This window comes from Dreissena polymorpha, chromosome 1 (genome assembly GCF_020536995.1).
Source record: "Dreissena polymorpha isolate Duluth1 chromosome 1, UMN_Dpol_1.0, whole genome shotgun sequence".
Classification (NCBI taxonomy): domain Eukaryota; kingdom Metazoa; phylum Mollusca; class Bivalvia; order Myida; family Dreissenidae; genus Dreissena; species Dreissena polymorpha.
The window spans coordinates 145,022,799-145,094,887 of record NC_068355.1 but is presented as its reverse complement, the minus strand read 5'-3'; positions in this window follow the sequence as shown (position 1 = coordinate 145,094,887).

Below are 72,089 nucleotides of genomic sequence, written 5' to 3'. Positions count from 1 at the left end.
ATCCGAAAGAGGCATTTTTCTAAACCAAGGTGGCCCGCTGAAGGTATGTCATGATAATTGTGCATGGTTTGTTCTTGCAAACTATCTGGCACGATTACTTGTAATGTTAAAGTATCTTTTTCATCATGAAATTTACGGTAAAGAACCCCAGAAACAATTTTAAGTCTTTCCCACTGGCGCCAAAGCGTTTTTCCTTTGCTGGAGAGTGCAGTGATATCCGCCCAGTCTGGCTTTATGCCTGACTCAACACTAGTAAGGATGGGCATGATATCAGGGTCTAATAGTTGCTTTTGACGGAGCATATCTGGTTCCCAATCTGTAGCAGGTGTCTGGTCATTATCAGCTTTGCTACTGGATGCTTGTTTGGTGCTTTTCTTGCTGGCAGCCATGCATGTTGGGTCTGAGCTGTTACACGAATGGAGCTCAGACTGTGCTTCTTGCCGAGCACAAACTTTGCATGGCACACGAGACAAAGCATCGCAGTTGGTATGGAGGCGTCCTGGTCGGTGTTGAACTTCGAGTTCGAAACACTCGATTACCTCGAGCCACCGAGCAACCTGTCCAGTTGGGTTCTTTAGACTCTTCATCCAGCTGACTGCTGCATTGTCTGTTCTTAACAAGACTTTGTGCCCCAGGATGTATGGTCTCCAGTGTTTTACTGCAGTTAATACGGCCAATAGTTCTTTCCGCATTGTGCAATATTTTACTTCATGGATGTTCATGGTCTTATTCATGTAGGCAATTACTTTTTCATTGCCCTCATGGATTTGCGATAAAACACCTCCCACACATGTTTGGGATGCATCTGTGTCCAGGATATAAGATTGACTAGTTATAGGATAAGCCAGGACAGGAGCTGAGGTTAGTTTATCTTTTAAAGTTTCGAAGGCACATTGACACAAGTTGGTCCATTCAAATTTACGATTCTTTTCACAAAGCTTAAAGAGCGGTTTACAAATCTCGCTAAATCCTTCAACAAACCGTTTATAATAAGCTCCCAACCCTACAAAACTGCGGACTTGTTTGACCGTCCTAGGTACCGGCCAATCTTGAACAGCTTTTATTTTTTCTGGGTCTGTTCTTACTCCCTCTGCTGTGACCACATGGCCCAGGAACGGAACTGAGGTTTGTAAGAATACACATTTTGATGGCTTTAATGTTAATTTGGCTGCTCTTAATCGTTGGAACACATGTTCAAGCCTTGTAATATTTTCTGTTACTGTTTTACTTGGTACAGTAATGTCATCCATATACGCCACACACTCAATCCATTGGAGACCTCTTAAAACTTCTCCGATTAAACGGCAAAACGTGCTTGGTCCCAATGACATCCCAAAGGGCATCCGCACAAACTGAAACAAGCCAAGACTGGAAGCAAAGGCACTAATTTCCCTGTCTTCTTTGGCTATGGCAATCTGCCAGTAGCCTTGGGCCATGTCCATTGTGCTAAATAGACAGTTACCAGCCAATGCATCCAGGCACTCGTCCATCCTGGGTAATGGGTAGGAGTCCCGTTTTAGTACTTCGTTGACTTTTCTGTAATCTACACAGATCCTCGGTTTTCCATTCTTTTTATTTACTATGACCAGATTACTGCACCATGGACTTATAGATGGCTCTATGATCCCGTCAGATAGCATTTGTTGGATTTCGGCCCTTTCAGACTCCTTTCGGATGGCCGGTATTTGTCTAACTTGTTGTCGAATAGTTTGGGTGCCTTCTTTTAGAATAATTTTATGCTCTAACAGGTCTGTGAGACCCAAATCTGAAGAGTCCTTCGCAAAAACATCCTGATATTGTATTAATAATAATTTTAATTGTTCACTTTCCTCTAGTTTAAATTGTTAGAACTTCTTTGAAGTAAATCATTAAGAAAGTCTGGCAATACGTTATTTTGTTTGTCTACTGTGTCCTTAATTATGCTGCGACATTGTTCAAAGTTTTCTGAATTGTCTTCAGTCACTGACATGCAAGTACCTAAACTGTTTTAGGATATAATGTTACACTTTCATCACTGTAATTGACGATATTTAATTTGACATCGTTCATTGTTTCAGTCTGGATTACAACCGCGACGAGCTGCACAGACTGATTTTGAGCGACTGGTTCAACTAAGGCTACTGGTGACAAGTGTTCCTGACTAGGGATTTTTACAGACACCCACATGCTGCTATGTGCCGGTATGTCTACTTTTGTGGTTACCAGGACTCTACGCACCATTGATGATTTTCTTCCCACCCAGCAGTGAATTTGATCATGCCTAGTTTGAATTATATATCTTTCATAATCTACATGTTTAACATATTTTAACATAAAGTCTTGACCCAGAATACTATCTGGTGTTATATCACAAACTATAACGTTTTGTTGATATTCCCCCTCCCCAAGTTTAAAATTTACCGTTGCCACCCCATGAATTAAAATGCTAGAGCCTTTAACGTCTTTCATTGAAAAGTTTGCTTTTGTTAATTTGGGTCGTATATTGTCGTTAATATCATTACCTTTGCTAAATGAAAGTAAGGTACAAGATGACCCACTGTCAACTAAAAGATCTAATTTTATATTTCCTATTTGAGAAGAGGTATACAATCCATTGTCGTAATTGCTTGTACTCTCTGTTGTAGTTGAGTTGCTTGATGGCTGCTGCTGGGCCCTTTTTGGTGCCATCAACGAAGACCCTACTGGGTTGACGGCCTGCCGTTTTCCTGTAAACCTACGACAGTTGGCTGTGTATACGGTGCCTGGTGAGGTGCTGGATACCCCATTCTCTGTGGTGCCTGATAACCCATTGAACGCTGGCTGTTGTAGGCTGGTCGCTGACGCGTGGGGCAGTCTCGAATCATATGTTGTGGCGACTGACAGTTATAGCACAGTCTGGGGCCGGACCTTGCATTACTGTGTGGAGGCTTGTTGTTTGTAGATTGCCCCATCATCAGCTTCCGCACACATTCTTGTAGCTCCTGTACTGCCTTCTCGAGTGGCTGACTCGGCTTGTCGACTTTCGCTTGCTGTTCCGGCACATTTTCCACCATATAAATGGATGCTTTACGTCTAGCACCGCCGCCCACAATGCTCTCGTACATCTCCACTAGAGCAACCGTCTGCGTAACAGACTGGCAACCCTCACTGATACACTTGAATTTAAGCTCTGGATTGATGGATTTGTAGAATTTATTTAGGGCCAGCATCTCGTGCGCCTGGTTACCTAGTTCTGGGTACGCCCGTTGCGTCATGCACTTGAGATCGTCTGCCAGGTTTGCTGCCGATTCATCCGGAGATCGCTTACGGGATTCCAAACGGGACATCCACATGGGTTGCTTTCGTGCTCTACCAAACCTTTGACCCAGATTATGTATTAGGCCCAGGTACGAGTCACGCTGTTCCCTGCTGAGCGTCACATAGAAAAATTGTGCCTGACCGAGTAGGCTGGCAGCAAGGGTTAAAACTTTTTCTCGGGGACCCCAGTTACCCAGCTCGGCGCACAACTCGAAATGATTGAGGTAAACCTCCCAATCACCATCGCCGTTGTATACTTCCGGCTTCATGGTCACTGTTGAACGCGGGCGAGACGGTCGGCGACGAAACAGACGACGGACGTCCCCACCGGACAGGATTGACCTCTCATCGTTGGATGACGATTTCGGTTGCTCTCGAATGTCGTCCCCTTGTCCACGATTCATTATGAAGACCTCTTCATCATCCGAATTAGCCATAATATTGTTATATTACAATTTGCTTATTAAAATTTTACACATAAATTGATAATCATTAATAAAGAATTATATTGTGTTGAGTTCACCTTTTTTCATAAATAATTTCTGAAATTCCATCAATTTCACTGTTTAACTTGATTATTTTTTTAAATCAGCAGAATCACACACGAACGCCGTAAGTATGGTTTATAGTATCAATGGCAAACTTTTAATTCTGAATAACACTGGTAGGTAAGCCATATCTCTAAAAAATATTATATTCTTATTTTATTACGTATTTTTAATTTCTGTCACACGCAAGTACGGTAACGTTTGATAATAATATTTGCACTTTTTATTAAATTGCGTCGATTATCCCTTTAATACCGCTTCTCGATTAGGCTTTGGCCGAAATTACTGTATTTCAAAGTTTATTTTCATACTGAATGGTTTCCCACGTAAAGCTATTTTTAGACACTCTTGACAGAAATAGCTCTCGATGACGTCTGCAGGCGAAAGGTAAGTTGTCCCGTTGATTTACAACGTAATTTTTCGGACGGATATCCCACTTCTGTCGCACCACTTGTAAGACTTATCAGGACGGCGAGTTATATATTATAGTAGTCGCGTATGTATGGTTGATGATAAAGTAAATAACGAAGGCTTTTGACGATTCACTAAACGTTCTATTTTTCTGTCTTTAAGTCTGATTCACCAGGCACACTAAACAAGTTTAATAACATTTGTAAATATAACGTGAATAATAAAGTACATCTAAGGCTCACCCTTTGACAGTTAATTTCAAGTTGGCTTAATTTGGGTATACTTAGAGTTTAAATTTACGATTTATTTAGATTATATTTTATTTATCTTATTTTTACTTTATGATGTTGATTCAGAGTTGGAAATTTGAATGAATCTGCCTTCTGAAACGCCTTCTTTTATAGACAGTATTAGCCAATCAGGCAGCACGTTATGAAATCCAGACCAATGAAAACAATCGTTACAAAGTGACATTAGCGTTCTAAAATGAATGATTCCGAGAAAATTAAGCTTCTGATGCAAAACTACAATTATTTATAATTATAATGTGGCGATTACTTGATATTTTAGAAAGAACAATATTTTATGAATAAAATGGCACCACATATGGTTTCAATAGACAAAAATGTGATATCAAACGCCGGTTTCCAAAATATACATTGACAGCTTCCAAACAAGATGCCGGATGAGAATTACAATTGACAAGTAAGTTGACATGAGAAAACTGCTAACAATTGCATTGCATACATTTACATGAACAATCTCATTTAGCCATTAGGCTATAAGAAAAACATATTAAATATATATAAAGGATGACCTTTTTCAGAATCATACTTATTTTAAGCATAAGCAAAAACTGCAAAATAACAACACATCAATAAATCATTAAATACAGTTTCAACAGTTCCCCAGTAAATTACTGGTGAATAAAATCACATTTCAACTATTATATTGCATAGGCTATATTAGCCTAACATTGATACTTGGGCAATGGCCAAGTAAACATACAATAAACTATTTGAGTCATAATAATATTGCATTTGCAATATAAACATAGCCTTTAATTATTCATTTAACAACTACTAAGTAAAAATACAATATGAGATATATATTAGAAATTATTAGATGTTTAGAATTATGGCTTGAGTTCCGTAACAACTAACTTGTTACACCCCTTTCGAAGAAAAGGGGGTATATAGTTTTCGCACTGTCCGTCTGTCTGTCAGTCTGTCACACTTTTCGTGTTCGCTCTCCCTTATTCAAATTAGAATCAAGTTTTCATCCGATCTTTACCAAACTTGGTCAGAAGTTGTATCTAGAAAATATCTAGGTCAAGTTCGAATATGGGTCATGCCGGGTCAAAAAATAGGTCACGGGGTCATTTAGTGCATTTCAATAACTTCTATCAAAGCGTTTATAGGGGACATATGTCATCCTATGGAGACAGCTTTTGTTATTAATAAAAAGGAACACATACATACTGAATTGTGTCAGTTTGCACTCCAAAGAATGTTACCTTTGGAAAGCACGTTTCTTTCAACCAGACTTTGGTATGGAACACTGTGCATTGTGTTTTACGTTTGTGTAAGTGATAATAAGATTTAGGTGTTACATACTGCTTTTATCATCTTCTCTATGTATCCTTATTTTAATCTTCATCACATTCACAGACGGAGAATATCACCATCATCATCCATACAAACATCAATAACATAAACACCACCCCCATCATCGTGTTCATTTATCATCATCATCATCAACAAGAACACTTTCATACTACCACCACATACAATATATCCATCGTTTTTGTCAGCAAGATTTTATCGTTATATAAAAAGCTAAACCGCAATCATTATATTGTCATATTATCACAATTACATGTATAGGCATATAAATGAAGACATATAATTCATCATTATGAGGTATGTATCACAGGTTTCAAAGCAATTGGTCATTAGTCAGACATGATTTCTGTGATATTTCCACAAGAAAATGAATGGGTATTGACCGATGAATGCGATAGTTTGAATCTTTGTGATGAAATATTCTGATAATGATGATGCTAGTTATGACGATGAAGAAATAAGAATGGTACATTTGATAATGATTATACAAATGATGATGTTGATTTTGATAATGATGATGTTAATTATTAAAACGATGATAATGATGAAGCCGACGATGAAAATAATGATGATATAACTGAACAAAATACTAAGCACAACGTGATTTCGTTCGTTTTTAGTTGTTCGCGTTAGTGGACAACTAATTTTAAGAGCAAGTTTTGCAAGTCAGTCTGCAGTTAACTACGCTAAGAACGATAAACACCGCATCTGCCTGTTTATACTTCACCACTGGTACACTGCATACAGCAGTGTGTATATGTAATAAATAGTGTTTAACAGCTTGTGCGTCGACATTGGCCAGTTTCTTATTAAAATATGTACATACTGGCTGCTTTCAGGGAAAACGAGGCTTAATGCATGTCAAATAAGTGGTGTCCTGTGCACACTGATTAGCCTGTGCAGTGCGCACAACCTAATCAAGGACGACCTTTTCTGATTTTATGCTGTTTTCCCAAAATGAAGCTTAAATAATCATTTCTATTAATATTTTGAAAAAAAAGATACAGGTGATAATAACTTCAAAGTAACATCGCTGAAAAGGCAAATACATAAAATCAACTTTATATAAATAAACAACCAATGAGTTCTAAAGTTTTACCTTGTGGAATTTTTAAGTAAACAGCTAAATGGGACCTTTTCACAGTTTGTCATTCAAGGATTATTATTGATAAATGTAAACATTGGGTCTTAAAAGCTCAATTAACAAAACAGAAGAATAAAATTAAAGAACCCAAAAATGTTACACTCAACTGGGCTCAAACAACCGACCCCTGGAATAAAAGTCTATCGTTTAGACCATTCGGCCATCCGTGCATATACAATAAGAGATGTATTTTATACTTTATTTAAGCAATCCTCTTATTATGAAAAAAAATACTGACAATAAAACAAATCGATTAATTTTGTCAATTTAGCAAAATATGAAAAGGTCCCTTTAATGTCTTCAGACTTGCAAATTGAGTGAGTTCAATACACTGTCAAATCTTACATCATGAACAACTTACAGGTTTATTGGTTGCCTGTTAGCCTAGGGCCAGTAGATTTAAGCCCAGGAAACTCAATTTCAAAAGCAACTAGCTTCTTCGAAGCTTGAACAATTTATTCAAATTAATCATAGAATATAAATTGGCGACTGTGAATCAATTAGGCGTTGAAAATGATTCAATTCCGGCTCACAACAAGAAATGATGCATCAAAAGTCTGTCATGTCGGCAAAATTGTTGCTCAAAAATTTAAAGAAAATAGATAACGTATTAGATACACATAACACAAAATTTCTATGATTCTAGGCTTGTTATTCTTTAGCAAGACAAACAAAATTCTAAATTATAACATATATATGAGGATAAACAGTGCACACACATCTCGACCTGTGCTTTAAGACACACTTTTTATAAATTTGAATGGGTTGTGTTCATTTTAAACTTGCAATATAAAAAGCTATTACATAATTTTGAAAACTGAGTTGCGACTAAGATTATGCAATAGCGAACAACTTCAGTGCCTTCAGCGCTTTGATAATATATATGTACTACTTCAACGCAGTGGTCGCTCTATGAAAACTGGGTTAACGTCGAAGTGCGGTGCATCAAATCCATCTGTTCGCACGATAGCAAATAAATGCCTTCAGCGCTTTGATTATGTATATACAACTGCATCCTGGTTTGTATCAGATTATTGTCACTATGGAAATAGCCTTGTTTATCGACCCTGAGATTTAAAGGAACGCGGTTTCCTCATATGATTGTTTCCAAGCACCATGCTTTCACGCAGGTATTGCATTTGGGAACGACAGATCAAAGGATTTTCACATCAGTGCGTGGTCGTTATTTATAAAACGATCTAACATTTTAATGAGATTTGTATTGTTCATATAATTGAGTACTTTCGCAAGTTTCACTAGCGTCGAAGCGATGGCATACGGCAGTAAGTAAATAACATTAATAGACTGTATTTGACAATCATGATTTTCATGGCCTCCATATTTGTACAGGTGAAAAGTAGTCATGTTTTGTATTTTGAATTGTGCGTACAATGAAAGCGAAACTTTGTATTTGCATTGGACATTGGCTGTTTTCCAACTGTCTAAAAATCAATTTTCAAGATTAACACTATTCGGATACCGTGTACGTCTCATAAGTTCAGTTCGTATTAGTGATTGTTTGGTTCTCACTGAACAAATTTTGGCGATGTTTTATTCTTCACAATTGCTGCTTCGTGGTGGTCGAGCGATACGGATTGTTTCGGTTATTAAGTCAAGTTATCAATTCCCTAATATTAAAGATGTGTTTTATAATTGGGGAATACACGGAACACATGTTATTTTTAGTTTTATAAACCTTTATAAAAGAGACAGAATTCCGTAAACATTTAATAGATTATTGTATCTATTCTCGGAATGACAGTGTATGCTTTATAATAACGGAAATTAAAATCAATTTGGGGAAAATTAAATGTTAAGTTATTATTTTCTGTACAAAACACGCCATTTGCTTAATCAAACATTACAACGTTTCACAATGAATGAACAATGAATGAAACGGGATTCGTGAATAAAAATACCACCTTGGTATTAAGAAATATTATTGCAATAATGTACATAACTTTAATTACGGAATCTTATCATGTTTCCTAATCAGGAGATATTGGCTCTTCTTCAACTATGGACACAATGATAAACGCACGGTCCTCATGATATTTGGATTGATGGAATTTTAACATAGAGTAACGAGTCGCACAATGTCATATCGGATTAATTCTCTTCATCGTAGTTGATATGACATTCAAAATATGATAGTATTAGATCAAATTTAATATTTAGTTTTGAAAAAATCTCCCCAAAAGTAAGAAGCGTATATAGTCGCCGCGTTTCCCAGCAGGCCAATATCTATTTAAATGGACTTATCATGCGCATATTCCTTTATAATTATTTCGTCAATAGGCATGTCCGTCCTTTTGTCTTTCCATCCGTCAAAGTTCTCGTTTCAGACTCTCATGATCAATATACGCAGAAACTTCATAGGCAGCTTACCTAAAGGGTTGACGTGCAACCACGTCAGGTCGTTAAGGTCAAGTGCATTCCTGAAAAATCAACAATAAGTGGACAACATACTTTAAAGGGATCTTTTCACGCTTTGGTAAATTGACAAAATTGAAAAAAGTTGTTTCAGATTCGCAAATTTTCGTTTTGGTTATGTTATTTGTGAGGAAACAGTAATACTGAACATTTACCATGCTCTAATATAGCCATTATATGCATCTTTTGACGATTTTAAAACCTAAAAATTATAAAGCGTTGCAACGCGAAACGATTGAATAATTTGGAGAGTTCTGTTTTTGTCGTTAAATTTTGTGAAACTACGAAGATTGCTTATATAACGTATAAAATACGTTGGGCATGTGTAACCGGCGGAATAGCTCAGTAGGTTAAAGCGTTTTTACTTCAGGACTCTGGCAGGACTCCAGGGGTCACTGGTTCGAAACCTGCTCCGGGCAATGTTCTTTTCCTTTTTTTAATGTTATTCTTGATTTTTTACTGGAGCTTTTACGATCCAATGTTTACATTCATCAATATAAAGCATTTAATGAATAAGTTAAAAAAATGCCAAAATCTGTGAAAAGGCCCCTTTAACTTAGCTTAGAGATGCATCGAGTGGTTTGGCGAAACACACGCGTCACGTGTTGTTGATTTTTTAAAAACATTTCTTTAGAACAGATTATTAGAAAAAAATCATTAAGGGGTGATTTATAAAGTTGCAATTATGTCACGTTGACATATGTATACCAAATAAAGAATACGCTTATGTTTGGCGATATCGTATGTGTAATGTCTTCGTCTCGAATGTAAAGGTTAATGTCAAATCTTATCTTTCTTAAATAAATAAAAAAAGTAAATCATGACTCCGAAGGCATCTAGTATAATGTGTAGTCATGAATTGCGTGTGTTGTCTTTGTGTATTTCTAGACAACATGGGTATGTTCTCACGCAAGTCTTTCGCGTCATTTACGCCAGTCGCTCCGGTGTGGGTGGTTAATTTTTTTCAGATTTCAAGATATCGTACGAAAAAAAGATTAATTTAATAATTGGATTTATAGGAGCGTCATGACGTTAATATGATTGTCACGACTTTCACTACCTTTATTCTTAAACAGTCGATGGGTGGTCATTTCGTGTCATATTGAAAGCGAAAGTACAAATCTTCAATTGGATGTATATAACGCGTCGTCAGGTTTCGAGTATGACCTTAATTGATTATTGTGTATACATAGTTTTTGTTTAAATTCAATATTTTTAGACGTTTTTATAGTTTAATATCGTTTTTTATCTACATACCAATCATATACTTTCAATTACCTAATCAGTTAATATCTCTTAATATTCTGGTATAAATATATTAGAACTTTCTGCATTATTGTTGTTTTTGTGTTTGTTTTTACATCCCCCAGTCAACGTTGGGGGACATATTGTTTGTGCCCAGTCTGTTTGTTGGTTTGTTTGCGTCAAACTTTAACATTTGCCATAACTTTTGCAATATTGAAGATAGAAACTTCATATTTGGCATGTATGTGCATCTCATGGAGCTGCACATTTTAAGTGGTGAAAGATCAAGGTCAATGTAATCCTTCAATGTCAAAGGTCAAATATATGTGGGAACATAGTGGTTCACAAACACATCTTGTTTTTTATTTAAAAAAACAACAACATATTGACAAATTGCATTAACCGCGAAAAAAGATTATATGCTTCCCTCTAATGGATGAGAGATTATGTTGAGGTAGGGAATATACATTTTTCTTTTCCATGGGTTGCATTGTTGTGTATTTCAGGAATCTTTCGTATGTGTTAAATACAGACCACGTAAGGTTTTGATACAAAACTATGACGGATAAATCGCCTTTTTTCGACGTATAGTTATATAGAGTTACATTCATAATTAGTTGATCTCTGTACTACTGCCTCAATTTTCAGAGTAAATATTAATTTTATGCTTGCCAACGTTTATCTTCTTTAATTTTAACCGCACTGACTATTCAAACGGACATACAGTCCCGCTTTGAAATTTAATCGACTTCGTGTATTGTTCAACATAGTGGACGTTCCTAAAATCATTTCGTCAGCTATTTTTACTACTCCTCGCATTGTATATATAGTTAAATTGTATTCACAAGTTAAATCCTTCCAATTGTTTAGTTTGTAAAGTTTTCTAATTGATTAAACTCCGTGCTATTTTCTATACAATTTAACGTAATGTCAATGTATAGATTGTAGTAAAACATTTCACACATAAATAATGTAATCTTATAAACACTAATATTTATATCAACCACTTCTTTGTGTTGTTTAATGGCGGACTTGATGATAAAGAGCTTGCTTGGAACAATTCATATCTGTGTTTGTTATTTGCATATACGAGCATGTAGTCAATGATAATATAAATGATGCTATAGAACATCTAAGGAAGATCGATTGTAGATCGAGGCGGATAACGAATACTTTAGGACTATGCCACTGTTTAAATAAATAGATGTATAGAAATATTCCAAAATATGCATTGAACGAAAACAAACACAATATTTCTAAATATCGATTACAGTATAACGTTTGTTTTTTGTACATATTAATAGTAATTCCGAAGCACATTTCCACTTTCAAATGTATTTTTTTTTCTAGATAATAAGTAATAAATACTTGTTAGAAAAAGGTTTCTTACATATGCGACCATATATTGTTAATGATATAAATAGAGAATACTAGGTCGGTGCCGAATAAAGCAAAGTTTATTTTGCGAGGCTTAGAAAATCTGAACCATGAGCCTTGGCGAGTGGTTCAGATTTTCGTGCCGAGCAAGATAAACTTTGCTTTATTCGGCACCGACCTAGTATTCGATTTATCCCATCAATTTTCTTAGACGTAAATTATTTCTTTAAACATAGAATAGGAAAATCGAACTAGACGGAAAATCCCAAAGATTTTTTAAGCAAACATTGTTTCATTATTTTAATCGTGTCGAGCCTAATACATTACAAAAAGATCAGTAACCAACCTGTTTTTCGTTTATCATACCTCTACGTCCCCGATGTTTAAGAAATAATGGAAAAAAGACACTAAACAACTGCATCTTTAGCGTGAAACAACATGCATTGTGTCGTATGACGTATGGAATGAGTGATGTATTGGACGTCATCATTGATGACGTTCAATCGAACGAATGATAAAGGGGGCTAACTTTCGTTAAGCTGGCGCATATAGTCGCGATTTGGGGCGCTTGAAAACTGGCCAAGCACGTTTGCTGAAATTTGACATGTATATGGACAAGAATGCAATCTACCTGTTGGCGTAGGCGTTATACCTGGGAAAAATCAAGTTTTTTTTATTAAATCACGAAAAAGTTTCGCAAGTTTGACAAAACCGGAATTACAAAATGCGGTATGTGGATATACCGAAGTCCTACCGAAATCCCCGAAATCAAACTTTGATAAAACAATGTTTCATTAGTGATTTCAGTGTATTTCGCAACGATCTATATTAAAATACGCAGTTTTTCAATACACAATCTATATTAATGGGGATTTCGTGGGATCTCGTGGATTTCTGAGGATTTTGGTAATTACGGGAAATTCGGTATTTCTTCACACCCGTCAAAATGGTCGACTTCGTCAGAATGAACGCTTAGAAAGTATTTACAAAAAAACATCACCTCAAACGATGTAAAGTGAACGCTACTTATCTGTTTTGTAGATAAGTATACGATCCATTGGAAAACACTAACATTTGACATAAAAAAACGCCAGTGGATATGGAAATCTTCATCGTTTGAAATAGCAGACGGCGTCGACCAAAGGCGAAAAGAACGCGAGAAAGTATTAACAAAATAACATAATTAAAAATGATGTCAAGTGAACGCTTATTCGCTGTTTTGTAGATAAGTATACGATCTATTGAAAATCATAACATTTGACATAAAACACCCGTGGATATGCAAATCTTCTGCGTACCAAATAGCAGACATCATGCGGCGTCTAATCTGAGTCTACGCTGTTTGCCAAGGCCGATAGTATAATGAATGGAAATGCACAAACTCAGCAACTGGCAAGTATATATGCATTAGTAGATTGTTTCGTGATTATTTAGAAACGACTACATAATTCTTTTGGTTCAGCCAGTACAACTTAACGTAAATAAGTATTAAAGTTTCTACACCTGACAACAATGTGCCAACTTTATACAAGGTAAGTTGTTTACATTATTTAAAATATTTCAAGCTTACAGTATACAACAATAAACAGCTGGTACAATGTAATGTCATCGTTTTAATTTTAATAAGCCCGTGGTTAATTACCCTTTTTAATCTTATGGTTCAATGCATCTCTAACACCTTCAATTGACATTCTCGGCTCGGGTACTACTTACCGGTACATGTACCCCGGGTACTCTTAACTTTACTTACATGTAGCCCGGGTACGGTAAAGAAACTTAAACATACCCGCAAATATTAGATTGTATCCGAGTTGTATATCTGCCAAAAATCCGATGTCGTTAAACATGCTAGCGATTAAAGTAAAACAATATTGTTTACATTAAAGAAACTTCTCTTTAAAAAAAATCTGCATCAACATGCTTTTTAGTATGAGTGTTGAGAGGACGCCGTAGGAATAATCAAGTAATCAAGAATACGTCTCTGTTTCTGCTTTTATTTCCTTCATGTATAATGACGATAAGGATTGACGACTAACATTGACGGCAATGATAACAAGAATTGAAAACTAACACTAACGACAAGGATTGGCGACTAGATGTAACATTGACGATTCTCTACAATAAATGAAATTAACAATAAAGAATGAATAATACGATTATAGTACAACAGATCTGCTATTCGAAGTATAATATGATAGCATACACTCATTAGAATAAAAGGTTTCAATAAATATCGAAATATCTTAAACAATATTTATTACACAGCATGAATTATTTGTTAAAACATAATATAAATACCAAATATGGTGTTCCCCATTTAACGGACCTCGCAAACCAAAAAATGTTTCTTTAAAAAAATCTATGACGGTAAAAAGTGAACGTGCGACATCGCGGAAAATATACTTGACAACGTCATACAATGACGCGACTTTAAACAATTTAAGATTTTAAATTGAATCACATTAATGATTGTAAAAATGAGTTTTGATAATACATTGTATAAATGCCATTTAACAGAAAATTGACATAAATGTAAACATAATTAATTTTTACAAAATAGCCGACAACAACCGATTTAGTGTTAAAATTCCCGGGTATGTTTTAGTATATTTACCGTACCCAGGGTACGAGCCTTACTAACTGTATTATTATTATATCTCACCGACTACCTTTACCTTGTTGTGTTTCAACCTGAAATTTATGTAAAATCCGGCTTTCTTTACTTTTATTTTTCATTCATTTGATTACGCAATTGTTGACGTATCTCGTGGAAAATTATTTGAATCTTTGGATTTTAGTGACGACAAGCTGGAAGTGTCAATTTATTTTTTACAATGAATCTAAGATGTATTTAATTTTTGTGTGTTTGTCATGCATAGTTCAGTGTTTTCCAGGAAAATTTGAGTAGCCAGTTATATGGCCGGCAACTATGCAGTAAAACCAAAGCATTTGTGACATTTACTTGATATATTTGGGAAAAGTAGCCGGCATCAAGAGTTAATGTAACCGGCAAGATTGCTAGCAGCCGGTATTTAAAGAGAACACTGATAATAGTAAACTAAATCTCTACGACAGGATTACAGCTTTGTAAAATTGTTTTTTGGGTGATAATGGTTAGTAATTCATACTAATGTTATTAAAAAATATCGGCTTTAAACTTAATTTTGAGAATGGGATGGAAGAACAGAAAATGAAGAGCATACAGGGATGGAAATAAGTGGTTTACCGTGAACCCGGGGCAAGTAGATTTTGGCCTGGGCAACTCAATTTCAAAAGTTGGTAAACTTCTTTTTTTTAAAGCTTAAAACAATTCACTGCAATAAAAATTGAAAAACAATTGATCACCATGGATCAATACTAGTTAAATAACATTCATTATTTAGGAATAGGACATGATTCAATTCAGGCTCATAATAAAACATCATGCATTGAACATGTGTTGTCAGCAAATGTATTTTATTATCTATTATTTTATTAAAAGAATGTATAATATTCACATGTTCATATTTCTGGGCTCGTTATTCTTTATCTGGGCAACCAAAATACTAAAGATGGTTGCCCACAATAGTAAACAGTTAGTTTCAATCCCTGGCATATCATTGTATCTCTATTGTTATAAGCATTGCATTAAAGTTGTGATTGAGGTTAGCCTGTTGTTTATGGTATATTTACATTTTAGCTTGACTGTTATATATGAAATATATATAGTCGAGCTATCCTACTCAACCCGGCGTCGGCGTGCGCATTGGAATGTTTGCGTACCACCTCAAATATATTTCCTATGTCCATTGACATATTGCTTTTATATTTTGCATACTTCATTACCGACATAACCCCAATCTATAAACAAGAGCAGACAACTCATTTACTGTATCAAGCATTTTAACAGAATTAGGCCCTTTTTAACTAAGAATAATATGCATATTATTGATAAATCTATGTTAAAGTTTGCATATGACCTCAAATATTTTTTATGTCACTTGACATATTGCGTTCATACACCATGTATTTTGCTTATTAACCAACATGACCCCAATGTATAAACAAGAGCAGATAACTGTATCAAGCATTTTGTAACAATTATGGCCTTTTTTTCACTTAGAATAAGCATATAATTGATAAATCTATTATTAAGTTTGCGTACCACCTTTAAATTGCCATAACTTGTTTATTATGCTCCCCCCCAAATTTTTTAGGGGGAGCATATAGTCGCCGCTTCGTCTGTCCGTCGGTGCACAAACTTGTTTCGTACCCAATTTTTTTTGTACCCAAATTTATATATGTACCCTTTTTTTTTCGTACCCAAATAGTTTTTGTACCCTAATTTTTTCGTTCCCTATAGGTTTTCATAACCAAATTTTTTTTCGTACCCAATTTTTTTTTTTACACAAATTTGTTCGAACCCAAATTTCTTTGAACCCATTTGTTCGTACTCAAATTTTTTTCGTACCCAAATTCGTTTTGTTCCCAATTTTTATTGTACCCAAATTTTTATTTGAACCTTTTTTTTCGTACCCAAATAGTTTTTCCTACCCTAATTTTTTTTCATAACCAATTTTTTTTTCGTACCCACATTTTTTTGTACCCAATTTTTTCGTACACAAATTTGTTCGTACCCAAATTTCTTCGTACCCATTTGTTCGTACTCATTTTTTTTTCGTACACAAATTTTTTCGTACCTTATTTTTTATTTGTACCCATTTTTTTCGTACCAAAATAGTTTTTTCGTTCCCTTATTTTGTTTGTACCCTTTTTATCGTACTCAAATTTGTTTTCGTACCCAAATTTGTTTTTTTTCCTACCCACATATTTTTTCGTACCATTTTTTTTATAGAAATAATCGATTTTCAATTTGATTTCATCTCTCCACTCATTCCATCACGCGAAACCCTTAAGGTGTCGCAACTCTAGTATTAATAATGACGTCACGAGTACGCGCACTTAATATTTGTAAATAATGTTTATTTGCTTTTTGAGTTGCATTATGTGTAAAAACTGTATTACATCTTGGTATCAAATTGTTTGTTTTGTTGAATCTGATTCGATTTTACTAAAAATGATTACTTTATAGTTGATTCCGAGTAATATGAACATTCTTCGCCGCGCGTGACAGCTATATTTCAGCACTGCTGAAATAAAGGTAAATTTATTTCACAGTGGTTTATTTCGACAATGCACGTCTGATGATGGGATAAATAGAGAATAATAGGTCAGTGTTGATTATAGGTCAGGTTTATCATGCGAGGCTTAGAAAACAAAAAGCACGAGCCTTGGCGAGTGCTTTTTCGTTTTCGTTCCGAGCATGATATGATAAACCTGATCTATAATCAACACTAACCTGTTATTCTATTTATCCCACATTAAAACTTTTGATTTTAACATAATTAGTTTTACTGGATAATTTCGCGTTTTCATGAGTGTTTTTCGTACTTTTATAATGACTGTAGTGTAACCAAGGTTAGTGTATTACTCCGCGTTCTAAAAATAACCGCTGATCAAATAATCATTTTTTAAATCAAAATATCGTTCTGTGACAAAGAGTCGTGCTTTATAAATTACAATTTTTTTCATATTGAATTGCAAATTTAAATGTTTTATGACATCAATATAGCATTAAGTTGTTATATACACGAAAACTACATTGGTTTACGAAGTAGCCTAACAACGTAGCACACGCCGTTGATTATACCAGACATTTTATAAACGGGGCTTTAATCAACCAAATTCGCTGTAAAAGTGGGATAAATGTTTGTTTATTAAAAATTCATGTAATTGAATAGTTTAGATAGAGAATACTTGGTCGGTGCCGAATAAAGCAAAGTTTATTTTGCGAGGCTTAGAAAATCTGAACCACGAGCCTTGGCGAGTGGTTCAGATTTTCGTGCCGAGCAAGATAAACTTTGCTTTATTCGGCACCGACCTAGTATTCGATTTATCCCATCAATTTTCTTAGTCGTAAATTATTTCTTTAAACATAGAATAGGAAAATCGAACTAGACGGAAAATCCCAAAGATATTTTAAGCAAACATTGTTTCATTATTTTAATCGTGTCGAGCCTAATACATTACAAAAAGATCAGTTACCAACCTGTTTTTCGTTTATCATACCTCTACGTCCCCGATTTTTAAGAAATAATGAAAAAAAGACACTAAACAACTGCATCTTTAGCGTGAAACAACATGCATTGTGTCGTATGACGTATTAATAATGACGTCACGAGTACGCGCACTTAATATTTGTAAATAATGTTTATTTGCTTTTTGAGTTGCATTATGTGTAAAAACTATATAACATCTTGGTATCAAATTGTTTGTTTTGTTAAATCTGATTCGATTTTACTAAAAATGATTACTTTATAGTTGATTCCGAGTAATATGAACATTCTTCGCCGCGCGTGACAGCTATATTTCAGCACTGCTGAAATAAAGATAAATTTATTCCACAGTGGTTTATTTCGACAATGCACGTCTGATGATGGGATAAAAATGTATATTTAACTTTTTGTAATTAAATATACTGTATAAAAGCATATTGATAAGAAATGAGAAAATGAACAGTTTCACTTACTTAATTTTGGTGGCGCCGCGTTCGCGTCGAATCGCATGCAACATAATTTGCAATTAAATAGCAAAATGATTAACCTATTCATAGTGAGTAGTTTAAGCTGAATACAGCGATGGATATTCAACGAATAGAAAAATAATAACAGAACATATTAAACTATCTAAATATATCAACAGGAAAAAAGAGGAGAATTCAGACGAAATCGTTTTTAGTACTGGCCATAAGACTTGTTCAAGAATGTTTGTGTATACACAAAAATATATAAACATATATGTTTCCTATGAGATTGATGACGTTCAACCATTTAAGTGAATAAGCAAGAACAAATCTAGCTGTTAGATTGTCGTACGGCATATGCTTCTGGAAGCACTTTAAATCCGATCTCACAAAGAACCTCCACCTCTTAACATATCTTAAAATATTGATAAGCAAGTTCCAATAAATATGTTTTAGTGAAATGTTCATTAAATATATAAAATTATCATTTTATTAATTTAATATTGTTGTTAATAAGTATTACGATCTTGAATTATGCTAATTACATATTTAAAGATACCTTAGTGTGCAACTAAAAAATAATTCAATTAATACTACATTTAATTATTTTCATAACAAATCAAGTGTTGTTTTGTAAAATAATAAAAATTAAATCATCTGATTTGTTTTAATTGAAAAAGGCCTAAAACGGTGATGGTTGTAGGTTTATGACTTAAATTACTTATAATATACGCTCAGAGTGAGCCCTCCCCAAGATCCTTAGTAAAATTTATGATAGTAAAACATAATAATGGTGTCGATATCAAAAAGTAACTTAATCAAAGCACATTCACTGATGCCCATATCTTTTGTTGATTGTCCCATTAATTGAGTGAAATAATAGTTACAAGGATTTATAACATCGTCTTTGGATGTTTCTGTTGAAACTGAAAGTAGATAGAGAAAGAGCGAGGTTCCCGGCCTGCGCGCGCATTTCAATAAGCGAGCGGGGTGACAGCGATTTATTTATGCATAATGACAAACTTCCGTTGCTTTAGAAAATGGCGAGTGATTTACCTTGTCAATAAATATGTACATAGTCGAACTATCTTTTTTTGAAGAAGACGTTTTGTCAGAAGATTTTTATTAATTTAGTATGTGTATGCATTATAATAAACAACTGGAACTAAAAAACAAATAAATAAATAAAACATTGTCATTGACATCGAGCGCCTATGCCAGTGTGTTCTTTAAAATGGACAATAAATTTATTTTCGGAGCAAGTTCACATTGTGATAATCGGTACGTTTTATTATAATTAATATATTGGCGATATTGATTTTTCTTGCTTTTTACGCCTAACCTCACTACATAGACATATAATATATGGCTATATTTCGGAGAGAACGGATTTCGGATAAACTTTTATATCGCAATGTTTAAATTATAATTTACAATCCCTTTGGTTTATCTTAGTGACACATGTATGACAATTATTCCATGTGCCATGAGATATTTCCATATTGGGAGTGTAGAATTTTCTACTGTTCGATTTAGTTTGCATGATGCAAAGTAAACACTACAGAATTTCTTTAAGGCCTTAGTTTATGTTTGTACAAAATCTCCAACGTAAGTTTTTGCTTCATTATGATATACCGGGAAAAATGTACGAACGTTTTTCTTAAATTACGTGCTATAAAAAGAAAAAAAAAGCATATAAGCATATAAGTGGACGGAGAAAACAACAAAATACACATGGAAAGGCCACTTAGCCAGCATTTCTTGCATCAAAAGCACAGACCACTTTGTGCAAGCAACTGACTGCTTCCCCACTTGAATTTGTAGCGAAGCACGAAGGACTCTTGGAGCCAAGTATAAAAAATGACAGTTAAAGTTGGCTTGTTTGATGGTTTACCTAACGACACATAGAACTCCAGATCATGGGTCTCGATAAATATTTAAAAACTAACATTTACCAGCTATTGCTCTGTAATAATATAATTTTACATTACATGATTCACATATACTGAAATGTAGTATCTATACATAATTGATTCTTTAAGTAAATCACAAAGTCAACATTTTCTATGAATTGTAGACATTTGTTTCCCTTGGTGTAATTTCATGTACTTTAAAGGTGTAAAATAGGATACAACTTATTATTTTAAGAGACGTTTTTACATATTAATTGCATACATGGCTATGTTTACCTGGAAACGATCAGAAAAAGATATTGTTAAATCGTTTTTTTTTTCTTTTTATAGCACGTAATTTAAGAAAAACGTTCGTACATATTTCCCGGTATATCATAATGAAGCAAAAACTTTAAAGATGCTGGGGACTGTTTCATCAAAGGTCGTGCGACAATTCAAATATACAATTAAAACTTGACAATTGAACATATAAAAGCTGTTAAACAACATGCACTCAAAATATGGACCATGGGCAAGAACATTATGACATGTATCAATTAACCGAAATTAGCAATACTATGATTTCATGTGTAGTAATAATGCTTATTTGAAATATGCATCATATTCTAAATCTGTCACATGATGTTTGATGAAACGGCCCCCAAGACCGGTAAGTCAAAGTCAATATTTTAGGATGAAATTATTTAATTAACAATATAAAATAACAGCATCTTTAACAAATAATCATTATTAAGATTTGTTCTGTTTTTTATTTTAAAGAAAATATCCTCTTGGGCACACTTAAGCGTATCCAGTCAGTAGAGATATGCAGTACATTGTTCAAACAACTCTTAGATTTCCAAACTGCCATTCCAGTTCCAGATCAGAATTACAAACGCTGCAACAGACAAGTGGTTTAACCGTTGTGTGGAATCCGAAGAAAGAATTTATTATTACACGTGTGCACATTGAATTGTTTAAACAATATTATTTCATTTCTTTCCTCATTGCTGTTGACAAAAATTTTCCTTGGTGGATGTACAGGATGCCCTGTGCATCTGTGCCCGTTCTTCCAGCTCGTCCAATTTCTCGGACATATGCTGAAAAAATAAGACAATTTGTAAAGTCACTAGATAAAGCACATATCATACTTTCAACAATTTATTGTAATGTTATGTAAAAAGTACTTTTGAAGAAATTGATTATTTTTCTCTGGTAATTAATTTAACATGCTCAAATCATTTTAAATCATATTTCTGATCAAATGTTGTTATGATTTTAATTTAAGTTAAGATCAGTGTTGCTGTTTTTGTAATTAGATCCATTGCAAGGTATCCTGGTATGCATGTTTTAATAAACTGAGATAATGAACATACAGGTACATGGATTTATTAAAGTATTTATCCTTTCTTGGCAAGATATAATTGAATCCGATAGTAATGATACTGATGTATATATATATATATATATATATATATATATATATATATATATATATATATATATATATATATATATATATATATATATATAATTTATTTATATATACAATTTGCATTTGCTATTGTTGACCAAAAAATATCCATCATATACATTACGTACATTGAACATATATTCTCTTGTGCAATTGTGTACACATTAACTATCCGAAAGACGCTGTGTCCGAATTGGGTAAACATGACATAATATCATTTTTTAAATAAATCATAAGTGATTCGAAAAAAACAAAAAAAACGGATCGATACCTATAACTAGACCTTAACAAAAGCTTGAATGATTTTCACTTACTCCAAACTTTAATTTTTTTACGAAAATTAAAACATACGTAGTGCGCTGCCATTTTGCCACGGTTGCCTGAAGTACTTAAGTATTAGTACGACGGGAACCAGAATAATTGTCTGGTATGTACTATTCTTAAAAATTATCAGGAAACAGCTAAATATTTTTACTCGTTATTCACACCAGCTGTTTACGTAACACATTTAAGTTGCTGTACGTAGTGTGTTGACTAAAATAGAATAAAAAGTGATTTTTACCGATAAAAATCGTCCAATCAAAAAGCTAACGTTATACAGTATGCTATCGACTATGATCATACAATACTATTTGTTAATGTGTAAGAAATATTTTGCAATAAACTAGGTTATAATTATGGTAGACCATGTGAAGTTGCTGGTTTGAATAAAAAAGACCGTACCAATCCCAATTTTAGTTAGTCATAACACGAGTTTCGATTCCGCATTCCACCTAAATGCGTGTATACGCGTATTGTAGTATTAACCAATGTCACTATTAGGATATGTGTCAAACTGTAACTCTACAGGTCAATGAAAGGAAACCGCGGTCGATCATATGTTTCATTCGACTGCTTTACCCATCTATGTCAAATAGAGGTGTTTTCCGTCGATATTTCGTAAGCAACAAAGCATGCATTACAGCTACTTTGTCACCAAAATAGTTGAAACCAATTGGTTATAAATAAATGTCGGTTGAAACTATATGGTAAGTACTTAAATGTTGATTAACAATTTTTCGTGCATGATTGAGTCTACCAATATCTACATAGATTTAGATGCATTTTGTATTTGAGTAATACCAATGTGACAATATCAAATGACGCGTTAAGAACTTTATTTTTGCAAATATCTCAAGTTAATCCTGCACCCTGTTATTTCTGTTTTGCATTTGCCCTTGCAAAACTTATGAAAGTGACGTGATGATACGATGAAGCCTTTCGGATTTCGGTTGCCTTTATTTGTGAATGCATAACTTTCTGACGTGGAATGAGATGTCCACGGAACACTTTCTAACCTAGTATATGCACAAAAAGTTATCTGGAATTCGACTATTAAAATCCACTTATCAATTATTTCTTTTTCAAGAAACAACATAGTTTTCGTATAAGTATTTTAATAACTATTCCAAAATTGAAATTCTTACACTATAATCGTTCACAACTATTAACTTTATTAAAGTAAACGAATAGGCTTTATGTTACGATAAATGACGTACAGAAGCCACCCCAACATAACAACTCAAGAATGACATGTATGTTCAATTAAAGCTGTGTTTCGGTTGTTGTTGTTTTTTGTCTTTTTGAAGTTAAATAATGTGATATATTTTGATTAGGGAATTTTTTAAACTTCAACAGTTTAAGGATATAACCTTGTTTAATGTATGCTTATAATAACCATTTAGTTTTAACGAAAATATATAATTTGATTTGTCAGTTCAATACAAACAGTATACAAAATTGCAAGTGCCTGATTATGGACATGTATTTAAGGTTCAATAATATGTTTGCCTAAAATTTTATCTAGCTTTATAATTGTAAAAAAAATATTTATTGAAACCCCATTAAGGATGTTACACATCAAGTCAAAGTTATAAGTTAACATGACATTTTATTTTTAAGAACAATCCTTGTTGCTTCGAGCCACTTTCGACCAGAAATAATAATTAAAAAAAAACATAAATTTATTTCCGATATGTTTGGCTAAATTCGGCTGCGGTTGCGTTTACTCTGTTGTTGTGATTGGCTCGTACAAATACACCCAGCACAAGTCATAGCTTAAAATAGATGCACGAAAAAACAATGCGGGGATTATCGGTTAGTTGGATCTTGGTCGAAAGTGAATATGACTATTTCCATTTGACGTCTAACCTGCCGTATCTGATCAGTAGTTCACACACGTGCGAGTAACATTCTGGGCATATTTAGGAATGCGTGCCACGTTTGATATAAGATAATCAGCAGGATCTGAGGTTTTACACATTGTTGGATTATCACGTTCACGCTCTCGGTCTCGACGCACGTGAGATACACACCTGGTATACAAATGGAACTCACTTCCGAGTTGTGTAAGCTAGAACACACTTTTGAGTTCTATTAGCTAGAACTCACTTTAGAGTTTTGTTAGCTAAAACTCACTCCTGAGTTGTGTTAGCTAGAACTCACTTCCGAGTTATGTAAGCTAGAACCCACTTCTGAGTTCTGTTAGTTAGAAATTACTTTAGAGTTTTGTTAGTTAAAACTCTCTTTTGAGTTGTGTTAGCTCATTTTTGAGTTGTGTTAGCTAGAACTCACTTTTAAGTTGTGCTAGCTAGAACTGTTAGCAACAAATCACCACTTTTGAGTTGTGTTAGCCCACTTCTGAGTTGTGTTAGCTAGATCTCACGTTTGAGTTGTGTTAGCTAGAACTGCTAGCTACGAATCACTTTTGAGTTGTGTTAGCTAGAACTCACTTTTGACTTGTGTTAGCTACAACTCACTTTAGAGTTGTGTTAGCTAATAATCACTTTTGAGTTGCGTTAGCTAATAATCACTTTTGAGTTGTGTTAGCTAGAACTCACTTTTGAGTGATGTTAGCTACAAATCACTTTGAGTTGTGTTAGCTACAAATCACTTTTGAGTTGTGTAATTTAGAACCCAATAAAGTCTACTATGGGGACCTGGTTTGATATGTCATGGTGGGTTGGTTTTTAGTATATTGCTCTCTAGTGTTCCATTATATATAATGTCTTAAAGCCGTCTGCTATTTCTTGAAGGAGATACTGTTTTTCAAATATATAAATTCTTTTTTGAGTGAGTAAAAACCATAAATTTACAATAAATGATTCACGCATTGATCCCAATTTAATTAATTGTCTACCCACACCTTCAACCATACTATCATTCCTGGGCACATTGACACTCCTTAGTTACATAGCACTTGGTACATTAAAATAGATTATATTTAGATATGCGGATCTTATCTAAAAATCATCTGTGTGACTTTCAGCCGATTTGAAGATAACGAAGCTGAGATGTTCACCTAGGTTCTCAAATCTATTCTGGTGGCTAGTGCTTGGATTTTACCGAATGCTGGTCTAAGTATACAAATATAAAGGAAGTCTGATTAAAGATATAATAAGGTGTTGTTCTGGCTGCCTTTAAAATGGATGGACACAGACACTCATTATCACCCTGGTAGGTTTTAATTCCCACACATTGTTCATTACTGCAATAACCAAATCTTAAGAGTCAAATTATTTCTGAACTTTTTGATTTGCACAATCCCCTTAGATATTTTGTGATAAACATATATATTTCAGATAAACATCAGGTAATATGAAACTTTTACAGGTAAGGTATATTTTGGCCTGTTCTATTTTGGTAGTGGTGTTACTTATAAACGTTATAGCGTTGTACATTAGTGACTGTTGTCAATTAATGATGTATTATTAATATTTTCCTGCCTTTTTCAGTTGCCTGATGAGGAAGAGATCCTGAGTTCCCCTGAGAACTCCGAGCCTGGGTCTGCCGCTGAGTCTGGCGGCGAAAGCGGCTCTGGGTCCGGCTCCGAATCAGATTGAGCTATCTGGCGTAACCTGCCTTGAATTAGGTTACAACAAAACATGTTGAAGTAACCTCCCTTGCATTTAAGCATAGCGCATTGTTTGGATTGCCCCATTTGCATAGAAAATCTTTGTAAACTGTCTTCATGTCACTATTTTATATGTCTTAAATAGTGCATTTCGTGTTCATTATAAAAATACAAGTGTGGCGCCCGTAAAATGTTTTATTGTTTTTCATACGTATTTGGGTATCTTTTGATTTAAGGTTGCAAGTGGTTTTTATTATGCTCTACCATGCTTAGTTGATTGACAAAAAGCACATGGCTTTGCCTTTGTATCTGTTTGTAAATAATTTATATTTCTAGTTCTTTGTACATGTTAGACAAAAAGAAACCTAATTGCTTTTGGACAAAATAAATTTTGGCATAAAAAGCAAAATAAGCATTCAGTTTTACTATGATCAACAGAAAAATAATTCTGTTTAGGTAAAAGAAAACAAGTTAGATCCATTAAATCTTACATCACAAGACAGTGTTGAACATGTTTCTTTCATTAAATAAAGGCAGCCATGTGTTCTTGTAAAATAACAACAAGATTTAAATTCCAAATAGATGTTTGGTATGTGTTTCAGTGTTGTTTGATATTGCAATGAAAACAAATCTTTCTTAATCAAGCTACAATTTTGTGTATATTTTCAATTTGTCATGCAACAATAAAAATCCAGTTACAATCTTAATTAACATATTGGTTTCTCCAACATAATAAAAACATTGCTAAAACTAAACACATAATTAAATCTTAAGTTGCCTAAAGTGGATTGGTTTAATCGTTGCGACATTCAATTGATAAAGCCACGTTTTGCGATATGTCGTTGCTGAGAGACCATATGTCAATCCATTGAGGAACTTTGTAGTAAATCTATTGAGGCACTTGTAAACACTTCATTTTATCGACGTTGTTTGAAGGACGCTGTGATAAACATTCTAAAGCCTATCACGTAAGTCAGTTCAGGCCGTTTACATAGTTTTATTTGTCTAAGTAAGAAAATATTCAACTACCGATGGTTGACGTCGGTGTACGAAGTGTTGTTTCTATTTCGTTTCTATCTACCGCAATAAAGTTACTGTTAATGTGCAGTGTATTGTGTTTTATGCGTAGGACAAAACATTTCGCATGAATGATATCTGTCTAACACATCTACATTCATACATACATTCAGGGGCACGTTGCCACTTCAGTGTTTTGACCGAACTGATATTCAACGATGGTACATACAGGATTGGTTTCGGTAACTATCACCTGTTTATTCAATACAATGGCCACACAGATAAGCATACTTAAGGTAGTACAACTGTAATGGGCATTATTCCAAAACCCATTAAAAGTATTATTGGCATAAACTTAATACCATATGTGGTCTTATTACAAATTTATAGGGTGGCTTTCCATGCAAAAAAAAATCGTGATTTTTTCTGTATGATGACCCATAATTTGAATTTTCTTCTAAATTAAATTACCCCTGGGGATAAATAAATTCAATAAACTCATAATTTTTAGCATTTTTTTGTTATCAATGTTTGTATATTTAGTACATGATATGATTGTAGATAATATAATAATATAATACAAGACAATGGAGTGATAACAATAATTAAAAAATCTGATTTATTATGTAAGGTCCTTCAAAACTACAAGTTCGATCCGTGTATGCAAAAATCACCCATTCAAATTTTTCTTTTTTTTATAAGTTGTATGTTATTTCTTCGGAATTTGAGCATTTATATTTTATCAGAGACATGTGATCAGCTTAAATCAAAGTAAAAAAAGCAATTTGCCCGTGCATATTTTGAACAATGCACTAAAATCTAATAGGACTATTAGAAATATTTTTCAAGAAATTCAATACCACATAATGGCAAATGGTCAAAATATGCAAAATAAACAGAGTCATTTACCAATTCAGTTATCACCTTCAATGTTCTTTCTCTCTTAATACATATATTGAATACATTATGCATTAATGCTAAATCTGCCAATGTAGGGATGGCGTTGGTGAGGTGGGGATGAGGGTGGGGGATGGAGGCATAAGTAGGTCTGAAAAGTGAAAAAAAAACTAGTTGTATAGTATGTTTTTTTGTTAACCAAGATCTATAACATTGTTAGATTTAAATTCTTATGACCACCTACCTAGCAAGCTTGTTTAAATTTAATAACAATGTACAAACAAAAATATTAATGCAAAATTTCATAACGAAACTAAATAAGCGTATACTTTTAAGTTCCTTTGCCATGGTCAGGGCTTTATACACTATATCCTCCAGTTAGTTACAAATACTCAAGCAAATTTGGTGAAACTTGGCATGCATATAAAAGGCAATGTAAGGATTAAGTACAACCCTTCATTTATCACCTTAAGTGATTGATCAGGTCACTGTTACTAAAAATAGAAACACAAAATCACACACAATGGATCCTACGATAACTCAAAAAGTACTAAGGTTGCTTTGATGAAATTTTGTGCACTTATAAAGGGCATCATGGAGATTATGTAGTACCATATTTCTTACCTAAATCACTGTAACTTAAAAATAAATAAAGAAATGCACACAATCTGACTCCTGTAATAACTGAAAAACTACTGAAGGTACTGAAATACCACATGTAATTGAGATTTTCTTTCAAAACATTCGTTAAAGTACTTACATATTTTTAGAACAACTTCATGTAATACTTTTATTGAATAAGTGACTCTAGGCAAGCCTTCAGCATTTTTAAAAATGAAAACCACGTATTGCATTCTTTCCACCCCTGTTATTATGCATTGTCAAATACACAAGTATTAGCCATGACCCAGCAATATTCTCTGTCGTAGGCCTTTGCATTACACTTCATGAGATAAGTGGGCTCAATGTTGGACAGTTCTGTGCATAAGCACTGATGAAAGAATTTTTTTTGACAAAGCCAATGGGGGAAAGCTGTTGGTCATTAGATCTTTTGAAGACATATTCACAAATTTGAGCAACTTTCTAAGTGCTGCCACATCTGCCATAGCATCGTGTGCATTGTATGTTTCACCAAGCAATCGTAAAACTAAATCAACTTGCTTTAAGGACTGCTTTGGATATAATTTTCTGAATATTGATAGAGAATCGATAAAAGCACAGTATTATACAAAATATCAATTGCACTAACATTTACCAAGATCGAAACAAAAATTGTTAAATCAAAACGACGACCATTATGAACAACTAAGCACACATTTTGAAACTGTTCAAGCCAATGTATAATTCTTTCAAAAGCCACTCATATTGACACCGGCTGCACAACTTATCCAATGAATGTCATTGTCCCATCAGTCATTGAAATGTCTGTAATTTTTAAAGCCTCTTGACTTTTTGGAACAGTTGGCGTGACGTATGTTGCGAACTTACTACCAGACTGGACTTCTACCGATGCATATTAGTAACCTGCGGGAGTTCCTTCAACTGGAAACACAGTTGACATTGCAATCTAGTAAAATATTGATATGCAATATCACATTTAAAATGCAACTAAACATAATATATTGGGATTTTATTAGGTTAATAATCGTACTGCTGATCTACCAGTCATGAAATTTGTTTATAAAAGAACAAAATTATGATGTTTTTAAAAAGATTATTGTTATTTTTGACATCTTATTTTGGATATTGCTCTAGGATTGGACAAATTTTCAGCTAATTGGGTGAAAATACTTGTATTTTGAATTGGGAATTGGACAGGCATCTGACCCGCAGATATGTATAAAAAGGCCTGCCAAACGTTGCCTAACTTACACTTGTAAGACTGGCGGTCAACATAGATAATTAGTTTTTCCATGTGTGGATGTAAAAAAATTATTGTTACCGCTGATAATCCAAAAATAGATTTTTACGTCATTTCATTTAAGATAGCATCACTAGCTGCAATCCTAGCTGATTCAGTCACAACTTGCTCTTTCACCTCACCAGCTGGCTGTTTCATTATTTTTAAGTTGGTGTCCGATATTGTTTTCGGGTTTAATGTTTAGTTGACAGCATATTGTTTACACGGGATGGTCCACTCAGGCTGTACACCATTGCTAAATGCAGAAACAATTATAACTTTAGCAAATATACAAGTAAGAACAAGATCTAAAAAAATTTATACATTTACGTCTGGTTACTGTATCTCGATGTTTACAGTAAAGAGAGCATAGTCATAGAACATAATAATGCCCGTATTTTACATCTTTGAACTCAAGGTCTATATACATTATTACCGTATGTGTATTTTATAGTAACGTTCTGATCATATGTCTGTGACCTTACCTGTTCCAAGTGTTGTGTTGACAACAAAGCATTGAATCCCACTTTTCCAGGTCCATTTTTCCCATTGTCTTTGACTGTGTGGGCTTTACTATACTCTTCAGTGTTTACCAACTTGCGGTCAATGTTACAACACTCTACGTACAGATACCCTCACAGTCCTTTCTGTAATTCGCCTTTTATGGATTGTAATGTCAGTGGAACAGATCCAAGTCCATATGCAGAACAATACATAAAAGTTTAAACTACTCAGCATCACGTCCCATTCCACTTACCGCCGACCTATTTTCCACGATTCAGTCGCTAAAGACGCTGGTGTGCTATCAATATTTTGTTTAGACCCAGAATATGAATGCTCATAAAGACTTCTTTCTTTTTTGCTACTTCTGGTTTACTCGTTATAGGCTCGTATCCAGAGTTTTGTAAAGGGAGTGCGAATTTTCACATCAACGATTGTTATTGAGTACGAAGTGGAGCATTTGTATATAAAAATTCACATTTATTGACTATACTCAGTGACTGATCGACATGAATATGATATAACATACATGTATTCCTCACTGCCGTTTTTCGATAACCATCTTTTTTGATCAGTCACGGAAAAAAACATGATTTTTTTTCGGAAGCTAGTATGCGCGCACACACATATGCAACAACACATTGATATATAAAATATAAAATCAACACTAAGAACGGTATATACAATATCATTATTTATTGGAATCTTGATAACATTGGTGTATTTTACCATTCCAAAATTCTACAATTCCTAAATCAAAAAATTAAAAGGAAAACTTTAACTAGTTTTCAAAACAACTGTTTGTCTGCTACTATAGTACCCGAGGCCTAGCATTGCTCTAAACGTGCTTATAGTGTTTTGTACAACACACATTGATTAACAAAACTGGGTCTTCTCTAATCTGCATCAAAACTAAACAAAAATAAACATGTTATAACTGGTTACTTGTATTTTTGAAATTAATTTTAACAAATTAGTTATCATTTTCCAAACGAATTTCAGAATACAACATTTAAGGCTTCATAAAGACCCTTTAACAACACACTACTGGTCCTATCTTCTCAAAGCCGTTATAAATGTATAAAAGGACGTTGAACAAAAAAATGGACTTACTTGCCCGTATGTTCCAGATCCGTCACAGTTAATGAACATTTAACGTTAACGTCCACCTGATCATATATGTTATAACGTTTAAAATTCATTATAACAACTGTTTCAGAGTATGGCATATTTCCATGTGTCAAGTTTGACATAATTAAAACATTATGGGCAGTTCTGTATGTGGAGCAGAACAGATGTCATAAGGTGTTGGTAAGCTACAAAAAGCTACATTACTTTGTAGAAATGATTTGTTTTCTCCCATACAACAACAAAAAAATATCCTGTCTTGAGCATAGCTGATATTTTTTGTCTGAAAAACCTTAAAGTGATCCGAAAATGGTTGTACGGGGAGATAACAAACAGAAAACGCAGTCTGTCGAAAACGCTGTGAACAATCGTTAATTGTTATAAATCGTGGTATAATGCAAAATTATTAACCAGTGACTCATAAGTCTTCGGCTATAGTCGACGGGTGTCTTTTGAGTTCCGTCATTTTCGGAAGCTGGCATAACATTCTGTTAATAATAATCTAAAATGTTCTCTCTTTCCTTTTGGTAGCATATTGCATTCAACACTATTGTAACGCTTAATTACGAAGAATCAATGGATACCGGGATGAGATAAATAATTGTTTTTGCGTCGAATAAAGTTGGGTGCATCTTATAGTTCAATTTTTTTTATTCGTCAAAAAACATTGGGTGCGAACGCACCCAACGAGCCCCCCCCCCCCTGGCTACGGGTATATATGCGTTAACCGTCTTTTTGGTTACGATTCACGATTGTTGCTTTTTTATGTTGTCGCGAAGATGTATTACTTCCGGTTCATTTTTTACACAATTTTTAAAGAAAAATCTATTTTGAAGTCGTAATTTATTGAACTATGCATATCAACGATGCAATCTAGTATGGAATTATAAAACATGTTTTTATTTGAGATTTATAGTTTATAAAAAATAAACCGAACAAAACGAACATCTCACGACTTCAGTTAGATATTTACCGACATTAGCCGAAGTCAACCGATCTTACAAAATACGCGGGAAATGATTACAGTTGTACTACCTTAAGAACAATGAGAAGGTTGAACATAAACAGAAACCGAACCGGATATTTACGAACATGTGTATTTAACTATGTCACTGACCGTTCCTTGGCGGTCACGTTGAACCCTGTAATTGTTAAAGAAGTGTGTCGACACTACTAGTGTGCTCTTATTTTCACATATAGCGGTTGTCATTAAGGGAGATCTGGAAAGATATCGTAACTGTTTGTACCATGTGTACTTTGGCTGCAGAATGTGAGGACCCATTATGCGTCCCAGCAACCCTACTTTATTTGCATATTGAAGTCGCGAAATTCGAGACGATTTTGTATCGAAGCTGCAATTACCACCTATTTACCTGTTATATTGAAATACTTTTTTTAAGTAGTCTTGTTCAGTTTGGGGAGCCGGGGTACGTGAAGCAAACCCCACATGTTCGTTAGTGAGCACCAACCAAATCTACTTGCGCCGCGGACGGGGGTTGAACCCAGATTGAGTTTAAGAGCGCGTGCACCAACAACTGCGCTCACCAGACAGCCAAAACTATCTAAACGTGTATCTGCTTACTTCAAAATTTATGCAAGGGGCTATTGAAGTGGCGGCGTTTATATGCCCGGCAGTTGTTAATACAGTAACAAACACATTCGTTATTCCCTCAGTGTGGAACACAAAACATGAATGCGTATGGGGGTTTACAGATGATGACCTTACGGATAACTCGGTATGATCGCCAACAAATGGAACATACATTATTTTTCTTATACAAGCTTGTGTAAGTCGTTATCAGAATAAAGCTGTCAGAAACCGAAAAACTGTTTTAAGTCATGTGATAGCAGTATTACCAGTAATAAATCTCGAGTCAATGCTTGTGGTGCGTGGGAAATTATTCGAACCACTTGCACTCAAAAGTATGTTGGTTCCGTTACGAATTGACATACTTGAAATTTTGCGTAGAAAGTTGTTAAGCGTACATACCGCCAATGAGCCACTCAATATAATGACGAAACCACTCAATATAGGCATGGTTTGACATAAAATATTGACAAAAGCACCCAATAAAATGACAGATTAACTTAATATAATGATGGTTTGACATAATATATTGACAAAAACACCAAATATATTGACCGATTGACTTATTATAAGGATGGTTTGACACAACATATTGACAATAGCACCCAATATAATGACGCCACTCAACATCAGGTTGGTTTGACATAATATATTGACAAATGAACCCAATATAATGACAGATTGACTTAATATAAGGATGGTTTGACACAATATATTGACAAATGCACCCAATATAATGACGAAAACACTCAATATAAGGACTGTTTGACATAATATATTGACAAATGCACCTCGTATAATGACGTATTTACATAATATAAGATCACATCGACATGATATATAGGTTCGTTGACTCAATATACGTGTGGCTTGACATAATATCTTGACACAAGCACCCAATATATGACATATTGACTTAATATATTGACAAAGTGACTAAATATACTTCTATTCTGACACAACAATGTTCATTTTGTACGTATAAGACAGTCAAGACTTTCCATAGTGAGGTAAGAATTCTTCGGTTGCCCAGAATAACTCTTGGATAAACACACTTTCTGGACAAAATAGGTTGCGCATGGGTTAGTAAATAGTGTCAACAATTAGTCGATATATTCGTGGAAAAACGGAATGCTTTTTATAGATATAACGACCCAAAATCGTTAAACATGTTAATATGGATAAACACACTTTCTGGAAAAAATAGGTCGCGCATGGGTTAATAAATAGTGTCAACAATTAGTCGATACATTCGTGAAAAAAACCTGAATACTATTTATAGATATAACGACCCCAAATCGATTAACATATTAACATTGAAACTTATTACAATGTGAAAGTGTTCAACATATCTGACCATTAAATGAAGTTTGCAAAATACTAACAAGCGCGTGAAGATCTATGCGATGTTATAATGTGAGGGGAAATAAGTTCATAATTTATTGAAAGGCCTAATTTACCGAGCTAGAAATATCTATAAATATTGGGGTTTATCAAGCTCAATACAAACCAATTTAGTAGACAATGAGAATATTTTGGCTGTGTCATTTTGGACAATTATTTGCATACCATTTCATGTTCACCATGGTGATAACAATTAATTATTCAAGTTGCCGACATTTCAGACAAAACTAGGTCTAATACAGCGCTATGTAACGTACGTACATGACGTTTACAAAATCTGTTGTAATAGATTTTATCTAAAAGTTAAATAAACGTAAAAACGTGAATTGTGTCTGCTAAAACGTTATAATAGACGTTTTTGTTTTTTTAATTCACGCAGCATAGTTTTGAATCCTGAAAACGTGCAACCGTTAAATTTAAATCACGTCATCTTGTTTGTTTATTAACACAAATGAAACATATAACATCTAACGTTGTGGCCTTCCAATGACATACGCGTATACTTGTTTACGTTGACGATAGTCACGACCCACCGTGCGATCGAGATACGTGCAGCTCTCGCTAACTGCCGTGAAGTAACTTGCATGCCGACGGCTCTAATACAAAACATTTAGAATTGTTATAGTCGTTCTTTGAATCATGAGCTAATAATTAACATGCACCAATATAATTTTACTTTCTTTTGTGAGTTTTTAAAAACAGTGTGTGTATAACTTATAGGTCACTTATAATGCTTTTTCTGTTGTAGTCATTATGCAATTATAAAACGTTTCATGTTCGTCAATCAAATGTATGCATGTGGCTGTTTTTAGCCGATGATATTGACGAAACAGCGTGGTATCCTCGTAATTAAGTTAGCTCATACCTGATTTTAATAGAGAATGTTTATTGGCTGAACTTGAACGTTTGCGAGCTGCTAAATGTCACGAAATAGCTGTAAGCTGAAGAAGCAGGCAACAGTAAAATGCGGGTTTCGTTCTCGACTAGATTGGATGATCCGACCCCGACCCCACGTGAGGCTCTGGGATTTACCGCAGGTAATCGCCTTTGCTATGGGAATGGTTGTTGTTTCGGGGAATTCTGACCAAGATAATTGCAAAGTGGAATAAAATCATTGTTTATTATATTCCAGAGGAATCAACATTTCAATCATGTATATCCCGTTGTTTCATGAATGCAAGAATAAATTAGAGAAGAATGAAAGTGTAGAAAAGGACTTGGAATAATCACACTAAATTCAGTCTATTGAACGATTCCCACGTTACTCATTTTGCTATGCTTTCACAACAAATCATATGGGCGAACTTCACCTTTATCTAGTCTTCAGCAGAGCTATAGCTGGATATTTATCTGGCCTCCAAATTGAAAATCACACGGAGAACGCCGTAAAATATAATAATATGCAAATGCGCATATAAGTATTTATGTTTTCAATTGTTGCACGATTTTAAATACGTCCATATTAACTATGCTCAGATTATCATCACGCAGTTGCGTAATATTCCTCGCCTATTGTTTTGCTCGTTCAATGTAACGTCTTCAAAAGGTTACATGTAACTATATCACTGATAACCAACGCAATCTTTGAAGCGCATAATGTAGCAAAGCTGTGTTTTGTAATTGTACACATACAAATTACTTAAAATGTTTACATGTCAATGGGTCTATGCTAAATATACATTCATGAGACATGCACATCTGCATTGATTTTGGAACATTCGAAAGTAGGAAATGTAAAAGAATCTACCGATAGTGTTGCTAATATTCACTGTATATTATGTTGAAATAATATAAATGTAAACGAAACGCACAAAATATCACCCATTCAGCGTGGGTTGATAATTAGAATATCTACACACATAATAAAAAACGCATATGTATTATGCCAGTTGTTACCAATTATTCACGTATGAGTGCGCATTATTACTTCTGGGGTTTATATCATTTTTATGACTGCATGATATATCAAAATGAATTTGGTGAGTTTGTCATTGTATAAAAAAACTGGGGTTTTATTAGAAAACAATACTGGGAAATCTTTTGTTGTGTTTGTGGGGGGGGGGGGGGAGGGGGTCAATTCATGCGCCCATCGTGAAGACATTTCATAACCGGAGAATTTGTTTTGCCACAACTGGATGACCGATGAAGATTGAATCCGAATTGCATTTAATCATCCTATCATCTTTTTTCGTATCTATACTCAACAAATCATGATTTCGCAAGTAGAAGCTTTCATGTACATGTCTAAGGGTGGTTAAATACCATCGGTTATAATAGATCGGCATGAGTTATTTTTTATTGTTAGGCTTACATTAATTGAATACGAAAATTCGAACAAACTTCCTTGATTACCTGTGACAATATCATTGAATTTAAATTCGAAACACTTACTGAAACATTATTTCTTCCGAATCTTTAAGTAATTAAGGACGCGTTTAGAATAAAAATTATAGTGACGGCTATTTGTTGGTCATTCTTCGAATGTCATCGATAATCGTATCCACGAGTGTCAGTATTAATAAATTTTTGAAATTACATGTAATAATGTTTTATGGAAAATAAGCCTCGTCCAGGGAAAACTGGGCGCAATCCATACGCGTAAATTGTCGTCCCATATTAGCCAGTGCAGTCCGATCAGGCTTAACAGGGACGACACTTTCCGCATTGACTTGATGTTCGTTTAGAAGAGACTTCGTTTAAACGAAAATATCCATGCAAGCGGAAAGTGTCGTCCTTGATTAGCCTGTTGGAATTTCAAAGTTAATCTGGAATGACACTTGGCGCACATGAATTGAGCCCAGTTTTCAAGAGCGAAGTTCCAATGATGAGTCTTTATATCGCGCGTTTAACTGTAATCTATCATATTGTTCACCAAAGTACACTTTTTGAAAATTTACACATGGCTTTCCGAAGGGCTAAAACGTCCCTGAACAAATACAGTCTTATGGTCGATCTCCTTCAAACATGCACTTCAATTATTACACATACATGGACGGAAAGTCAAAAGAGAAGTACGCGAGCATATGTTGAATCAAAATCTAGAAATGATTTTGTATTTGGTCATGAACAACGTCAATCAATATTACGACAAAAAAGAAGTGTTCAATCACTGTAAAGTCACATATGAAGCGTACAAAGACTCACACGTTATCATCCTAACTACATGCATGTCATGTTTGAATGTTTACACAAGTTAAAACATATTATTTAGAAAAATAATCCTCAGCTATGAGCGAAAACCTACCACTATTGTATTGTATCGTCCTTCCACACACCGCTTGCTAAAAGTATAATTGATACCTATACTAATGCTTGTATATCAATTATATATCTACCCATATCACCGAACGTAATTACTTTCTCAGCCCAAATGCCTGTGGCTTCACCTTAATAATTATTAATCTCCGTACACACTATAAAATATACTGATATATACGTGCACTAGGATCTCATGTTTGATAAACATCCTGGTTTGCTGACCGAGATTCACCTAAAATCGAGTTGCATCTGACTACTTAACATTCCCAATAACGCTTTTCTTAATCATTAGATAATAATATTCAAACAGCTCAAATACGTGGGTGTTGTTGTGTGTGGTGTTTGAACGATGTCCATACAGTACATCTAAAAAGAGGAACAGTTATTAATTACTTCGAGTAATACTTTGGTCCGGAACAACACTCAATATTTTAGGAGAATGGGGAGGGTGGGGGTGGGGCGGAATAAGATTGCAGTGATCAGCTATGTTGCGATGTACATATGGGTGGAGAAAGATAATTGATATTTTTCAACATGTTGAAATCAATGTTTGCGCATAATTGTGTAAACCTCCCAAAATACCCTTGCTGTTCGGCAACATTTGCGTTTGAAATAAATCTTTCGAGGATGGTGGTGTGACTACTATATTCCTATTGAAGAAAATTTCTTCAACCATAAAATTTCTACAAATCTGAAACGTGACATTTCCTCCTCCCAAAAATCTCCCATTTTATAGTTTCATACATTACAATATACATACCCGCATGTAAAATGTACGCACAATTGTTTTGAATAAATGAAAACGAATAGTATTGTTACCTGTATTGCATGTATACAAAATACAAAATTAACAGGAATTTATTTTCAGTCGTCGTTCAATATACTCGTCGTTTACAAATACCTATTGTATAAAATAAGCAAATAACTGTGCAAAGTGTCATCGACAATCCTGTTTTTCTATAAACAATGCGCTTGATAGACCTGTAAATGTTTCAAAATGTAAAAGTAATAGCTTACAAGAAACTTGTTCACATATTTTAAATATATATGTTATTTAACGCCATAACTGCGAGTACTTACATAAACGTATCTGAAATTTTCAGTTTTCTAAAGTCACAAATATACTTTACTTAACCAAAAACGATATATAAGTCACCAATAGGAAATGTTTTACATGATTCCTACGAAATTAAGCTGAAAACGTCATCTGTATTGTTATTTGAGTAATACCTAACGGGTAATATGAAATCGCATGGTTTAAACCATTGTGGTGTATGGCTTGGTTTCATACTGGACCGGTTAAACGTATTCATCAATGTGTTATTATCTTTTGGCAAATGAGTACTTTTTGCTTTGATCAAAATACCGACTCATAATGAGCCATCAAGTATATACACAGCTGCAAAATTTCCAACTGCGCTTATACACAGTTTACATTCTTATGCAACAGTAAATTTTAAAGTCATGGTGCTTAAATGTCACTTTTGCCTCGAAGTGAAAAATGTTTATCATAATAATATTTTTTTTGCGCAATTATATTGGAAATAGGATGGGTCGTAACTCGTTTTATAAATTGAGTACCCCGCGCGACATTATAGGCGGAAGAGAATTATTACGAGTTATAAAAATAGACTGCCTAGGTTACGGGATGTCATGTTTACAGCCAATCAATTGAGTTGATTGAGAGTTCTATATTTAGTCAGTGGGAAAATGCAGTAAAGGGTTTAAAGACATATATAAACGACGCAAAATCTTTCACTCATTACGAAGTGTTCCAATCTTCAAAGAACAAACACATTTTGTTATACGTTATTTATTAAACATCACACACAAATTATCGTCTATAAAATAGATTGACATATTTCAGATATAACTTGTATTTGGAAAATATATCTATATAACAAAAGTAAGTATGTTATATCCCAAATTTAAATTCTCATAATTATATATTATTCAAATAAACTATTTGTAACTATAGCTTCTCTATATATTTATTTATACATAATGGTCGAAAACAATCTAGTCAAACACATTTTGTCTGAGCATAAAACCAGTTTTGTGCATATAAGGTCTTAATATATAGCAAACGCTTCATTTTTTCAGATTACTGAAAATGAAATTCCAGTTCGAATTCATTCGATCAGCAGCGCTGTTCTTTCTGTCGGCACACGCATTCATGATAGAGAGGCGGCCAGAGTCATCGCTTCTCTTGCCGGACATCACGCCGCTTGGCCGTGAGAAACGGGCATCAGGAAATGTTGTCCAATTTTCAATGGACAATGAACTGAGTTCGAGCGTGGATTGGAAAACGGTGGATATGGCCAAAGATGACGTGTGTTACAATTCACGTGCAAGCTTCCCAGGTGGTGATATAAAAAAATGTCCGACGGCGGTTGCTAGCGGTCAGGCGGTTCCAACAAACTATCGGTCCACCTGCCCATGGTACTACGAGGCCGAACACGATCCCACCCGGTTCCCGACGACCATTATGCAGGCGCGATCCCCATGTATCTATTGCATCGGCTCCCCCATGAATGAGTGCGTACCCGTCTCTCAGAATACAACGGTCTTACAGAAATCCGCATTCCCTTCACCTGACGGTAGCTACATTTTTTACGAACGCCAGGTCAATGTGACAGTGGGATTTACGTGCGCCGGGCCGAGATCGGCTTGAAATGCAGCAACCACCCAAGCGACCACCAAAACCACCACGAAAGCGCCTGCAGAGGACATCCCATGGGCAAAATAAGGCGGACCGGAAATATTAAACCCGTTCGAATAAAACTCGTGCGTGATAATCTAGTCAATCATTACAACAAATTGCTTGAAATTAAGTGACCCAAATTGAGATTCCATTTTACCCGTGGAGATAGATCATTAAGAAACGTAATTATGGAAAACGTGGTGTCTATAACAGTGCGACAGATGGGACCAGCAAAAGACATTTTAGTCACTTGATAATTTCGAATTGTAATCAAGCTAGAATTCACTTTACGTAATTCATGTGTTATTTTATCAGCGTGTGGTTGTTTAGCTGGCATATACAACGAAATCAGTATTATGCATTTTTACATTAATTGTTTACACATTCCAATGTTGTTTAATTGTGCTCAAGGTCATGCACATTCTCCTTCATGGTATTTATGAAGATATGGTTTACATATAACATATGTATATTTAAGTTACTCACTTGTAAATATTACATTATTATTTATTATTTTTTGTCATTATAACGGTTAAAATGAACATTTTATGCACATGATTGTGCATTTAAGTTACTGTGATATGTGCAACATATTGTTTAGCAACATATGGGATTTTCCATGTTTTTATGTCTACATTGTTGTTTTTTACCCGATGCTTATGTTTATTAAAAGCCGGGTTTGTTTCGTTGTGCAATACTAATACATGATACCAAAATGTTTTGTGATTTACATATTTTATCTGATGTTTGTTTAGTTTTACGCGGAAAATAAAGTTAAATAAATTTAGCTTATCTTGGATTTACCCTCCTTTATTATTTATAAAGTCTAATTTTACAACGACGGAGACATCGACGACAGCGGCGGTGCGTTGGTGGCGGTAATGATGGTTTAATTGTACAAGAATATATATCCGATACAATCAGAATGCGTATCTTAATTTATTGGCGCGAATGTCCACACTAAATATGTTAACATGCGTGTGATAAATTACTGTTGATGATATGCATTTAGTTAAAACCTATTCATTTATGCTCGATTACATCGAAAGCCTACGGCGTATTGAAACGCTCTCGAGTCCGTTTCCTGGGTAGATCAATTACTTGGTATTTATGGGTAGATCTAAATAATGCTCCGACAGCGGATAACGAAACCGTGACCTCCCGGTCGATAAGCGGACACTATAGACACCACGCTCCGGCGCCTTGAGGATCGATTATCAATGGTTATTTAAACCAGCACAAGCCTTGTCCAGCCGATATAAGATAGTTGCCACATCATCAAAGCTCAACTAATCAAGCTGATGTTCTGAGAAATGATTCCAATGTCCGACGACAGTTACTCTGATCGAGAAATTCCAGCGTTCGCTGTGCATGGTCATATCGTGGCGGTTATGTCCCTGGCTTCAACCGAACACAAATTTGTCATCGTGTCTGTGCAGTTATTAGAAATGTTTAGTTTAAACCTATTTATTTTAGCTCGATTGCATCGAAAGCCTATGGCTGATTTAAATGCTCTCGAGTCTGTTTCCTGGGCCTAGAACCAGTACTTCGTATCTATGTGGGAGATCTTAAGAACGCTCCCACGGTGGGGATCGAACCCGTGACATCCCGTCGTTGGAGTCTCTGTCGTATGACCATAGTAAGATCTTGACTTTTGACAACTACTGACACAGAATCTTCCAAAGCTCGATATAAAACACATACTGCATTCAATGTCATGCGAAAATAGGTTTAATGCCATATGCAACCATCGTGGCTCCACACAAGACTGTGCGAGTAAGCAACCCTGTCCACTAATGAGACCTCGAAACCTTCATAACGCTATGCACGTTTAAGAATCGTAGTAGGTATAAGGCAGGACATCTGTTAACACAAAACGGACACTTACATCGATTTTGAAATAAGTATATTGGTAAACGCATCTTGTTCATTTGCAATGCCGCGTGTTAAACGGAAGTATTATCAATAGCAGTCCAATTTGCATTTTCGAAAAAATGAATGAAGTTTTAAGCTACTATTTAACTGAGTCAATAGGTAAGCCATATGCATCGTTTTAGTCACACGGGAACGGCAAAATTGGTTCGGCATCTCTCCTAGCTTTTGTCTGAAATACTTCTTATATCGGTTAATATGTAAAAAGCAGTATTTTTTCATTCATTTGTTTTTTTTATATAAAAAAGGTGCATTGTTTGAGGACATTCTTTTAAATATGAATGCTTTTTTTAATTGTTGAACACTTTTTTCTTGCGGAAGCAATTTTGTATCTATTTTCAAGTATTGATGCTTTTTTGGTTCGGATGCCTAAATCTGGCATGTTACAACATTAATTGAATGGCATATTTTAAAATATTTTAATGTGTGACCAATTCACTAAATTTTCTGTAAAAAAAAGTAAAAGTGCCATTTGAAACATATCGTGTTTTAATCCTACACTTGTCTTGCCTTTTAACCTTATCGGAGTGTACATAGCGATGTTATAAAGCCTTAAGAAGAATGACACTTTTATTTCAATGAAGATTATGGAGTGCGAAAACATTATAAAATACTCGTTTACGATTTGCTTAATTACATGTCCCATTTTACGAATGATCACTCGATCGACTTGGTGTGGCATAAGATAAAACAATTATTAAATCATTTGATAGATCACACGATCCCTGCTTAAATAACAGGATGTTTAACACCGATGCATTGTATGTTATCCCCGTCTTTATCGATGAAAACAGACATGCAATTAATTGAAGTGTTTTATAATTACGCCGAAAAGGCCCAATTTCACATAAAATAAAAACATGGGATACAAATTATTATAACATCATGTAGAGTAAAAAACCTACTATTATTAGTTATATTCACTTGCTTATCACATCATGATAGTATTTTCAAGACAATACATATTCAACGCTTTTTCTTTTTAAGTAAAATTTCTTCTTCAATGATCCGACCCAGGTGAGATATACCGATTATTTGAGAGAGTTTGTATATTATACCAGCCTAATCTGTAGTATACGACGTTCCGCAAATGTAACTGTGTAAGTTAACTAGTGACTTGTTTTCTGTTTGTAACCGCTCTTACAAGGCGGAAGTGAATAGAGGAAGTATTACTTCTAGGCCACTTATTTTTACCTTTGGTTAACATAACATAAAACTGTCTAGGTGGATTTTCTTCATCTTTGCTCAAGTGTACCTTAATAAGTAACATATGGTTTACATATACGAGGGAAAACACCTGTATGACGCAAATATCATATACTGTAAGAACTAAATTCCCACTTATTTTGTTGCATTTAGATGAAAGCAATGGCATTTTCACGACCAATTTTACAAGGAAGAAAATATCTGCTTTACTACTACTACTACTACTTCTACTACTGCTACTGCTACTGCTACCGCTACCGTACCGCTATCGCGACTTCTACTTCTACTTCTACTTCTACTTCTACTACTACTACTACTAATTCTACTTCTACTACTACGACTACGACTACTACTACATCTACTACTACTACTACTACTTCTACTACTACTACTACTACTACTACTACTACGACTACTACTACTACTACTACTACTACTACTACTACTACTACTACCACTACTACTACTACTACTACTACTACTTCTACTACTACTGCTACTACTACTAACTACTACGACTACTACTACTACTACTACTACTACGACTACTACTACTACTACTACTACTACTACTATTACTACTATTATTACTACTATTATTACTACTACTACTACTACTACTACTACTACTACTACTACTACTACTACTACTACTACTACTACTACTACTACTACTACTACTACTACTACTACTACTACTACTACTACTACTACTACTACTTCTACTACTTCTACTACTACTTCTACTACTACTACTACTACTACTACTACTACTACTACTACTACTACTACTACTACTACTACTACTACTACTACTACTACTACTACTACTACAACTACTACTACTACTACTACTTCTACTACTACTACTACTACTACTTCTACTTTTTCTTTTTCGTATTCTTTTACCAACGACTACTACGAACACTTCTTAATCAAACATAACAAAGTTTCACAATGAATGAACAATGAATGAAACGAGATTCATGAATAAAAATACCACATTGGTATTATGAAATAATATTACCATAATATACAACTTTTATTACGCATTCGTATCATGTTACCTACTTAGGAGACATGGGATCTTCTGCAACAATGGAAACAATGATAAACGCAGACACGACGGTCCACATGATATTTGGATTAATGGAATCTGGACAGAGAGTAATGAGTCGCACAATGTCATATCAGATTACTTCTCTTCATCATAGTTGATATGACATTCAAACTATGATAGTATTAGATCAAATGTGTAATGTATAGTTTTAAAGAATCTCCCCAAAAGTAAGTAGCGTTATATATAGTCGCCGCATATTCCATCAGGCCAAGATCTATTAAAATGGATTTATCATGCGCCTATTCCTTGATAATTATTTCTTCATAAGGCATGTCCGTCCTTTCGTCTTTCCATCCGTCAAATTTTTCGTTTAAGACTCACATGATCCATATACGCATAAACTTCATATGCAGCTTACCTAAAGGGTTGATGTGCATCCACGTCATGTCGTTTAGGTCCAGTGCATTCCTGAAAAATCAACAACAAGTGGACAACATACTTAAACTTAGCTTAGAGATGCATCGAGTGGCTTGACGAAACACACGCGTCACATGTTATTGAATTCTTTTTAAATATGACTTTATACCAGATAATTAGAAAATTTATATCATTCGGGGTGATTTAGAAAGTGGAAATTATGTCATTTTGGCCAATGTATACCAAATAAACATTGCAATTATGTTTGGCGAAATCATGCGTGTAATGTGTTGGTCTCAAATGAAATGGTTCGTGTCTCACCTTATCTTTCTTAAATAAATACAGAATAAAAATCATGACTCCGCAGGAATCTAGCATAATGTGTAGTAATGCATTGCGTGTATTGTCTTTGTGTATTTCTAAACAACATAAGTATGTACTCTCGAATGCATTTAGCGTCATTGACGCCAGTCGATCTGGTTTGGAAAGTAAATTTGTTCCAGATTTCAAGATATCGTACAAAACATGATTATTTCAATAATTGGATTTATAGGAGTATCACAACATTTATATGCTTGTCACGACTTTCACAACCGTTATTCTTAAACAGTTGACGGTTGGTCATTTTGTGTCATATCGAAAGCGTAAGTACAAATCTTCAATTGGATATATATTGATTTATGGAAAAAAAAACGCGTCGTCAGGTTCCCAGTATGACTTCAATAGCTCAATTGATTCTTGTGTATAAATCGTTTGTGTTGTTATTTAACATTTTTGCAACGCTTTTATAGTTTAATATTGTGTTTTTTTATATCTACATACCTATCATATACATACTACCAATTACCTTATCTTTAAATATCTCTTAATATTCGAGTATGAAAAGAAATTAACTTTCTACATAATTGTTGATTTTCTCGATGTTTTTGTTTTTATAAAAACATATTGACCAATTGCATTAACCGCAATAAAAGATGATAATTATGCTTTCGTTCTAGTGCATGAGAGATATGTTGAGCTAGGGAATATACACCAATTTTTACTAATGGTTGCATGGCTGTGTATCCCTTATTTTTATCTCATATTATATATATATTTGTTTAAATTGTCGCGCGGTAACCCATTTAATTATCAAATGAAATTCAGGACACGCCTTCATTTTATGTCAGGAAACTTTTTGCATGTGTTAAATACAGGGCACGTAAGGTTTTGATACAACACTCTGACGGATAAATGGCCCTTTTTTGACGTTTAGTTATACAGAGTTACATTCATAATTAGTTGATCTTTGTACTACTGCCTCATTTTTAAGAGCATATTTTAATTGATGCTTGGCAACGTTTAATTATCCCCCGCCATAGGCGGAGGGATATTGTTTTGGCGTTGTCCGTCCTTCCGTCCGTCCGTACGTCCATCCGTCCGTCTTTCCGTCCGTCCGGCATATTTGTGGCCGGAGCCATATCTTTGAAGTGCTTTGGCGGATTTCATTGAAACTTGGTATGAGTATAGATATGGATAAGAGGATGATGCACGCCAAATGGCATTGTACACCATCTGTTAATAACAGAGTTATGGCCCTTTGTATCTTGAAAAAATGCTCACTTTTGTGTCCGGAGTCATATTTTAGAAGTGCTTTGGCAATTTCAATGAAACTGGGTATGAATTTATATATGGATAAGAAGATGATGCACGCAAAATGGCATTGTACACCATCTGTTAATAACGGAGTTATGGCCCTTTGTATCTTTAGATAATGCTTTTTATATAAGTTTAGTGCTTTATCTCCCTTATCACATTAGCCAGAGCCATGAAACTTGCCATAGTTGTTCTCAATCATCTGGGGTGCTTCACATTCAACACCCATAATCCTAGGGGCTAAGGTAAAGGTCTAACATTTAGGTCAAAGGTCACAACTTTTGTGTCCAGAAGCATATTGGCGGGGGATATCAATTCAACGAATTTGCTTGTTTGTTTAATTTTTAACGTTTTGATAAATGCAAACGGACATATCACGATCTAAAATTCTGCAAATTACATTTTTTTAAATACCGGTCTTAGCAACTCTAAAATAATTCAATGAATACTACATTTAATGATTTTCATAACTAAACGAGTGTTGCTTTGTAATAAAATGAATTAAATCCTTCGTGTTTTTTTTATAAAAAATGGTCTTAAACGGCGATGGTGGTATGTTGATGACTTAAATTACTAAGACTAAAAATATACGCAAAGAGCCACCCTTCCCCAAGATGCAAAGTTAAATTTTTGATGTAAAACATAACAACGATGCCGATATCAAAATGTAACTTAATCAACGCACATTCACTGATGCCCGATGATAGCTCTTCTCTATAAATGTGTACGCATTTTAATCGATTATACGTCTACCAAGTCAAGTTCTAATTTCGGTTATAAACATATAATTGTCGACACATTGACAAATAATTAGATTTGAAAACCAAACATTATCATTATCATTAACACTTTTAAGTTGCTGAAAGTAATGTGTTTACTAAAATAAAATAAAAAAATGATTTTTACCGATGAAAATTGTCCAATCAAAAAGCTAACGTTATACTGTATGCTATCGACTATGATCAAACAATAATATGTGTTAACGTATAAGAAATATTTTGCAATAAACTAGGTTATAATTATGGTAGACCAGAGGGTTTCCGAGTTGCTCGTTCGAATAGAAAAGACTGTACCAATCCCACTTTAATTTTGTCATAGCTCGATTCCGCATTCCAACTCAATGCGTGTATACACTTATTGTTGTAGCAATAACAATGTCATTATTAGGATATGTATCAAACCGTAACTGTACGGGTCTATGAAAGGTAACCGCGGTCGTATTATGTTTCACTTGACTGCTTTACCCATCCGAGCCAAATAGGTGTTTTCCTTCGCGATTTCGTAAGCAACAAAGCATGCATTACAGCTACTTTGTTACCAAAATAGTTGAAACCAATAGGTTATAAATAAATGTGTGTTTAAACTATATTTTAAGTACTTAAATGTTGATTTACAATTATTCGTGCATGATTGAGTCTGTCAATATCTACATAGATTTAGATGCATTATGTATTTGAGAAATACCAGTGTGACTATCAAATGACGTGATATTCATTTGATCGAGTAAGGTTTTTTTTCTTATATTCTACTTTGCATTTTTAATTGCAATGCTTATGGAAGTGACATGATTCAAATGATGCGATGAAGCCTTTCGGATTTGGGTTGACTTTATATGTGAATGCATGACTTTCTGACGTGGAATGAGATGCACACGGATCACTTTCTAACATATTGTATACACAAATGTTATCTGCTATTAGACTTTTAAAATCCACTTATCAATTATTTCTTCTTTAAGAAAAAACCAGTAACATAGTTTACGTATATGTTGTTTAATCACTATTCCAAAACTGAAATTCTAACACTTTATTCGTTCAAAATTATTAACTTTATTAAAGTAAACGAACAGGCTTTATGTTACGATAAATGACGTAAAGAAGCCACCCAATCAAACAACTTAAAAATTACAAGTATGTTAAATAAAAGTGGTGTGTCTTATGTTTTTGTTTTTTTAAGTTAATAATGTGATATGTTTTGATTGGGAAATTTTAAAACTTCAACCGTTTAAGGATATAACCTCGTATAATGTAGGCTTATAATTATCATTTAGTTTAAAAAATATAACATTTGATATGTCAGTCCAAAACAAACAGTATACAAAATTCCAAGTGCCTGATTATGAGCATGTATTTATGGTTTATATAATACGTTTGCCTATAAATATTATCTAGCTTTATAATTGTTAAAAATACTATATAAATAGATGATTAATTGAACCCCCATTAAGGATATAACACGTGTAGTAAAAGTTTGAAGTTAATATAACATTTTCTTTTTAAGAAAATTCTTTGTTGCTTCGAGCCACTTTCGACCAGAAAAAAAAACACACACACATACATTTATTTTCGATATGATTTGCTAAATACGGTTGCAGTTGCGATTACTGTTTTGTTGTGATTGGCTCGTACAACATACACCCAGCACCAGTCATAGCTTAAAATAGATGCACGAAAAAACAATGCGGGGATTATCGGTTAGTTGGATCTTGGTCGCAAGTGAATATGACTATTTTCATTTGACGTCTTACCTGCAGTATCTGATCAGTAGTTCACACACGTCCGAGTAACATCCTGGGCATATTTAGGCATGCGTGCAACGTTTGATATAAGATAATCAGCAGGATCTTAGGTTTTACACATGGTTGAATTATCAAGTCAACGCTCTAGGTCTCGCCGCACGTGAGATACACACCTGTGTTACAAATGGGCCGTGCTCTGTGAAAATTGGGTTTAATGGATGTGCGTAAAGTGTCGTTCCAGATTAGCCGTTGCAGTCCACCCATTCTAATCAGGGACGACACTTTCCGCCTAAACTTGATTTTGGCTTAGAAAAGACGTTCTTTTTTACGAAACATATCATAAAAGCGGAAACTGTCGTCATTGATTAGCGTATGCGGACCCCCTTTTCGGAGAGCGCGGCTCATAATCTCTGTTAGACGCTGGTTATCATATCCCTTAAAAATCACCATCTTTATTCATCTTTACCCGATTTAAGATTCATTGCCTTTTTGGTGTCATAGTTGTTAAGTTTTGCAAAAGAAGATAGACGTAATTGAGAAAAGATTGCTGGCGAATAAGTGAACTTATGTACTTGTTAAAGACTTCACAACACAATTATATTGTCGGTAAATCCCAAATCGTCAATTGCAATTCAGTTCACTTTTGAACAAGCTAGAAACAGAAGGCGGAAGCAGACATACGTAATCGTCCAATCGTCAGGGATGAATGCTTTTATCGTAAGCTTGCACACAATGTAGGCAAATGATCACATGTACATTTAAAAATAAAAATCTTTATTTGTAACTGAGATAAGTTTACAAATTGTTACAGTAAATGTCAACATGTAGCCCTTGTGGAAGGGTGTCAAAACATCCCTCATAGTTTTTATATAAAAAAATGCGTGGCTTCAATGACAAAGAGATGTGCTCACGTTGTAACAGCAACGGGATGACACACATTTAATTAGCGTAGCCACACACTATATATATATAAATATATATATATATATATATATATATATATATATATATATATATATATATATATATATATATATATATATATATATATATATATATATATATATATATATATATATATATATAACGCTTTGATTGGAGAATGAACTGCACAATCATTTGACTTCACTTCCGTCGTATGTGAGAGACACAACCGACTTTCTAAACAAAATTGCACAGATACAGCAGCCGTAACCAGACGGTTCCATCATATTTTGTTTGGATGTGAAGGCTCTTTACCCCAGCGTTACAAGAGAATAGGCCCGTGCTGCAGTAACCGAAGCTCTCAATCGGCGAGTGCAACCGGAAGTACCAACCAACGACATGATCATAATAATGGACACTGTCCTAAATAACAACACCATTTCATTCAATGGAGATCACTACATGCAAAATGAAGGAACTGCTATTGGATCGCACTTAGGTATGAACTACGCGTCGACCTACATGGGAGCCTGGGTGAAAGAGTTATTTTCGAAATCAAATAAACATCCATTAGCTTTTTTCCGGTTCGTTGATGATGTTTGGGGCGTGTGGACACATGGTTTGGAGGCACTTAAGACATTCCATGCGTTTGCAAATAAAATCCATCCACAAATACAGCTTGAGCTCCGCTACTCCACAGATCAGCTCGAATACCTAGACACTATGACGTCAATTCGAACAGGAAGGCTGGTTTCAGACTTATACACCAAACCAACAGAAAGGCACCTCTACCTGCACAAGGACTCGTCTCATACCGAGTCTACGAAAAAGGCCATTCCGTACGGCTTAGGTGTGAGGCTGAAACGAATATGTTCGGAAGAGACGGACTACAAAAAACACAGAGATGAGATTAAAGAGCAACTACTGAAGCGAGGATACAATGGCCGATTCGTCGAGACAGAACTGAAGAAAGTTTATAGCAAGAAGCGAGAAGATCTGCTGCGTACGAAGGTGTCTTCAAAAAGTACTTCCAGGGTACCGCTCGTTATCACTTTCTCCAGAGCGCTACTAAATGTCGGCCATATCCTCCGGAAACACCTGCCCACACTCCACACTTCCGATCGTATGAAAAACGTATTTCCTGAACCCCCGTTAGCAGCATTCAGAAGAGACTGCAACCTGAAAGACATATTGGTTCATAAAAAACACAACCGAATGTTTTTCCGGGTTCCAAACAGGAGCGGACCTTGTGGGGCCCAGAGGAGCGCAATATGTATAACATTATGGAGGCCGAAAATCGATACCACCGGCAAAAGCTACAATGTGCGGAACGAGGTCACCTGCAAATCCACCAATGTAGTCTACGCTGTACACTGCGAACGATGTAAGACCTTTGTATACGTAGGAGAAACGGGAGATGCACCAGATACCAGATGCATCTCCTAAATCTGTCCCGGATACGGACTCGACACAATGACCCGGTATCTACATTCTTTTCCGTATCCATATATGTATAAAATGTAATACTTTTCCAACTTTAACCTAAACTACTTTATATTTTCGTTAACCAATGTGACGCTTAAGTGAGCGTCATTACGTCGTTATTTTGACGCCGCGTCATATTTCATTTTATTTTCGAACTCACGTCGTACATTATTTATTTAGAAATGTCCGCCATCATTATTTAAAATTTCAATGATGTTGTTGTTGATACCGATGACGTAAATATGTTACTGTTTGGTAATGTCATATTATGTGTAAATATTAATTTATGTTTTTCTTCACGAAAATAAATACCGTACTTTGTTTGATAATTTAAATGAAATCGGAATATTGATATATTTTTGTTATACAAACAAACGTAAAGAATCCATAATACCAGACTTCCTGAAAAGTCCCCAAAATGCCTGTCAACCGGACAGGCTTATGGAAAAGTTAGCCTGTCCGGACAAAAAATCACCTGACCGAACAGCATGAGTTTATAATTGAATAATTAAGTAAAGTTCAACTCATATTTATTGGAATGTGCAGCCTGGGTATAAGTACACTTGATAAAGTAAAACAAAACACTTGCGTGTTCTAGTGATTACAGTGTATGATGGACAACAGCTTTAAATTTTAGTCAGACTCAAAGGAAAAAAATATTTTTATAGGGATCGGATGCATGTAATAGGCTATTTTATCAGATATATGTCGGGGACAAAAAGGCCTCACATCAAAATGCTTAATTTACGAAGATTTTCAGAGGATTGAAAATGCTTAATTTACAAAGATTTTCAGGGATTGAGAAGAATCGTGTTTAACTCACATTTTTAACTCGCAGATTTCAACAAGTCTCTGCTCATGTGCATCCTTGGTTCCGCAGTAAACTGTGATGTTTCCACAATCCCGTTTAAATGTTTACAGTTTCGCTTCATATTGATTGTTTTGATATGGCACAGTAATATGTCAGACCAATGAAATTGACGTTGTCGAAACAACAACAAAGGGAGAGCACTCTTAAGAACTAGTGACGCGTTAGTGTTCTTAATGACAAAAGGCTAGAAATTCACGAAAATAGTGATTTTAATGGGGGAGTTTTCGTTCTTTTGGCAAGTATTTGACTTTTCGGTATTTAGTCATAATTTTATTTGCCTGTCACAAGGACCGGCGATTATAGAAACTTCGCCGGACCGTTAAGAATTTTACGGCGGTCCGGCCTTTCAGGTAGCCTGCAATACATTAAAAATAACTGGTTAAAAAAAACCTAAGCACAGTAAGTACAGAAAACATGTCATATTCTGTCTAAAACGCGAAGCCTTCCTAACCCCGAGCTGACAATAGATGTCGCACGTTATCACGCAAGTAGTCGCGCCGTGCTGCAGATAATCCAGGAGCGAGCAGCTTCACTGAACGGTCGGTGTTCGTGAAGAGGAAAACTGGGTTCTTCAATAAACACAAAGAGGTTTTTTCACCGTCGCTGCATGTCTTCGCCATGACAACGCCGGGGTAGGCAGACGACATTCAGGAATACTGATATTTCCTGCAGCGGAAGGACACATTATATATTTTTTATTATTTGTATTTTGCCCAAATCAGTAGGATTGATATTTAACTATTTTCGAATAATATTTAAATGCCCCAGCATTTCTGATTGGCTCTAAAGATGTTTTTTTAACAATTCTTACCTTTTGATGTTGTTGTTTTGTCATCTTAAACAGGCACCCAACGCGAGTGGTCATGTCCAACGTTGTTTTGTATAAACTGTGCTTATCAAATTTTATTATTTTATAAGCACAATTTTACACTTAATATGTATTTTATCCTGTGCTTGATTTTGTTCCGACTTTACATTGCAAGTAACATTACGACTCGCGAAATTTCATTACACTGATCCTTAAGGCATATATTCAACTTCTTACTCACGTTTGTGAATGGTAATATCCATTGCATGTAATTAATTTCTACTTAGTCTCTTTATATGTTTGTACTTTTTTGCTTAAAATGCCACTATCCATTAAGAAATCGTAAAACTCCTTTGAGTGAAATCACATTTTTGTACGCCGTCAGACATCTTACTTCCTGTGTTCGTAACGGTTGAATTGTTCCAAGTCAAGGATGTCGGCAACGAACAGAAAACGTCCACACCATTTCATGGTATAATACACCGCTCTTGTAAATGTCATAATTTAACTGCGCTTTATGTTTAATTCTTATTTTAAATCCAAGATGGCTTCCATTTGTCTGTTTTACTGAGTCAGTTGTTAAGTTGACGTTCGAATGTAGCTAAGTCATAATGACGTCATTGACCAGTTATTTCGTCACCGACCACTTTTTGCCCATGTATTCTTGGTCATTGGCCGATAGTTGGTACATGACCACATTTCGACCATTTTTCGACCACTTTTCGCCCCAGATTTTTGGTCAATCCCATCCCAGAGTATATAAGGAGCCGATTTTTTTACTCCGGGACAGTCTCGCTCAGTCTTTTCATAGGAACCTACTCCACGTCATTTTTAACAAAAATCTAACTTAAAAGTCTTTCGAGTACGTGGTTTGATTGGTATAACTTTTAAATGGTTTATTTTAATACTTAATACATTACTAACAGTCTAACATAAAAAGTAACTATTTAAGCGAAAGCCGCATGTATTGTATTAATGCACTTGTGTGAATTGATCTGTCTTTGATCAGCTGATTATATTGAATACTTTTTAATATCGCCACATTGGGAATAATCTGTATCTGTTCAAGAGGATAAGTGTAAACAATACGCAGAATTTGTTAGCCAGAGGGTGCCTGTATACGTGTATTATCAACTTTAATTGTATAATGTTTAAAGTTGAAGGTGAACGGAAATAGTGAATAAAAAACAGTTTGAAACGTTAATTGTCTTAAAGTCATTTTATTAACCATCCAGAATCTATCTGTTAAGTAACAATAAATAGATGGTGCTGATCTACGCAATCGGCAGAACGCTACATATTTATGGCGGTCAGCGGTGGAATACTGTTACATTCCTATAAAATCAGTATTCAGTGATTTGTTCCTAGTCTTCGAGAAGAATAAGAACGCTACCGAACCTATTTCGTTTACATTAAAGGTCTAGTTTAGTAACACACAGTTAACTAACAACAACAAAGAATATAACTTTAATTGTGAACAGAAAATTGAACTCTTATAATTTTAAATCATTTATTGAGACATAAGATTAAACAACATAACATAAAATGGCTAACATTGACCCTGAAGTCCAGTTCAATCTCTCTTACAATGAGGATGGCCTGGTTAATGCAGAGAGTCCAGGTGCCGCTTATATCGACCCGGAAACAGTATCAGAAGCCTCTGATAGCGATTCTACACACCGACCCATGAGTCTAAGCAAACAACCATCTCGCCGTAGATCATCTCGTGACCTCTGGAACGCCGTAGATACGCTTCAGAGTTGTATCAGGGACCTTGCCACTGAGGTTAAGGCAGCTAAGAGGGCTCACCCAGAGGCATCGGCCAATGCGCAGACTAGCACCAGAGCTAGGCCGGTTGGTGATCAGGGTAGTTCATTGCAACAGCCTGCTTCGTCCCTCGATGGCACGGCCCTGATTAATGCCAACATGTCCGCCTTTAGACCGGATGCTCCAAGCTTCCACGCAGGGGGATATAGCAATCAACCGTGGGCAGCACCTGCAAACAATCAGTTTACTCCGCCACCTCAGCGGGCTCCTCAACGGGTATGCATGCCCACCAACGAGCGGATCAAGGTGTCCCCATTCACCGGCAATAAAAACTGGCAAGTTTGGATTGCCAGGTTCGATACCATTGCAGACCGCATGGGTTGGGGAGACGAGCGAAGGCTAGACCATCTGCTGCAAAACATAGAAGGGCAGGCGGCCGAGTTTGTCTTTACGCAGCTTCACGCATCGGTGGTAAGCAACTACCAATCCTTAGTATCTGAGATAGGGGGCGATACCGAGTGCTGGAGTCAGCACGCTCGGTTGCTTCTAGATTCAACCATCGAGTGCAGCAACACAGCGAGTCCGTAGAAGAGTACGCGGCTAATTTGAAGATGCTTTATGACAAGGGACATCCGCATCGGGATAGGCGCACGCGTGACGAAGATCTGGTACGCTAATTTTTAGATGGTCTCCTAGACCAGGACGCTCGTTTTGAAGTCGAGTTTAATAAAGAGCCATCCAATATTGAAGACGCCGTCTTCTATGCCGTGTCCTTCTTGCAAATCACTAAAAGCACCCATAAGGACGATTGGAAGCAGCGCCGGCCTACCAGGAGAGCAACAGAGTGCATGGAGGCCGACGACAAGCATCGACATCGGGACACCAGGCAGCGCGGCAGTCCGTACAAGAGGCAGTATAAGACTACTGAGATGCGTAGTCCCAACACAAAGAAACAGCATTGGTCCAGCGAGTCGGCGATTGACCGCCAGGAGGCACTAATGCAGCAGATCCTTAAGCGGCTTGAATCTCTCGAGGCACAGAAATCGGAAAGAAGACCCTGGTTAAAGAGGGAGGTCGAATGTTTCAAGTGCCACGAGAAGGGTCACTACGCTAGGGAGTGTACGGCCACTAAACAAGGTTCTCCAAACGTCAAGACCGAGTTAAGCAAGACAGCAGACAACCATTTAAACGAACAGGGACAAGCCCTTGCGGCCAAAGGCCGCTACCAATAGGGATGTACAGAGGCCAAGGAAGTTGGCAGAAGGGGTTTATGTACACGGCAAGGTGAACGGTCATCCGGTAACGTTCACGGCAGATACGGGTGCTTCACGGACCATCATCTCGACGAGGGCATTTAATCAGTTGCCGGTCACTTCACGTCCGCTGTTGGACAGATCATCCCGATTGGTTGGTGCAAACGGGGCACCAATTAAGGATGCTGGTGAAGCGATTATGGATCTTGAGCTGGGCCCACTTTTACTGTCTGAAAAGGTCATCATTGCTGAAATAGAAGACGAAGCATTGCTGGGGTACGACATTCCTAAGGGAAGACACGGAGAACCAGCAGATATCTTGTTAAGCAGCAACAAGATCCTCCTCGATAGGCTCGAGATACCTATATTCCAGGTGGGCAAGTCCAACAGGGCCAGGCGCGTTACGGTAGCAAACGACATGATACTTCCTGGTATGGCCGAGGCAGTTTTAAGCGTATTTGTGGAGCGCTTCACAGACGATGACGAAGACGTCAACTCTGACTTCATAGTCGAACCTGTCCATCAGTTAGAGGACATGTATGCACTTCGAATGGCAACAACGTTGGTCAATGTCAATCAATCACCAACATATAGTATCAGGATTTTAAATCCTTACTCCACGGAAGTCATGCTTCGACAAGACACCGAAATCGGTAGGGCAGAAAGGATCGAGCGCATCGTAAGTGTGCTGGCCAAAAAAGAATGTACTGAAGACAAATGGAACCATGCAGCCATCCGCCGAGTGAAGACAAGTCAAGAGTCTGCAAGGTCGGATCATATCAAAAGCATGCCGATGTCAGCGTCAAAAGAGATACCGAAGCACCTAATTAACTTGTTTGAGCGATTCACTTTGGGGAGGAGTCATCAAGAAGCCCAACAAATAGCAAGCCTTCTTATCAAACACAGTGATACCTTCTCAAAAGATGACTGGGATCTTGGTCTGACACATCTGGCCGAGCACGCCATCAACACCGATAATGCGGCACCTGTAAGACAAAGACCAAGGAGAGTCCCACTAGGGTATGCCGAGGAAGAAAAGTAAGCAATAGAAGACCTCTTGCAGAAAGGTGTTATCCGTGAAAGCACCTCTCCATGGGCAAGCCCAATAGTCCTGGTGAAGAAAAAGGACGGATCGGTTCGACCTTGTGTGGACTATAGGAGGGTGAATGCTTTAGTCAAGCAGGACGGTTTCCCGTTGCCAAGGGTGCAGGATTGCTTGGACGCAGTAGCAGGATCGAAGTACTTCAGCAGTTTGGACCTTACGTCAGGTTATTTCCAGATTCCCTTAAAGGAAGCAGATATACCCAAAAGTGCGTTCGTTTGCAAGTTCGGGCAATTCGAGATGACCCGTATGCCGTTTGGGCTCAATAATGCTGCTAGTACCTTTCAGAGAACGATGGAGTTGGCACTCCAAGGCCTGCAGTGGTTGACCTGTCTGGTGTACATCGATGACATAATCATCTACCACGCTAATTTCGAAGGTCATATGAGCCGGGTGGACGAGGTGCTCAGTCGGCTACGGTTAGCCGGATTAAAGTTGAAACCAGACAAATGTCACCTGCTACAAACCAAGGTGCGATTTTTAGGACACATCGTGTCAGAAGAAGGTTTACAGCCAGACCCAACCAACGTAGCCAAAATTCTTGACTGGCCAAAACCAAATACCCCAAAGCAGGTAAAGCAGTTCGTGGCAACCGGGTCCTACTACAGGAGATTCATAAAAGATTTCGCTCGCAAGGCCCGTCCCCTGATACAACTCACTTGCAAGGACGCAGTTTTCCACTAAGATGACGCGCAAGAAGAAGCTTTTAAGGCCATTAAAGAGGCTCTGGTGAGTCCGGAAGTGATGGGCTATCCACTCAATGATGGCGGAACATTCTTGCTTGATGTAGATGCATCTGGCCTGGGAATAGGTGGCGTACTGTCGCAAGAACAAGAAGGTCGTGAGCGGGTCATCTCTTACGCAAGCAGAGCTATGGACCGTGCTGAAAGAAATTACTGCATCACCGAACAAGAGTTATTAGCTGTAGTTTACTTTGTCCAGTACTTTCGCCAGTTTTTGCTAGGTCGCCATTTTGTTGTCAGAAGTGATCACCAAGCCCTTGTTTGGCTCTTCAGTATGAAAGAGCCAAGCGGTAAAATCGCGCGTTGGATCGAAATTTGATCGCCTTTTGATTTCAGCATAGAGTATCGCCCTGGCACAAAGCAGGCACACTGTGATGCACTTTCACGGTGTGAGAGTCCTAGAGACTGTTCCTGTGACCAGGTGGACATGAGCGAGCCCCTAAGATGCGGTCCATGTTCGAAGTGTCAGCGCAGAGCGGAAATCATGCTGGCTAGCTGGAAACCCCCTATTCTCGAAGAGAGAGCAGAGGTCAGGTCAGGTGAAAAGAGCAGCGATGGTAGCACCCCGGGTAACATCTCAAGAATGGTGACAAGAGCCAAGGCCTGGATGGAAACATACTCTCCACAGGAAATGGCAAGGCTTCAAAATTCTGATCCCTGCATCGGTCCTGTAAAGTCCTTGTTCAAAGAACAAAGAAGGCCGTCCAGAGACGATACAGCCTACTGGAGCCCTGAAGCACGACACTACGTACTGATGTGGGAGCAGCTCCACCTAGACGATGATGTGCTGTACCTCAAGTGTCCGTTCAATGGAGTATCCGTCAAACGTTTGGTGGTGCCCACTCAGCTGAGGACCAATCTGATTGGCCAGATGCACGACACCGTTGTAGGAGGACACCAGGGTATCAAACGCACAAAGGCGAACATCACCAAGGTGCATAACTGGTACGACCTCAAGACCGACATGAAGTTGTATGTCCAGCAATGTGATGTCTGTGAAGCAAATAAGAAACCACAGCGTCTACCTCGAGCTCCAATGGGCCACCTGAAGTCAGGAGCTCCATGGGATCTTCTCTGCATGGACTTCCTGGGTCCCCTGCCCGTAACATCTAGAGGTAACCGGTTCATCCTGGTCATGAGTGACTACTTTACAAAGTATGTTGAGGTCATCCCCGTAGCCGATCAAACCGCGGAAACATGTGCCAATGCGGTCATTGAGCATTTCATCGCACGGTGGGGTTCGCCGCTGCACATACACAGTGATCAAGGTGCCGCATTTGAGAGCAACCTCTTCAAAGAGCTGTGCAGTATTCTACAGGTTACCAAGTCGAGGACCAGTGCGCGGAATCCCAGAGGAAACGGACAAGTGGAGCGGTTCAATCGCACGCTAATCAAAATGGTAAAGTCATACTTAGCGGGGGAGCAGGCAAGCTGGGATAAGCACCTTGGCAATCTCGCTGGTGCTTACAGAGCTACACCCCATGAGGCGACAGGCTTCTCTCCAAACATGATGGTCTCGGGTCAAGAAGTCCGTCTTCCAGCTGATCTCGTGTATGTCAGTCATTCCCCCAATGCCATACCTGAGCAACAAGCCGGCTACATTGGACAACTTCGAGAAAGGCTGGTCCGTGTCCATGAAATTGCCAGAAACCACCTAAAACAAAGAGCAAAGCGCAGCAAAGCAGTGTACGACCAGAAGGCTTCACTCCAAGAATATAAAGTGGGCGACCCAGTGTGGTGTTTGAACGAAAGTCGTAAAGTTGGATCTTGTCCTAAACTCGAGCAAACCTATGAGGGACATATGCTTATTAAAGAAAAGAGATCCGCAATTAACTTCATGATACAAATTGACTGAGATGGTCATAATAGACTTGTGCATCATGATAAATTGAAGCCGTACAGAGGCAAAAACATCCCAGCTTGGGTGTTAAAAGTGCAAAATAAACTGAAAGTGAAGTGCAAAAATAGTGTAAATTAGTTAATCAAGTATCGGTTTAGCAAGTGCTTTAAGTTTTACTTTGTTAGTATATGATTGTTCATACTGCAATTTGAATTTGTTGATACATACATGTACAATGTACCCTATAAAAATAAAGAGAAAGTAAAAAAAACTATGATAGAAAAGTCTGGTTTATAGCCAGTCCGTTTATCACAGACATGTGTACAAGAATATTAACAATAAATAGGTTATAAACAATAAACAAAATCTCAACAAATCGGTGTCAACTATATCACAGTCATAATATCACAGACACTTGGCGAGCTCGCAAGACTTAAATTAAATATATAAATAAGTAACTTAAATGTTAATGGTATCACAGTCATCCACAAAAAGTTCTAAATTCGTGAAAAAAGTACCATAAAGTCAGCGTAATTAAAGGGGTCAAAACAAAGTGTTTTTGATCAAAGACAGATTGGTTCCCTCAACTAGATCGGTAACTCGCCCTTCATTCCATGATGCTATATTTGCAGGATATGGAGACAGCAAAGAAACCAAGGGTGCAGTACCGCTGCAAAAAATGTCAGAAGACCGACAGAAAGGGAAGACTTGTGGGCCATTTCTTCAAATACCATGTTACTTTTGATCAAGTACCTTACACATGCAGCCTCTGCAGCTTCAGATGTCAGACACAGCAGCACCTTCTGGATCACGTTACAAAATACGCACCCCATGTTAAGGAGGCGAAGATGAGGGGCGTAACGGATTTACGTCGTTATCTGAATAAATCAGATAACCCTTACATTGTCTCCGAGTTGGACATCGAACGTTTGGGAGACCCTGTATCGGAGCCACATGCGGACGAAGCAGAAGAAGGGTGGTTTGATGTCCCAGAAGAAAATCCAATACTACCTGATTGGCTTACACCTACTCAGGCGCCTAAACTCCAGTCACCAGTCATTGCCAAGCCGACGGGTCTGAACATGTTCAGGCATCAACCCTATGTGCCCAACCATCTGCCGCTTCCGCTTCAAGATATCTCGAATGGCTGGTTCATTCAGAACCATATTTCTAATGAAGTCCCGGTCTACAGGCCTACACCGAAGGCAGCAGGTCAGGCCCAGCTATTCCAGCCTGCGAAGACTCCAAATTCTACTGCAGGAGCCAAGTTCGTCAAGTTGGTTTTGACACCTGGAACACCCATCCAGGATGAGATCGTCCTGCAACTGGATGACACCTCAAGCTTGGATTTTCTGGATAAGGAGCCTCTGGAGTTGCTAGCGCAAAAGGTGTGTAGTGGGTCAACAACGGCTAAAGGGGTAGATCCCGAGGTTCAGCCTACTCCAGCCAAGAAGGTCAGACAATCTGCGTCTCCCACTTGATCCCTGCCGAAAGTCCCCGAGGAGCGTGTTGAAACAGCAGTGCCAACGTCCCTAATCCTGGGGAACATCCAAAAACTAACCTCGGATATGGCTGCAGGTGTAGAAAGGATGGTGACAGAAATGAGCCGCCATACCCGGTTGTTGGAGAGGCTGAACGACTTGCTGCACAGAGTAACCACGGCCGTGCTCCAGGTGAGGGACGACATGGACAGGTTGCGGAGAAGAGTGAACCGCTCATCAGTGAAAAATGTTTCTAAAAACATTAGAAAGTGACTTTAAACACTCAGTACATGAACATTGTTTTTAATTATATTCTTTACAGTTTAAAGTTTAAATTTACAAAAAGACACTTGACAATGAAGAAGTGACATTGTCAGAAAGTTCATATGAACAATCTGTTAATGTACTGTTTATAACATTACTTCAAATTTTAGTTTAAATGTTTATTCATAAAAGTTCAAACATAAGTATTTGAATACAGTGAAACCTCGCTATTAAGGCCACCAATATACTTTTGAATGTATACATGCATTCATGTTTAAAATGAATTGAAATTGACATTTGTGAATTGGCTCAGGAGAGCCAATTTTGTGCGAGGGGGGTAATGAAATGCCCCAGCATTTCTGATTGGCTTTAAAGATGTTTTTTTTAACAATTCTTACCTTTTGATGTTGTTGTTTTGTCATCTTAAACAGGCACCCAACGCGAGTGGTCATGTCCGACGTTGTTTTGTATAAACTGTGCTTATCAAATTTTATTATTTTATAAGCACAATTTTACGCTTAATATGTATTTTATCCTGGGCTTGATTGTGTTCCGACTTTACATTGCAAGTAACATTACGACTCGCGAAATTTCATTACACTGATCCTTAAAGCATATATTCAACTTCTTACTCACGTTTGTAAATGGTAATATCCATTGCATGTAATTAATTTCTACTTAGTCTCTTTATATGTTTGTACCTTTTTGCTTAAAATGCCATTATCCATTAAGAAATCGTAAAACTCCTTTGAGTGAAATCACATTTTTGTACGCCGTCAGCCATCTTACTTCCTGTGTTCGTAACGGTTAATTGTTCCAAGTCAAGGATGTCGGCAACGAACAGAAAACGCCCACACCATTTCATGGTATAATACACCGCTCTTGTAAATGTCATAATTGAACTGCGCTTTATGTTAAATTCTTATTTTAAATCCAAGATGGCTGCCATTTGTCTGTTTTACTGAGTCAGTTGTTAAGTTGACGTTCGAATGTAGCTAAGTCATTATGACGTCATTGACCAGTTATTTCGTCACCGACCACTTTTTGCCCATGTATTCTTGGTCATTGGCCGATAGTTGGTACATGACCACATTTCGACCATTTTTCGACCACTTTTCGCCCCAGATTTTTGGTCAATCCCATCCCAGAGTATATAAGGAGCCGATTTTTTTACTCCGGGACAGTCTCGCTCAGTCTTTTCATAGGAACCTACTCCACGTCATTTTTAACAAAAATCTAACTTAAAAGTCTTTCGCGTACGTGGTTTGATTGCTATAACTTTAAATGGTTTATTTTAATACTTAATACTTTACTAACAGTCTAACATAAAAAGTAACTATTTAAGCGTAAGCCGCATGTATTGTATTAATGCACTTGTGTGAATTGATCTGTCTTTGATCAGCTGATTATATTGAATACTTTTTAATATCGCCATATTGGGAATAATCTGTATCTGTTCAAGAGGATAAGTGTAAACAATACGCAGAATTTGTTAGCCAGTGGGTGCCTGTATACGTGTATTATCAACTTTAATTGTATAATGTTTAAAGTTGAAGGTGAACGGAAATAGTGAATAAAAAAAAGGTTTGAAACGTTAATTGTCTTAAAGTCATTTTATTAACCATCCAGAATCTATCTGTAAAGTAACAATAAATAGATGATGCTGATCTACGCAATCGGCAGAACGCTACAATATACCAGTACATTTTCTATAATGTAATAATTGCTAGAAACCGTATGCCAGGTAGCGCATTGAAGTGTTCGCCTATAAACGACTTACAGTTACGCCAGCACCACGCTGGGTAACGAACTGCAGCGTAAGTGCTACTCGATCCGTCCACAACCGCTGCAAACTCGTGCATAGTCTTTACGTCGCTTCGTCTGTAAGCCTTTTTAACGCAGGCAAACCCGCTTTCTACGTGACAACGCGCGTGGCCTGAAACAAAATAATAAGTCTTAAATTTGTGTTTTTTACAAAATAAAAAAAGAGTAATGAAATATTTAAATAAGCGTTAATTAATTGATAATTTATACATATCAGTACAGTATATTTAAAGCGACAATTGTATTCTATAACATACACATACTAACACAACAAATATTTAGGAACTTCCACGATTCGAACCAATCAAAAAAGTATTAAGCCTAGTGCAATAGCGACTGCGCTGTTCACTGTGATCAGACGTATGATGCGTTGTACTATCTAAGTAGTATATCCCCGGTGTCTATATCCATAGGGTATGTTTCAAAAATATAATTTTGAATATCCACACAGAAATAAAACTATCATAAACCTGTCCATTATTGCTACTTAAACTTCAGATTTTAATTATTATAGCTAGTAATAGTCATATGGTTTTAAATCTTAATGTAAACACACTTTTAAGATGCTTAAAATATGAGATAAACTTACATACAATTTTCAAACGACAACACGTATTACACAATAAATAATGTTTTCAAAATATCGTAAAAGATCTAGTCTAGTTATTTTCTGACACTATTCTACCGACCAAAGTTTCTTTCATTTACTGTTGACACTGATCAAGTGCAAAACAATACGTGACGTGTTTCTAAATCAGGTTTAACCAAATAATGTCAGAAAAAGATGAGTAAGTGACGATTATGCGAAAACATAATATAAATAAATCTATATAGATCTATAGTGTTAAAGCTCTTACCTCAAGTTCGGCATCCATTGCATCAGTTTTTAACTTTAAAACGAAATCAAACATCACGCCGGGTATGCGAATACTTCGTTTACGGATGGCACTTCACTAACAGAGAACAACAAACGCCACGCGCTAGAGGTAAGTTCCTCTGTTTTATTTAAAGTTATATCCTAAAGATTAGTTTTTAAGACAAGACACATGGTCGAGTTGATAAATGGTGTATCCTTTTGTATTGGGAATACACAATTTCACGGAAGAATGGAACAGTTTTGCCCGAAAAATAGAAAATTTGATCGGAAAACAGCATAAACTGGATGAACAGTAAACATTTTAACAAAATAAAACTACTTAGAATTATTGCAAGAAATGTTTGCTATTCCAGCATGTAGAGTAATCACTGTGCTTCAAATACTGAAATTTTGATAGCATTCAATGAAATATAAACAACGATAGTACATTTTGTAATAGGTGGCATACATAAAGTTGCAGCCACTTTGTTTACCGATAAAGGGCACTTCAGATTACGGAGACTTTCAACAAAGCGGGCACTCTAATAACTGAGTTTTATCTTCTACCTCAAATGCATTTATTTATATTATGGCTATTCATACGAAACATTTTTAAAATATATTTTTCAAAAATCACATGACTATTAATTTATACTATGTTTATTATAATTGCAATTTTCAAATAAGATAATATTTATTATTAAATAAATGTGTACGGATAATGCGAATCAACACAATCGTGTTTAATTTTACTTTTAGCAGGGCTCTAGATAACGGTAGTGAAGGGGTCTTTATGACGCAAATACACATTTGTTCTTCATAAAATCCTATGTCGGTTGTGCTTATTTGAATCGCATCATCAAGACGATACTTATGCGTAGCAACAAAATTAAAAAGAGAATGGTAAAACTCCCTGTATTTTGAGCCCTGCTTATAGGGAACACTTCCCTTTACGCAACGCTAACGTTTGCTCGAAGTGCGATTCACCTGACCCTAAATCACTGTATTGGTTGAGTTTTAAGAATCACGGTTAAAATTAAATCGTAAAATCAACTGATTCTGGAAAAAAAGGAATGCGTACATAAAATGTTTAAATGTCATATTATGGAGTCAGTACTTAGTATACCCACACAAACGAAGTTTAGGGTGCTATATTGGATAGAACTTCATATGCAGCATGTGTTGTGTTTATATTAAAAAAAAACCGGATATGCATAATTTTTACACCACTATCGTGTGATTAAATCAACCCCGCCCGTTCTTTTATTGCTATTTTCGTTTATTGGCATTGAGCCAAAAAGTTCCAATAGAATTTCGAACCTGCATCGCTGCTGATATTAATCTCTGAGAGGCAGTTTAAGCAGAGTGATTATTCATGACATGCTATCTAATATAAAAGAAAATAGCCTTAGTACCTTCATTTGGACATAAAGATAAATGCTTCAGATCAACCGCTTAGAACGTAATTTATAATATATGGTCATATAGATTTTACTCATTAGACATATCCAATTTGTTTAACATTTATCTTTCACATTTATACCAAATCATAATCATATTTCAAAGGGATAAGAACATGCTTCGGTTATTCGTTTTTTATTTGCGTACTAAGTACATACATTTTTATTTATTGCCTGCTTACTTTAACAGTATTCCACAGCGAATTCTGCATTTTTGATTAAAAAAATACGAGTGTGTTATATCTGGAAAAAAGTGTCTAGATGTCAGGAAACGAAGTGCCATTGTTTTTTAGATGATCGGTAAACGAAGTGCAGATGAAAAATGTGCATGCGACTCTTAAAACATTTGAATTTTCTCAAATACATTAGTAAACTAAAATGTAACATGTTGTATCATTACTGGATATATTGATCTTTTATTTCGAATAGTAAGCACGTTCTTGATTTATTTCCAAGTATGTTTATTTTGTTTAAATATGTACTGATCATTCAATTCATGCTGATTATCGATGAAATTTTATCGTTTTTTTTAAATAATTCACCGTTTTTGCGCGAATTTCTTTCTTCGCAATACGAAGTGCTATACCATTAATCACCCAAACAATGTTCTGTGTCTAAAAACCAAATAAACAGAACATAAATACAAAAAAGCTGAAGAACTCACCTCTCGCGCGTGGCGTTTGTTGTTCTCTGTAAGTGAAGTGCCATCCGTTAACGAAGTATTCGCATACCCGGCGTGAACATACGTGTACACAAATATCTAACGCAAACATGCAAATCAATTTTTCGCAGAAATTATGACGTAATGAAAATGACGATTTGCCAATGACGTCGTCGATGTCATTTGTGCTGGTTTTCTCATGGCGCGATTCATATATATATATATATATATATATATATATATATATATATATATATATATATATATATATATATATATATATATATATATATTTATATTTATATATATATATATATATAAATATAAATATTTATATTTATATATATATATATAAATATATATCTATATATATATATATATATATATATATATATACTATATATATATATATATATATAAACACAATGTAATTATTTAACGATGTACAATTTTGAGAATTTGCCATTAAAATGATCTTTTAATTTTTCAAGTTTTATACTTTTTTGTCGATCAACTTCCATTAAATTTACAGAAAGTTATAATTTTCTGTTGTAATATTCTTGGTCCAAATTTCAAGAAAATTTCAAGTTGCGTTAAAAAAGTCTCGAAGTGCATGTATATGTTTCCTTAGTTTCCTTTGAATATGACAGGATGTTATACATTAACTCAATGCTTATCGAGGGCACGGATTCGGTCTTATGTGGACAGAAACAAATTAATAGAACTTTACTCGCAGTTATTATTTCAAGAAATATGGGTAGCACGGTGCATATTCCGGTTGTGATGTGTCGACGACTTGTCTATTTTAGTCTGTTTAGACTTTTAAATAGTTATTTCAGTTATGGGAATGAACAATTGAAGCCAGACAACAATGTTTTAAGCTTTTTGTATTTGTACATATTGTTTATTTAAACATCCGGCCAGTCATTTATCAATGCTTTCACTCGCATTCAAATCCCAAAATTCTTGAGCTCAAAATTTCAAGAGTTACATTTATCTATTCATAAGTAATTACATATCAAAAGGATGTATGAGTTATTTCGTTTTTATATGCCACTGTCATATTCTCATCTTTCACATTCAGACACAATAGCGTTCTTTCTTAAATACATGTATTTCAAATTATCAGCATTATCTTGAATATTTTGTTTGGAATTCTGAATATAAACCATCTTCATTTTCTAAAAATTCGAAAACAGCTTTAGTGAACACAGTGTACTAATACCATTGACGAAAACGCTATGCGCCATATTGTTTTTAGCTCACCTGAGCATGACATGTTCGTCAAAAACATGGCCGCCATAGGGCGGGTAAGTTTGTCTATAAGCACTCTGTTGGCACAGGTGGTTAGCGTGTGGCTATGATAATAATTAGAGAAAACATCATTATGAAAAATATTCAAACTATAACGAAAAATCATCTTCTCTTTAAAAAAGTGCATGATCAAATATATATTTTAATCTATGTTTCAGTGATCCACATGCATCAAATTTTAAGATTGTTAGCATTCTAAAAACTTTGCCATGCAGCGTTGTGTTATGAGGTGTGCCTTTGAAAGCGTCATTTGATAAACTATTATCAAACTTGTTTTCTCCTAATCAAAATGAAATTATAGAGATGTTGTTCGTACTTTGTTGAACATGTATGTTGTTATGTTCATTTGCATGGTTATCTGCCCTTGAAGTGAAGAAATTGATAAACGGGGAGCTTTTTGTAATGAGTCCCTGTGGGTTATGGTTTTCATTTACCATGTCCAAGAAAACCTCCTGCGCGTATGATATACGTCACTGAGGTTTTCCCAAATAAGCAAAATAACTACCTGTATATTGCTAAAATACACTTGTTTGTAACCCATGACAGCAATCCAGGCCAGTGGAGACAACCTGTATGAACGTGTGGACTCAGATTAAGACCAGGACCTGCATGACGCCTACCTGAAGAGGATAAAGGCAGAGGTCAAGGACAGGGACAGCGACGACTTTGATGATGATAGCGAATCATCAGGTATTTAATGATAATAAGGAAGGTTATGGTCAAGTGGGCAGAGACAGCGACAGCTTTAACCATGATAGCTACTTCTCTGGAATGGATATTCTCATAAGGAAGCAATAGGTTAAAGTGTCGGAACAGGGACAGTGAACACTATAATGAATACTTAGACCCCTAAGGTTTTGTCATGATAATTATTTGTTAGGTAAGTGGAATGACCCCTTTAGTATTCTCATGCTTATGATAACAAGGTAGGGAATGTACTGTTAAGGTATTTTGTAGGTGATGAGGGTAATAATTGGAAGGATAAAGACACCTCAGATATTCCCATGGTACTGAGTTTCAAAATGGTTAAGTGAAAAGAAGATGCTCCACTTTACTGTTGTTTGATTGCTTTTAGCTGAACTTAGGATTTGTTTGTTCATAATTCTTGCAAAATGTCTGTGATTAATGATTTTTATAGGCATATTATCCGGGCGTAATGCCCCACTCCTCATTCAGTGCATTTCTCCAGTTTATCAGTTACATATTGTTGAAGAATTGTTAGTGTTATATTTCAGATGAGGATTTCAAGCCTGAGGATTCAGCCAGTGATGTTGCAGAGGAGTATGATAGTAACCCTTCCACTTCATCGGATTCTGAAGAGGAGGTGGGCAATGTGCAAACAGTCCTTACAACTTAACAAATTTGATTCAGTAACCTAATGATATAATGACGTAATAGCAAAACAACAGTAAATGATGTGTTTCTCGGCAGTCATCATATTGTTATTTTTCACCATTTTAAGAATATATCTGGTAGAATTTCAAAACTTTGAAATTAAAAACTACACATTTATATAACAGTTTGTGTGTGTGTATGTGCTGTACTTCGATGTTAAATTATTTAAACAAACTTTTAACATGCAGTTCATGTTTTATATTTATACTTTATTCACAAATTGTTTTAATTTGTATTACACTTGGCAATCGTTCACTCTTATTGCTACAGGTCTGGTTTTAAGTGGATATTTACGTTGACTCAGACACACTCAAACAAGTCACTCAGCTAAACCATATTCATTCAAAGAAGGGAAATACATTATGGATGAACTATGCTCATTTGTTAACAGGAAGACGGCAGTTCAGGCGCAGGAGATGAGGAGAAAAAAGCTCAGAAGGCGGTCGCTAGAGGGAAGATGCGGCAGGAGAAACAGGAGCGCCGAGAGAAGGAGAAACATTCCAAAGCTGTGGTATGTGCTCAGGACATAAAATGCTTATTGCATTCTTAGAGAGCAGAGCTACATTTTGTCATTATTTCAAGTTCTGTTCCTAGAAAGTATTTATCCAAGGTTTAGAACATGCACTATTACCCACCAAGACTGCAATATTATTTTATTATAGCAAATAAAATACTTCACATTTGATGTTCTTTTGTAATATTTTGCATAACATTTATCATGGTTGTCCGCTACCAAGTTTGTTGTATTCATGTCCCAGGGAAAAAAATGCAAGACTCAGAATTTTGGAATTGGCTGATCTGGGACAACTCTTTGCAAACAAGCATTACACCCATATTCTCAGAGTGAGGCTCGTAAAATATTCATAAACCTGCAGAGAGATGAGACGTTTAAGAAGACTCGCAAAAAAGGAAGACAATGACCCCAACAAGCCAAAGCGGCCGCAGACCGCCTACTTTCTGTGGTTCATGGAGCGGTGGGCACAAATCATTGAGGAGAATCCAGGCTTCTCCGTGGTCGAAATATCCAAGAAGGCCGGCAAATTGTGGGCAGGAATGTCCGCTGAGGACAAAGAGGTTGTGACAAACATGGTATTTTATGTCCGTGTATATACCGTCTTTTCCTTTTTCAATTCGAATTAGACACAAGGAAAAACAAGAATCAACGTATATTAGTTAATATTTCGATTGTCTTATTACTGGAACAAAAACAAAAAACTAAACAAAATTGAATTCTCTGTATCGTGTTTCGACGTTCTAATAACAAAACAAAGCACGAAACAATTTTCCCTATTCATATTTCGTTTTAGTTAAAATAATAAAAAATCAATATTTGAAATTGAAACACAGTTCCTTATTCCATTTACCGTTCTTGAATTTATACAAGGGTAAACGGAAAACAAGGATGCGTTCTGCTGTTGTTTGGGGAGATGTCATGATGGGTCTTTTTGCGCAGTTTTCTACCTTAGATATTATTATTTTGAATACATACATTTACACTATTGTAGACAAAGAATATGCGAGTCTTTGCTAATCTAATTGGAAAACGAATAGACCTAGTAACATTAAAATACGATACAAATGTACATGTCTGCTTGTGCCTAAAATCATTGGATTTTAGTACATGCATAACATGCATTTCGATAATCTTGGCACAATAAAATATCTCTGTTAATCATAGCTTTTCTCTTCAAGTAATTAAAACAATTGAATAATTTACTACATTGTATTAATATCTGTTTAACATATAAAAAAAGCCCCAAATTATTTCTAAACATATAAATTCAATTAGTATGGTGAATAATTTTTTGAGAGCATTTATTGACTCATGAAGTCATGTCACGACACGTCGTATGCCGTCATGGTGAGCTCACTTTCAACACAGGTCTTGCTTAAAACCAGTGATTTGCAACAAGTTACAAAAATAGGGTGCGACACTAGTCCGGAATTTCACACTTCAGATTGTTATACAATTCAGAGCATAAGTTTTTATGCCTTAAGCAATGAGTTCACGAACTGTGTTCTTTAAAACTTGTAACAGAATGATGATGTTTGGTGCTTCCTTTAAAGGATAAAGAACATTTGCGTATAACAATTATAAAATTATTGTAACATTATAATAGCAGAAAATTAAGCGCTAATTATAGTATATTATTTAAAAAACCATATAAGTTTCAGCCATGACATTGTTACAAATAAATTAATTTCTACGAATAACGTGTGTTTTTGTACATTTTTTCCTCTTTTACTGTTTAAACGAACTGGATGTGTATAAAAAGAATACAATTATATGCTTTTCGACTTTTGAATGTACTTTAACGCTTGCTTGATCGTGCGTTCTAATTCCCGGCCAACGGCCACCACCACCTTGAAGAACTAATCCATAAAATAAACTCTGAAAGTCGTGTATATTCTTGACTCAGCAAATCATCTAAAATGGAACGTTTCAACGCATGCAAGTAGTTTCTATAAGCATGGCGCATTATATACGCCTTCTTTATGAAACGTACCGTTTTAAGTAAAAATATTTAGCGACGTGATAATGTTATTGGTAGGTAAATATTTTGTGAGCATTAACTTAATCTTGGGCGCTGTTTTCAGAACATATAATATGTTATTTGAATAGTAATTAAATAGGAACATTTATCAATATTATTTAAGTTCATTTTATTTTTGTCAAGCGCAAAACGGTTTTATATAAGGTGTTTGATTAAAATTCTTGTTTTAGAGCTAAAATCACTAGACATATCACTATTCAGTTGTTAAATGTAACATGTTTTTTTTTTTCTTAATAGAACATTTTTGAAAATATATATTATACAACTTGCTCTGTACTATTCCATGCAATAAAAAATGAATTTATTTTCCTTTTGTCCTGTGCTTTCTTTCAATATTGGCAGAACTTATACAACTTAACAATTTTCTTATGTAAGGTGACGTTAAAGGAAATCAAAGGGGACATTTTACCAGCTGCCATCTTTTGGTTTGCCTTATAAAACG